Raw genomic sequence first — 60,286 nt, forward strand, 5'->3', positions numbered from 1 at the left:
CACCTGGGTGGCACAGTGGGTTGAGGGGTCCGACTTGGTTTTGGCTCAGGTCATGATCTCATGGGTCGTGAGATCGAGCCCCACATCGGGCTCCATGCTCAGTGGGGAGGAGTCTGCTTGAAGATCCTCTCCCTCTGCCCCTCCCCCTGCTCTCTCTCTAAAATAAATATTTTTTTAAAAAGATTTTATTTCTTTGACAGAGAGAGACACAGCGAGAGAGGGAGCACAAGCAGGGGGAGTGGGAGAGGGAGAAGCAGACTTCCTGCTGAGCAGGGAGCCCGATGCGGGGCTCGATCCCAGGACCCTGGGATCATGACCTGAGCCGAAGGCAGACGCTTAACGACTGAGCCACCCAGGCGCCCCATAAATAAATAAATCTTAAAAAAAAAATAAATGTGTCCAGATGGCAGGAGAGATCAATTTACATGTGGGATTGGGGAGTGTCCTTAGAAATTTCTGAGTTTGTTCTGAGAGGAGAGATTTGCAAAAGGCAGGCGGTTTAGTTCAGGAAAGCAGAGTTTGCAACACTGTTTTATCAAGGCGGTGCTCCATCCAAGTTTTAAGTTGAGGTTGTGAGAAGGCAAAGAGCAAGCGAATGAGCTCCCTGTCCAGGAGCTGTGGGACAGGGTGGCAGTGGTGGCGCCTTCCGGGTACTCATCGCGGGACGTCGCAATGTCTGGCCCGGGCATCGGCCCGCTCTGCTGTGTGTAGCCTGTGAAAGCATCAGTTGTAGTGACTTTGTACATGAAAGTTTATCAAGTCTAAGCACGACAACAACAAAACCAAAGACTTCTGGCCCCAGTGTTTATTATATAAAATTGTTCACAGCAATAGGGTTTAAGACAAAAACACAAATACGAGTTGACTTCATAGAAACACTGAACACATTGGTTATGTCCTTCCGCAACTCAACCAACATACAAACACGGTCAGAACCACCCATTTGGTTCAAATTGTGGATGTCACACATTCGATAATTATTTTCCACGCCACCTCCATGAGCGAGGTCCTGCACTGCTGTAGATGCTGGGGATACAGCCATGAATAAAAGAAGGTCCTTGTGCTCAGAGAGCTTCCAGTCTCGTGGGGGCAGACATATACCAGACAAAAAACAAATACATAACATGTCAAGTAGTCACAGGAAGGAGTGGAAGGAAGGAAGGTTTCTGTACACAGAATTCTTAAGAGCAATCTGGGGCTGCCTTTTAAAGGTCGCAGGTCGGGGGAAAAGATACAAACCCTAAATTATATTTAAAAAATAACTTTATAGGTTGTAAATTTCTGGTCAGATTCTAAAGTTCATAGCTCTGAGCAGTGTTTCTAATTTTCGAATTAGAATCTATACTAGTAAGTAAGTACTTTATGGCTATCCTAATGGAATGACCCACATCATACGTGAGGGCAAGGGTAGATATAAACACACATGTGTTTACACACTCGTGTCATTATTTACATGTATATTCACCTATACTAGAGATTTCTGGCTGTAATGATACAAATGTAATTGACTATGTTCAGCCTTGCCAAGAACTATCAACATTGTATTCCTGAGGCAGTCTCCTGGTGTTCCCAAGTACAGGATGTTTCCAAGTAAACTATTCTTCAGAAAGAACACCTATCATACCTTACAAGGAAGCACTTCCTGATTATGCTACACGTAGACCATCATGAAGAATGGAAAGGAACTGCATTTTCATGTCTAGAAGACAAGGCAAAAATGAGGGGTTTTTGTTCACTGCTGTTGAGACGCTTGTTCACTGAAAATCACAGAGGGTCTTCAAACCTTATGACATCAAACTTCCACATGCTAAGGACCTAACCATTCCATTGGTGTCTTCTGAATGTAAGGTGTAAGTCTCCCCTCCTCCACGCCCCACAGAGGTACATCCCGTGTAAAGCGACTTTCTCCCTGGGCCTGGGTGCTGGATAGGACCACTGCGTCAGCGTGGGTCGAGAGCCAGGGCTGGTGCAGGGGTCCTAACACAGTCCCAATCTCCTCTGTAAAGAAGCAAATTTCCAGAGATGGGACCTCTACAAATAGAGGGCCGACCCAGAAGATCTGCCTGAAACTAGATGTCTCCGGTCAGAAAGATCAAAAGGGGAGTGTGTTTGGGTCACTTTAGGGATTCTCCAGCAGAGACCTGCGTCTCCCAGGGGCCTCCCCGATCCCCGCTACCCTCTGCTGGAAGCCGGGGCTGTGGGTCCAGGAAAGTGCATGGTGTGCTCCGTGGAGCTGTGGTTATGCCGAGGCGGAGCTGCCTCAGAGCGGCTGCCTTCCATCTTTTCTTCCCCACAGATGAACCTGGGGCGTCAGCAGGGACGATGACAGCAAATAATACTGGCCTTAGGTTATGTACATCCCAGTGCACTGTGTTGCTGCATCTCCCTTCCCTTGGGAGGCCACCAAAATTCCTAGACTTTCCTTCCTACGAAGGGTCTCCATGACTAATTTAGGAATGCACTCCAGGTGGCCTTTGAAAAACATGATGTAATTCTTAAAAATGAGGTTTTCCCCCCAGTTACACTTTCTTCCTTACGTTGATAGTAAACGTTCACTTTCTTGAGTGTGTGTAAGCGGGGGAGAAGGGACACCTGCATATCCCACATGGGACAGAGAAGCTGGCCTGGTTCAAAACATGACATGGATAAGTTACATGCCAGTTATATCTCAATAAAACTAAGAAAGGAAAAAAGCCAACAAAAACCAAGACACAGATGAACCACCCCACAGCATGTTAATAATTAAAAGCTGATTAGACGCGTTACTCTTATTTTTCACGAAAGTCACCTGCTTTCCTCCTACTGAATGATTCTACTTCTTACTCTGTCTGTTCTATCAGGAGCATTTTCTGGTCCCAAGGCTTCCTGCATACGCTGTGACTAACCTCTACATACTCCCTTATCTTAAAATATCATAATAACTTCTCTGATTAGACAGTTGTCCCTTTCTCTATCACTTCACTGATTGCAAATTCGAATCAGAAGCTACTGTTCTACTAGGTTGGGAATTAGGTTGTGAGTCAGGAAGTATTAATGTATAGGAAAAGATGGCCTGGTTTGGATCCTAAACCACAGCAGGGAGAGGTGACTGTGATGTAGGAGCCAAGGTTTTGGGGGCACATGGACAGGGTTCCCATGAAAATTCTAAGGATCACATTTCTGGCACCTGCAGACGTTTTCTAGGGTAAGCTATTTTATAGAAAACCAGTGGTAATGGTATCGGGCTTTTCTCGAGAAATTTCCCGAGGGCCTACTTTGGTGTCCAAAGTATCTAAATACCTCCTGAAAAATGCTGAACTGTAACACTGAGAATGAAGGACGAGTCGGCGACACGGATAGCCACAGGCTCTTGGTGACGGTGTCACCCGACAGGAACACAGTGACTCTGTGCTTACCACAAAACCGTTAGCACAGCCATACTTGAGATGTCATCAGAGACACAGAGAACATTTTCTGGATTTCACTCATTTCATCAGGCAGGTCCAGGGATTGGTCTTTCAAGGGTCTGTGCGTGGAAAAGAATAGAGAGAACTTCTGTCCCACGGAGAAGTACTTGCCTGCATTTTCGGACCGGTGACCCAAAGACGTTTTCCTTGATCCTCTGCATAGTTACGGGGCTAAGTGAGAACCCAGGCTTCGAGCGCAGCTCCCACAGGACTCCCAAGTATTCTAGAGCTCGCTTCTGGTCACTCGGTTTCCTGGTTCAGGGATTCTTCGCTGAATTTGCTTCCACTGCTTTCATCTTCATTAGAATAGTTTCCCGAATCTTGACTGGTTTGGGAATTATATTTTTTGTGCTCTCCATCGGTTTGGTTAGTTTCTACTGCCGTGATAGTGTTTGTGTTTTCAATTATAAAGCATCTTTCTGTTTGTTCCTCGGAAGTGAAAAGGAGGAGATTCCGGAGCGGTTGCTCAGAGAAATACTAATTTAAAAAAAAGGGGGAAGAATAGGAACAGATTGTTTAAAATAATGAGAGTTTTTGGTTCCAACGGCTTCAGTGTCTTACATCCACTACCGAGAAAACCAGTGGTAATGGTTTATATTAATAAACATATTAAAAACTAGCTAGGAGCCTATCGACTGCCATCTAACATTTAGAATAAGCCCCTCACTAGTGAGGTCCCATGCCTCTTGGCACTGTCTTGGGGCAGGTACATGAAGAGGACCCAGGATGGGGCACAGGGGGCTGGTGAGCATGCGAGAGTGAAGGAAAGGGGTGTGCGCTGGGACTGTGGAGAGTTTCTTTTGAAACTTTATAGCATAATGGCATTTGCTCAAGTTCTCTCTCTTTTTTAAAGAAGATTTTTTTTAAAGATTTTATTTATTTATTTATTTGACAGAGAGAGACACAGAGAGAGAGGGAACACAAGCAGAGGGAGTGGGAGAGGGAGAAGCAGGCTCCCCGCCGAGCAGGGAGCCCGATGCGTGGCTCAATCCCAGGACCCCGGGATCATGACCTGAGCTGAAGGCAGATGCTTAACAATTAAGCCACCCAGGTGGCCCTGCTCAAGTTCTCTTAAGTGACCTGCTTAACTTCACAGAGTTAACATATGCAAACATACTGTAGCAGATCAACAATTCATGTTCGGGTGTCGCTATAGCTCCAAAGCCGGAGCTCCAAGCGATATTCCCAAGGCAGGCAACCTGAACCCCCGCCCTAGGTGGACACACCATCCCCAGGCTAGGTCCTGGGCTTAGGTCTTTGTCATTTAGTGCTTTCAGTAAATATGCCAACCTCACGGGGGGGGGGAGGGGGCAAACAGGAGCCTGTGAGGTGTCCCGAAAGGAGACTCATATTTCATTTTCTGTGATGTCATCCACAGAATGCACTGATGAGGATGCTGTAGGCTTTGGGTGAATACCCAGCTTTTCAATGATAAAACAAATGCCAAGGTAGCCAAACTGAAGAAAAATATGAGATTAAGGACAAACCTTAACTATTCCACGTTATATGATATTAAATGACTGTTTCTAAAGCCAATTTGCTGAAAGTGAAGAAAATATCCCAGTGTGTATATTTTCCGGATATCAAGAAAATGCATATATTCTGTGGACATCAAATATAGTTCCCATTCGTTTTAAGAAAAATCCACCCATTGACAAAGAAAAGTCACATACCTCATCTATAGTGGAAGGAGGTTTACTTGATGGAAAGAACACATAACTGATACATCTAAAGAGAAGTTTCATGACATAGATGACAACCGGGATGGAAAACAATGCAGCACAAACTCCAGCTATGAGCCAGGTTTTGGAAGTATTTCCTAAAAATAAGTAAGTGATGTTAAGCTTCAACATAGATCTTGACACCCAAATATGTTCACAATGCTGACAGTTTAGGTGGATGGAATATAGCTATGTGAAAGGAAATATAAAAATCTATGAAATGATGTACCCTTAGAAATATTTCTGGTAACATGGGGCATACAAGAGCTGTAGGCAATGCATTCCCTTTATCTCTCTATTTATAAGTAGGCTCCATGCCCAATGTGGGGCTGGAACTCATGACTCCGAGATCAAGAGTCACACGCTTTACTGACTGAGCCAGCTAGGCATGCCTCCCACCCCCTCTTTTTAGGCAATGCATTTCCATTTAAAGAGTGGCCCAGCAAGGTGAAGGATGCAATGTTGACATTTAGCTCCCCAACAGTGCAAAGTGTTCTCTAGCAGTTCCTGATACAGAGCTTGCATAATTAAAACCATTCCGTGACCAATCAGCATCTGCAAGTCAACACTGCAAACTGTAAAATACACAATGGGACTTAACCATTCCCACGGAACAAAATTCACAATTGAACTAATGAAGTGATCCCCACATGATAATTATATTAAGAATTATGTAAAGAGAAAACCCAAAACCCACCTAAAATAGTCTTATTAAATGTTAAAAGAGTAATTATTAAAGGCAATTTAATTATGTGCGTATTGAATGAAATATAAAGCATTCAAAAACACTGAACTGCGCAGTAAAAATATTTTCTAAAACCGAAGGACTTAGCCTGAAGGTCTACTTTTGATTCATGTAGCTCATGAAGAAAGTATTCTCCTTATGCTTTTGTAGTAAGAAGGAAATATTTTACAAATTCCAGTGAATTTGAATTATTTTTTGAAAGTTCAGTTACATTAAAAAAAAAAAGAGAGAGAGAGATATAATGGAAGATTCTGACCTGGTTTTGTTTTCTCGCACACAATATCACTAAAAACACTGCTTTTATTCCACTTTCCTTCCTGAATGAGTGCTCTGGCTTTGACACAATATACAGTCAGTGGTTTCAATTTAGGAAAAGTAAAATCTGTTCTATTCTCTCGAATTTTTCTCTGTAAGAAAATAAGTAGATCATTGATAAAATTTAGTCACCTTATGAAATCAGATAGGGAATGTTGATTTCCTAAATTCTCTAAATATTCAGTCTAAGACTGGCCTCTCCCAACCACTTAGTTGGTGTATGTTTAAGAAATACACATTTGTTTTGGACAACACATTACGACCCAAGTCAAACTTAAAAATGCTGCTTCCAAAAAGGAATTATGACATATTCCTAAGACAACTCTAATTTATAAGTACCTGTTGATTTGGTTTAACTGCCATTGTTATTTCCTCTGCTCGGTGGCAGAATATTTAGGAGTGGGGGCTCTGGCCTTAAATTGCCTGTATTAGGGCATCGCTTATAGCTATGTGGCCTTAGGCAAGTTGTTTCTTTTCTCTCGGCCCTATTTCCAGATCCGTAAAATGAGGACAATTACCACTCCTCCCTGCAGTAGTCAGCTATTGCCACAATAGTATCGTATAACAAATCACAAAATAATGACAACAAAATAACGTCATGCAATGTCACATAATATAACAAAACATCCTGTGGCTCAAAACCCATTTATTTTTCTCACTCACGCGTGTCCTGACTGGCTGTGGAGCCCGTACTGAGGCCATGGGTCCTCCCCAGGTCCCTCATCCTCCTTGGACCAGAAACCAAGTGCAGCATGCTTTCCTCTTGGCAAATGAGAGAAGCCCAAGAGCCAAGCCAAACCGTCCTCACACCACAACCACCCACATTCTACTGTTTGAAGCCCGGCATCAGGGAAGCGATAAGAGATACTCCATTCCAAGTGTCTGCCGAACTATTTAATCAGGCAGTCAGTCTGGCAGGACTGTTTTGAAGAATGACGGAGACAATTCATGTAAATTACCACAGCACCTGATGCATAATAAGCTTTCAATAAATCCGAGTTGCTATTATGATTGTAATCACTGACAGGATAGGATGGCAAATGATATTAATCTCTACTATCTGTCAAGCGATGTGCTAAGTGTTTTCATATGTTACCACATTTTAAGATTTTTTAAAAAAAATTTTTAAATAATCTCTACATGCAATGTGGTGGGGCCCGAACCCACAGCCCTGAGATCAAGAGCTGCACGTTCTACCGACTGAGGCAGCCAGGGGCTCCTCTTATGTTACCTCATTTTTAAAAAAATGGAGTTACTACGACCACCACCACTTTAGAGAAGAGGAAAAAAAACCTCAGAGAGGTAAAGCACCCTGGCTAAGGTTACACAATTTGATGGTTTGAGACACAAATACAGGTTTTTCCTGATGTAAGAACAACCGAGAACTGACTGTAATTCTCAGTGGGCTGAATTATGCTTTCGTTACAGGGTGTTCAGATAGTTAAAAGGAAAGTAGCCAAGTCATTATAATTTTCTTAGATTTCCAACAGAAAATAAAGTCAAGTTACAGAATTTATCCACCCAACTACACAAGATTTTTCAAGGTTGATTCCTTGATTGTAATTCCACAGGGAAAAGAGATCTAGAATCCTGTGCATTATCCGATGTTGTGTACTGCCTTTGTCCGTGGTTTCCTAATTTTAGTGTTTAAACCTGTGTTTCTTGACTCTTTTTCATGACTACCCCTGCCAAGGAGACTTTTCAGAGGACTGTTTTCAAATCCTTCCTCTGCCATGAAATTGAACAGTAAGGAACAGGGTTTTGTGTGGCAAAGCTTAACTCTGGAGGCGTGCTTTCCTCTCGGAGTGCCACAAACCACTGGACCAGCTGAGATTTTGCCCCCTTGGAGGTACCCTGCCCCCAGGGCATAGCTGGCAAAGTCTGGAGGTTTTTTGGTTGTCACTACTGGGAGGCAGTGACACTGGCCACCAGCAGACAGAGGCCAGAGAGGCTGCTAAGCACCCTACAATGCACAAGACAGCTCCCACAGCGGAGAATTATCCAGTCTGAATGTCCCCAGTGTCGAGACACTCTGGTTTAGATAAATACCCAGGAATCATGTTAAAAGCACAAATTCCCAAGTTCCATCCAAGAGATTCTGATTTGAGTAGTAAGAGGCACAGGGATCCGAATGTTAACAACACACCGGGATGCCCAGATGCAGGTGATCCGTAACTACGCCGTCAAACAGGGAGAGATGCTAATATTCTTCATGTTGTCATCACAGTCTTAATGCCTAAAAATTTCCCTAAAATTTTAACTTCAAACTTTGTTTCCCCAAAATCCTAGTTACAACCCTACATTATAGATTAACAACACATAGTTGTTGTTTTTGTTTTTACCTCAGCATTTGAAGTATTTTCCCAAAATATAATTTCATAAATTAGTGGGTAATGATGGTTCACAGGCTTGTTTTCAGACTCTTTGGGAGCGCTGATATAGACCCGCAGGGAAACATCGTTAGTGGATTTCATGGTAATGACTGGAGGAAACGGGGTAACTAGGAAAAAAATGTACAGGCACAATGTTCAACTTGGAAAAACAATATTAAGACTGTGCCAAATCGGAGAAGCGCAACCTGAAGAAAAAACTACTGGCTTACTTTGTAATTGAGTATCAAATTTTTCTTCGTTAGACCAAACAGATGTGGTATTTCCATCCGATGCTCGAACACGGATAAGGTAAATTCCTTTTCGGAAAGTACTTTTGGGAAAGACACACTGTGTAGTTTGGACATTTTCACAGTTTGGTATTTGTTTCCATTTACCTGAATTGTCCCCAGGAATCTTTTTTAAATAGGCACTTTAAAGACAAAAAAAAAAAAATATTACAAACATAGTAATTCAATAAATATTTATGAAATACTTAGAATATGCTAGACACAGTTAGGGGTTAAGGTTACAGAGGGAAACAAGTCCCCACCCTCAGGAAGCTTGCAATACAGTGCAAGAGACACACATAAAACACAAAGAGAACCAGAGCCCTTGCTCCGGGGTATGACAAAGTGTTACTGTACCAGAGCTGACCAGAGCCAGCACACAAGAACCACCACTGAATTTTCTGGAATGCTGCGAGCCAGTTATTAAAAGCCATTACTATAGATTAAATTACATAAACTTACAAATAAATAGACAGCATTAAAAGTAAAAATACGCAAAACTCTTTTTTTTTTTTTAATTTATAGCTGGCAGGTCAGAAGCACAGGTGACAAGGTGGATCAAAACTCATTTTGTCCTAATTATTTTATTACATTTTATCATCTATGCTCAAAGCTATCTATGTCTATTGTATCTCTGTGGTGGAAATACTCTGTAAAGGGGTCCTCCTGTGCATTTCTCCCTAGTGCCATGTTCAGTGACATCATGTTGAAAGGGACCATAGTAGGCATATTTATATCATGAAAACTGGCAAGCGCTACGAATAAGGCTTTTTTTTTCCTTCTGGAAAGCCAGCTGTGAAACATATGACCCATACACCGATGGGTAAGTGTTAAAATGCAGATAATACGCCACAGTGTGGTAAGAGCAAGTCTACACAGAATATGGACACTTGACTGAGCCTGGAGAGGTCAAGTAAATTACTCAGTAACCAACAGCTCAAAGCAACTCAGTTCAAGCCTGGAACTACAACAGCCTCCCTAACTGGTTCTCCCGTCTTTGGTGTCTCTGTGGCCTACATACAGCGTGGCAATCTTCACCCTCCTTGAATACAGACCTCATGGTACCCACCCCTCAGTGCAAAATTCGAAATGGCACCCAAACGCCTGATCTTCACCTAGCCTATGTATTCAATTTTCTCTCTCATTGCTCTCCTGTGCCCAAACGTTCAACTGTTCTCAAGGTAGGGCTTCTCCCATGTGGTAGGCAAAATTCCAAGATGGCCCCCCAGAGTCCTTGTGACACCATGAGCAGAGGGACCAGCTAATAAGCCAAGCCTGGTCCCCTGACCAGAAGTCACTGGGAGGTAACAGCACTCTTCAAGCTGTTATTAAATTTGTGGTAATTTGTTATAGAGCAATAACACCCCCACCCCCAACCTTCACCTAATTTTCAATCACTTTGTAGCCTGAGCTTCCCTTGTGCTGTAGCTCTGCCTAACACGCCCTCTCATGTCCAATTTTAAAATATATGATTCACCAATGAAGGCCTTGTTCACATCTCATCTCCCTCCACATGGCTTCTTCGGTCTCTCCAGCCCCATCCACCTTTACATTTTCGATTTGTAGAGCACTCCTCAGCCCCAAACCACAGCTTGCAATGCCACCTCAGCTACCTGCTTTGGAGTCTAGGAACCACGTGTTGTATTGCTGTACCTTTCCCACCCCTTCGGTGCTTTGTCCAGTGTGCTGAGTACCCGCAAAACTTCGAGAACCACCACCGGAAAAACCCCCATTCCTCTCTAGTCTGTGGCGTTAGTACTTAGCACACTTCTGAGAGTGAAGTTCCGGGTCAGTCAGAGTCTACGGGCATGCAGGCACGGGAATGCGCTTCCATTGCGCGACCAGCATGGAAGGAAGGAGACAGTTCACCAGCGCAGTGCCCATTCCCTTCGCCCTCCGTTCACTTCCTGCTTCTCTCCCTCCTCTCACTGTTCCTTTCCTGCCCTTGCCTCTGGTCCCTCTATTCCTCAGTATAGCTTTCTTACCCACCTCCTTCCTCCCCACAACCCGCTCCTCCTTCCACTGGATTCGCCTCTTTATCACCTACACCTTTCCAGCCAACATGGACTACAGGCAGTTCTCAACCACTTCTGCAGGGCTGAGACATTATCCACAGTTCCGGCCAGCTTTCTTCATTTCCCACTGAAGTGATCACAAAAAAATCTGTCAAAACCACTACCATTGTCAAGAAAATGGGAAGGCTAACTTGAAATGAGTAAGAGAGACTGGACTGAGACCATTCCGAGGACTCATGGAAAAAGTGAGTTCTGAAGAAAAGGTCAGGGTCGTGTGTCAAGTAGTCCAGATTGAGGAAATAAGACATGCAATGAGAAGCACACTTGAAAAGAAAAAAAGAAAAAGAGCCAGTAAGTTCATGAGATATTATTAAATATGCCCCTATGATGACAGATGAAGAAACCAAGGCCAAAAGAGATTAAGGGATTAGCTCAGTGTCATCCAGTTAGTTAACAGCAGAGCAGGGACCAGAATTAAATATCCCATTTCCAATATGGGATAATCACCTCAAGCAGTCAGCCTCTGTGCCTGGAGCTGTAGGGGGCTGAAGTGGAGTGAAAGGAACCATAATAAACTGGGCAAAAGGAAACTCATGGAATAGAACTTACTGGAGCCACTGAGCTTGAAAAGTCACATTTTCATATGTATAATCCCATTTAAGAACATAGATGTGATTTTTAGCATCAACTTGAATATTTTCCGGTGGAGGCAGTTTATTTTCAACTAGGAGACGAAGAATACACACAAAAGCATACATTGCTACTTTAGTGAGATAAGACATGGTAAGAATTCTTTTTTTAAAAATTTTATTTATTTTTAAAGATTACTTATTTATCACTTGAGAGAGAGCAAGAGAGAATGAGCACGAGTTGGGTGGAGGGGCAGAGGGAGAAGGAGAAGCAGACTTCCCCCTGAGCAGGGAGTCCGATGTGGGGCTCGATCCCAGGACCCCCAGGGATCATGACCTGGGCCAAAGGCAGACGCTTACCTGACTGAGCCACCCAGGCGCCCCTGCCCTCTTTTTCCCTAAAGATTTATTTATTTGAGAGAGAGAGAGACAGGGTTAAGAGTTCTTTTTTCTTTTTTTAAGATTTTATTTATTTATTTGACAGAGAGACAGACAGCGAGAGAGGGAACACAAGCAGGGGGAGTGGGAGAGGGAGAACCAGGCTTCCCGCTGAGCAGGGAGCCCGATGCGGGGCTCGATCCCAGGACCCTGAGATCAGGACCTGAGCCGAAGGCAGATGCTTAACTGACTGAGCCACCCAGGCGCCCCCATGGTTAAGAATTCTTCTTAACAGCATGGGCAAGAAAAGAAAAAGGCTTACGTGTTATCAGGGGGTAATAGCTAAGTGAGTTACGAATGGTGTATGTTCACACAATGTGATAGTATGCAGCCATTTAAAAGAACGTGATGGGGCACCCAGGTGGCTCAGTCTGTTAAGCGTCTGACTTTGGCTCAGGGTCCTGGGATCAAGCCCCACATCGGGCTCCCACTCAGCGGGGAGTCTGCTTCTCCCTCTCCCCCTGCCAGTCCCCCGACCTGCTCGTGTTCTCGCTCTCTCAAACAAATAAAATCTTAAAAAAAAAAAAAAAAAAGAACGTGATAGATCTGTATGTGCCAACATACAAAGAGATCCTCAATGAAGTAGGTTAAACAAGCACGTTGTAAGATCGATCTGGCAGGATCCTATTTTTTAAATTCAAATACCAAAACTAAGAAACTACATACACGTCTGTGTGTATGCTTATAATAAGCCCTGACAGAAGCAGGAAATACGCACAAACTACCAGCAGGGCTAACTGCTGGTAAATGGGACTGGGGATAAGCAGGCAGGAGAGAAAAACTTTACTTTAAATTCTCCTGTAAGTTTGATTTTAAAAACAAAGCATATTAAACTTATGATTAAAATAACAAACAAATCTAAGCTCCTAACCTCTGACCTTAATTGTTGGTGAGAGGCCACTGACAAAATTTATCAGGATGCTTCCACATTTTAACACTTGACACTTTTTATAAAGGTATACATTTTGGAAGACTAACGGTTCCTCTAGCAACTGCTTTCCCCCTTTTGTGGATTCTGAGCAAATAAAAGTAGCTTTTGTCATTAGAAAATATTTAGACTTTTAGACAGAACTTTCATCACTGCTTACTTGAGACAAAAATCCCAATTCCTGTGACTTTTTTTTTTTTTTTGCTGATGTAAATGCTATTATATTTTTGTTTTAATATCTATTAAGATATCATATAAACTTCAGCAACCAAGAGGAAAACTGCCAGAATTAATAGATTGCCCATCTGTATATAAAGTTACTAAATCTAAAGCATAACTTTCTCCTTACCTGTGGTCTTTATACAATACACAGGACTATAGACACCAGTTTTTCTCGGCAAAAGTCTTGCTTTAACTTTTAAGCAATAAGTGGTCTCTGGTGAGAGTTTATAAATTTTATCTCTGGGGTAAACAGTTTTAGTCCTTCTCTATAATAAAAGAAAAACAGAAGTCTGCTCTTTAAAAAAGTATAAGGTTAAACTTTAGGACAAATTCATGTCCTTTCTCTCTCACTTTGAACAAAGGTAAGAAGAATACTTACTTCTCCACTTGAAGAGTTTTTCCAGATATCCAAGCTGTAGGTGAAGCTTGAGCTATCCAGAGCCCACATGCCATGATCTTTTGCTCCAGGTGGCGAGATGTTTATTATTATTGCCTTATCTTCAGCTTCTAAATGTACTTTTGGGGGACCAATTTGAGCTGTAAAAAATGAACACATTTACTATAGAACTTCATTAATACAGGGTCGAAACATTCATTCAGCAAATAATTCTGAGCACTTCCTATATGCCTGGCATAGTAACACAGAGAAAGTCCTTCACGGCGCTTATACTTTAGCGGGGGATATGGCCATAAACCCCAAATAGACAAATACATATAATGTCCTGTGTGCTGTGAGGAAAAATGAAATAACACAGAGGGAGAGAGGATGGTGGCAAGACCTGTTTCAAATAAGTCAGTCAGGAAAAGCCTCCCTGCGACATTTGAGCTGAGGCCTGAATAACGTGAGGGAGTCAGTCAGGCAAATTATCTAGGGAAAGAGTATTCCAGCAATGTGGGAATGCACTTCACATTTTCAAGAGACAAAAAGGAGGCTCCGGTAGCTCTGAGAAGCAGCTAGAAGCCAGATAACAAAGGAAGAGCTCTGTAGTTAGCTTTGGGACTTTGCTGGAGGGCTGAGATCCGAGGAGTGCCATGCTGTGATTTACGTTTTGGAAAGATCACCTTAGTTCAGGCACAAGGAAGCAGGCAGGCCGGGAAGAAGCTACTGCAGTAGCTCAAGAGACCAGCCTTGTTGGTCGCAGGGATGGACGCGACAAGGGATCCGCTTTGGGATGTACCCTGAAGATGGACCATTCAGAAAGTATTGACAGACTGGATGCAGGGCATGAGGAAAACCGATGCCAAAGAGGACTCCAAGGCTCTTGGCTTGAGCAAATAAAACAGGTGCTGTCTGTAGCAGGGATGGAAAAAATTGCAAGAGGAGTCGGTTTCGAGGGGGAAATCAAGAGCTTCGGTTGACCAGATGACTTAGACACACACGCAGAGATGCCTGTTGAAAGAGAGTTGGTGATACAGTATAAAGTAAGGGGAAGGAGTGGGGCTGGAGATGTATGTCTGGGCTTTTCTCAAGAGCACACAGACAGGATTGAAAGCCGTAAGAGTCCCAGCGGACCGAGTGTAGAAAAAGAAGAGGTCCGACAGCCCAGCCCCGCAGCAGTCCGGCACTGACGGGTCTGGAGGGCCAGGGGAAAGGGGCGCAGGAGGAGAGCTGGTGGGGAGCGGGGTCCTGGAGATCCAAAGTGGAAGGGTTTCAAGTGGTAACCCTGGTGCTACCCAGGAACTGAGCCAGAACAGAGCTGGGAACTCGCTGGGTATTGAGGTCACCAGAGTCCTTGACAAGAGTGGTTTCTGGGCAGCGAGGAGGAACGGAGCTCGAGGGCACAGGGCCACAGAGAGTGGCAGGCAGAGAAGTGCAGAGAGGGACAGAGATCATTCTTCTCGCGAGTTCTGACAGAGGGCCGGGGCTCCCAATTGTTCTGGTCTCAGGAGCCCTTCACACTCAAAGAAACCAAGGGTCTGAAAGAGCTTTTGTTTATAGGGATCACGTCTTTCAACATTTAGCATACTAAACATTAAAACTGGTAACATTTTCAAGTATTGACTCATGAACAGATAATAGCGGTAAACCCATGGCGCTGTAACAAATACGTGTTCTAAAAAAAAGGAACTACATTTCTCAAAACAGACGTGGCTAGAAGAGTGGAGCTGTGTCACATCTTAGCCCAATTTTGTTAACGTCCGGCTTAAACAAAGAAGACAGACGCATCTCCTGCTCGCTTCTGCCAAGTCAGTCAGTCAGTTGATCTCCCTCTCCCCATCAGCCTCCGAAAAACTCCACTGTATACTCAAGACAGAATGAGAAGGAAGGGGCACATAAGTCTTAGAATTATTCTGAAAACAGTGGGCTTTTTTATTTTTTTAAAGAATTTTTATTTATTTACATGACAGAGAGAAAGAGAGCACAAGCAGATGGAGTAGCAGGTAGAGGGAGAGGGAGAAGCAGGCTCCCTGCTGAACAAGGATCCCAATGTGGGACTTGATCCCAGAGATCACGAGATCAGAGATCATGACCTGAGCCAAAGGGCGTCACGTAACCAACTGAGCCACCCAGGCCCACCACCCCACCCCGCTTTTTCTTTAAACGGAAGATTTTACGCCATGCACGTGAAGGGGCTGGGGAAGTGAGCTGTGATTGCAATAGTTCATGAAGAATATCCTGTAATTCGGTTGGCAACTTCTTACCTTTTCCAAATAGGGTGAATGAGTCAACATAATGCCATGGAGAAGTGTTGCCGTCCTTCTCTGCTCTTATCCGCAATTTAATTTCTTCATAAACATTGAGCTTGACTGAAGAAAAGTTGCATTTGGTACTGGCGACAGACTGACAGCCAGGCAACTTTACCCAAGTATCATTTTCAAGACTTTAAGACAGAACAGGAGATGCATGAATAAGCAAATGTATAAATACAAAAGACTGTCAAACATGGTTTCTCTTTACTAAAAACAGAAACTATTACAAAGCTAGGCTAGGTAGTTATTCTATTTGAGTTAATGTCCTGTTAACATTTTAGTTGCAATGTGGCCCTCGTGTCCAGCACATATGCACCAAGTTATTATTTAGATAAGTGGAATCATTCTGATGGTTCATTTTTGGATACAGTTCTGTAATTTTGTGACAGGCTGCATTAGGATTTCAAAGAAGCAGAGAAAGAAATAACCTAGAAGGTACAAAGAGTGGACTTAGTGTCAGGTTTGTTAAAAAATAGTTGTGTGACTTTGGGCCAACTACTCTGTATTTCTGGATCTTTTCCTTACTGAAAACTTGGTGACTGGATCTGATGATTCCCTTCTAAACTTCTCGGACTAGATTTACCAGACCAGAGAAGACCTCAGAATCAGCAGGGTTGGAGAATTTCCTCTGCCCTCATCAAAACCAAACGGCCCCTTCTGCTCGCTGGCTGCAGTAATGCTTCCTACTACATCACTAGAAACAAAACTTAAAATGTTAATATAAACTGACAAATTCCTCATTCAGTCCATTAAAAAGTAGAACTGATGGATATTCGATCCTTCAAACACATGAAGAAATCAAGAAAGGACATCCTGCCACACGTGACTCTGGCCTACCCAGGAGGCTGACGGGAAGGTGAGAGACAACAAACTTGTTAGGTCTTGAAATTTTTTGCCCACATGAAGCCCTGTCTACCTTTTGTTTTTTTTTTTAAAGATTTTATTTATTTATCTGACAGAGAGAGACACAGCGAGAGAGGAAACACAAGCAGGGGGAGCGGGAGAGGGAGAAGCCGGCTTCCCGCCAAGCTGGGAGCCCGATGCGGGGCTCGATCCCAGGACCCTGGGATCACGACCTGAGCCGAAGGCAGACGCTTAACGACTGAGCCACCCAGGCGCCCCAAGCCCTGTCTACCTTAAACCAGGCAGAGAAACTCTCCTCTGAGAAGGCATTTCCATCAAGACTGATTCATAATTTCTAGCACGAGCTGCTTTTCCGAGGGGAAGGGGGAGAGGGAGGGAGGGAGGGTTAATACTGTAGACTTCTTTTTAAAAATGCTTTAAGATAACAGAGTCCAGGGATGATCTAGCCACATCATTTCTGTGCTGACCCAAATACAAGTCCATCTCATTTTTCAAAAAGGACTGTACCCCTGAAACAAATAATACATATGTGCTAATTAAAAACAAAACAAAAAAGAAAACATTTGAAAAAATTACCAAAAATATACACCAGCATATGGGAAGCTACATTCCTGGCTAGTTTCCCTTTCTACTTCTCTGAGCTGTGAGGCTAGAGATGGCATTTAATGATACCTGGAGAAACTCCTCCCCATCAGACTCTATGTTAAAAAATCCAGAAACTCTTATTATAAACAGAAAACCTTATACAAATTGTAAAACTAAGCCTTGACATGGTTCCAACCCACTGTCCCTCTTCCCCTCTTTATCTCTCCTGTTCTAGGAGATGCAGAAGCACACTCGATTCCAGTGCTTTTGTGTTATAAGGGAGCTACTGCAGTGGTAGCTGTTTTTATACTATCTTAAAAAAAAAACGAAACAACCAATCAAACCCAACTTTATCATGGAAAGTATTTAGATCAGAACAGAACATGATTTGAGAACGATGATGTAACTGATATAAAATTCATTTCGTAAAACCCGTGCCATAATATAAGGAACATGCCATCTTGGTCTTTCCTATTCACTGATACATTCTAAGTACCCAGAAGAGTATTTAGCATAAAAGGCACCCAATCTTTATTGAATGGAAGAATGAATACTAAACACTACATACATCATAATAAATTTCGAATATAGGTCACAAATACTGATGTCTTAGCATGTGTTCTACAGACACTGGAATCCTAATGGCTTACTTATGTGTCCGTGTATCATTTATCACCAGTGGCATCTGTCCTACATTCGGAGAAACACTACATTAAGGGGCATCTGGGTGGCTCAGTGGGTTAAGCATCTGACTCTTGATTTTGGCTCAGGTCACGATCTCACGGTCCTGAGATAGAGTCCCGTGTCTGGCTCCGCGGGGGGGTATGGAGCCTGCTTGAGATATTCTCTCTCTCTCTAACCCCCACTCCCTCTGCCCCTCCCCCCACTCACAGTTTCTCTTGGTCTCAGTAAAATTTTTTTTTTAATTAAAAAAATACTTGTTTGCTTTTGCTATTAACTACACTTCCATTAATCACTTCTTTCGTCCACTGAGCACTTTACATAAAATTGGTCTACACTTCGGGGCACCTGGGTGGCTCCGTCGGTTAAGTGCCTTTGGCTCGGGTCATGATCTCAGGGTCCTGGGATCCAGCCCCATGTAGGGCTCCCTGCTCAGTGGGGAGGCTGCTTCTCCCTCTCCTCTGTGCTCTCTCTCTCTTTCAAATAAATAAAATCTTAAACATTGTTCTATACTTCTACAACCTTCTAAGTTAGACATCTTATTACGGTAGGAGGGGGGCGGGGGAGTCCCATCCCAGTTTGCCTGGTGTAGTCCTGGTTTAAGCTTGTTTCAGCTTATCTAAAATTAACTGCCCCTTTTGACTCTCGAAAGTGTCTTGGTTTGGATGGTAAGTTCTATATGGTCATATCAGTTTTTACCACAACTTCACAGACAAGAAAACAGTGATAGAATACATAGCATGGGATGGCTGTGCACCCAAGCAGCCTGGCTCAAGTCCATACCACACTATACTGTCACTGTACTCTCTCCCTAAACTTGTAGTCTGGCATATCTTTATAAGGCAATTATTTTTAAAGCTAGTAGAACAGAGCAGGATGAGAACATATTGAAATAATGCATTTGATGCTAAAGTCAGAATGAAAGAATGAAAGGCAGACTATTATGGACTGGAGAATTTAGTATCAGTGAGAGAATGTGTGAAGGAACGATACGAAGGCACTATCTTCTTTGCTAAAAGGTAACTTTATTTTTTAAAAAAGATTTTATTTATTTGAGAGATAGAGAGAGAGAGAGAGAGAGAGAGTCAGTGAGAGAGAGAGAAAACAAGAGCTGGGGTAGGAGGGCACAGAGGGAGAGGGAAAAGCAGACTCCCCACTGAGCAGGGAGTCCCACGTGGGGCTCGATCCCGGGACTCCAGGATCATGACCTGAGCCAAAGGCAGACACCCAACCGACTAAGCCACCCAGGTGCTCCTAAAAGGGTAACTTTAAACAAGAGTATCTGAAACAATCTTTGTTATACCTAAAATAGTTGTTTAATAAGAAAATTCTGAACTAAAGCAAAGAATGAAATGGACAAAACTCAAAGTTCAATTTAAAGAAAATCTCGAGAGATAAAAATTCTCAAACCATTGATGTATGTATACAAGTCTGCGTATATGCGCACATATACGCACATAAACGCACACACGCGAATGACTAAAGCTGCAAGGGTGAATTCATCTCACAGTCCTATTAACAGTCAGCTGGAGAACTGAGTGCTGGGGTTGTGGCTGAAGTGGGGAGATTCCGGTCCTGGGGGTCCTACACCCCGTTTCTTCACTGGCCAATTACCAGCCACTCTTTCTTAGACAGAGATCATAGCACGCAGGGCCCTGGCACCCAAAGCAAAGTGCTCTTACTCCCTGAGCTGTGTTCCTTCCAGAATCCTTTCTTCTGCAACTCCCCGCCTGCCCATCCTCTTGGCAGCTATGACGTAGAATGTTAGCGCTAGGGAGAAGGCAGAAACTCCAGAACCAGAGTCCATGGAAATGCAGGATCTACGATACTAATTCATTTTACCTACATTAAAAAATTGCATATGATGGGGATAATAAAAAAGCCTGATCCTAGGAGAACTGGGGGCCTATTTCAAGACCATGGATAGACCTTTGGGGTACTCTTCCATATCCTCAAGACATGTTCTAGGTCAGACACTGATTTATGCTCAAAGAAGGTGACGCATCTAGAAGAGAGAAGGTGCGGCTGTGGTCTAAAGAAGCTGTCTGCTATCTTCATCCCCCAAATCTCTTTTGCTGCAACACCCCAAGACGAATTGGACTAAGTCTCTATTTGTAGAAATGAAGTTATAAATATTACGTAGACATAAAATTTCTCTCAAAGATGGAAAAACCAATTGGTTCTCAAATCTGAAATATAAATGATGGGGTTACAATTTTCAAAATTATTCACACGATTCTTGTAAATCAATCAATAGAGTTGCGTACGTTTGATAATCTGCTGAAAAAGTCACATTCTTGACAGACGGATCGCTTCTGTTCCACTGCAGGATAAAGGTATCATCAATGATGTAGACCTCTACATTTTGAGGAGATTTTAGATTTGTTTCTCCTAGAAATCAAAGCAACAAGAAAGAAGACAGTTACATATACACTGTAGATAGTCTTAAAAATGTTATTCTTCCTTTCATGTCACTGATTAAAGAATGAATACATTCAAATATAACAAAGTATATACAAAATCTAAAAAAACCTAATCGTTGCTGTCAGCACAGGGAGGCTGCTAATTATTTATTTAATCTCTGCATTTGAGAGAGCTAGAAAAAGGTCGAGGTTTTTTAATCCATAAAAAGTAAGCCTTATATGTCATATATATTTCAGTAAAGCTGGAAAAAATAAGGAAAAATCAGCATTGATCTTTTAATTGAAAGTCTCTTTACCCAAAAAATACAAAAATACTAATTCAAAGGGATACATGCACCACCTATGTTTATAGCAGCATTATTTACAATAGCCAAGGTATGGAAGCAGCCCAAGTGTCCACTGACTGATGAATGGATAAAGAAGATGTGATACACACACACACACACACACACACACACACACACACACACACACACACAGGAATATTATTCAACCATAAAAAAGAATGAAATCTTGCCATTTGCAACAACATGGATGGATCTAGAGAGTATTATGCTAAGTGAAATAAGTCAGTCAGAGAAAGACAAACGCCATATGATCTTACTTATATGTGGAATTTAAGAAACAAAACAAATGAGCAAAGAAAAAAAAAAGAGAAAGGCAAACCAAGAAACAGACTCTTAACTGTCGGTCAAACCAGAGGGGAGGGGGTTGGGGGAGATGGGGGACATGGGTGAAGGGGATTAAAGACTACACTCATCATGATGAGGAGAAAAAAAAAAAAGACCGTCCACCAGCAAAAAGATTACAACTTGCTGAAAGCTCACATGACGGCTGGTTAAAAAAGAAAAAAAAGAAAAAACAGTCTCTGTATAAAAATTTTCTGTGATGTTAGAAGACATGTAAAGGACACAAGATTCAACTGTTTAATGGCCCCAGTTTGGTTTCACATCCTATATTTACGCTTCATCTACTCTGACAGAGAATGGAACAGCTGTGATTTCAAAGTTAACAGCTTAGTCACAGAAACCAAATATTCACATGACAAAAATCAAGAGACAGAGGTATGAATGTGTATCATGTCAGCCAAGCCCTACAGGAACTCGGAAAGGTGTTCATATCAAGCCTGAACCCATCTGTTTATTTTTAAGGACTTCTGTCTAGAGATCTATTATTTCTTACATTTCTAGGAGGAATCTTCCCTGAGTTGGATGTCCTCTCTTCGTATTTTTCCCTTTTGGTCCCTCCAACCTGCATTTTTCTTCCTCTCTGATTACCCAAATACTCCAAGACTCAGCTCAAGTTTGACCCCTTACAGAAAACCTTCCTTTAATACTGCAGCCCATGATGGGTGCCTGGGTGGCTCAGTTGGTTAAGCGACTGCCTTCGGCTCAGGTCATGATCCTGGAGTCCCAGGATCAAGTCCCACATCGGGCTCCCTGCTGAGCAGGGAGTCTGCTTCTCCTCTGACCCTCCCCCCTCTCATGCTCTATCTCATTCTCTCTCTCAAATAAATAAATAAAAAAAAAAATACTGCAGCCCATGCTAACCCTGCTCTTATATTATGTGCTGGAGCATCAATCCCTACTGCTCAGTTTCACACTAAAGCAGATGTACTCAGCACAGTAGCTGACATCTGGTAGGACCTCAAAACTTGCTGAATGAAGATGTTTCAAAAGAAAACCAATTGCTTCTTTGCATTAAACACAAATCCCCAATCAGATGACAAGTTCCTTAAAGGCAGGGTCTATACAGTTGCATACTCAATTTGCATTTTTCAGAGGACTCAGTACAGTGCTGGGTTCACAGGAGTTTCTTCAACAGCACAAAGGGCTGATCTTTCGCTACGATAAGCTATAATTTTTTAAAAGGCTGGCTTTTAAATTTATCTACTGTTCCTGTAATATTTCTAGCCTTTACTTCTGCCTCAGGGCAAGCGTGTTACCTCCTGGCAGACTTTCCACCATAGGAGTCCTTATGTAGAACTTTCTTTATTGGGACTGCCTCCTCTATTTTCCAGCTAGAGATATTATGGTATGGAGTCCAAAGGGGAAAAGCTGAGAAAACATCTTCTAAAAAAAAAATTTTTTTTTTTAATTTGGGGAGCTCCTCCTTGAGTCTCCTCTCCCTCAATTTTCTTTTTTACACTTATTTTCTCTGACACTTCATCACAAAGGAGAATACTTTCCTCATTCCACTCCTCTAAACGTAATTCTCATCCCATTTGTTGTGATTTTATAGATTGTATGCAGCCAAAGGGGAGTGACTGAGTTTACAGGAAATCAACAAAAGATCTGAGAGCATTTGTAGTCTCTGGTCTAGACTAGTCTAATTCCACTAACTCTGGATCTTGAGACAGGGAGAAGAAATTTGATGGAGGTAGAGCCAGAGATTTCCTCTGGGATGCAGTCCTTCTGCTAAAGGAAAGAGACCCTGCAGTTAGGGGCATCTTGGCATTTGGGAGACCAAGAAATAACTGATTGATAAATGGTCAGGGACGTGGAAATAGTTATTACACAGCATTTTCAATTTCACAGATTTCGCTCTACTCGTATTAGCAATATCCTTTTGAAAACAGTCTATTTCACTTTTGTAGCGTGTAAGATCTATAAATGGGCACTTAATCCCATACTTCTACTTACACAGTAAGCAACAATTGGTTGCTTCCAAACTTTCACATTCCTAATGGATGATCAGAAACAATTTACTACTTTTTTAAGTCTGGCATAAATCCAAACACGTATGTCCATATAAACATAAATTTCCTCTCACATTTTGGGTAATTTTCTTAGGCTAGGGTCCCAGGACTACATTTACTAGGTTTAAAAAGTATGAATATTTTTATGACTTGGAAAGAGAGCAACATTAGGATCTCTAGTTTGGGTTAACATTTAATTTAGTTTTGAACATTTTACCGTTCCTTTGAGGAAAAAAGTACATTAGTTAATTGAAAGGTAACTAGGCACTTAAATATCAGTGGATAATTGAGAATTTAAATGGTTTAACCCTTAGGAAAACAGACTACTCTTAAGCCCAGGGGTCTGCCGCTGATTCCCAGGGTTTAATTTCCCATTCAGCCACTGGCTAGCTGCAGGGCCTGAGGCAAGCTACTCAGTGTCTCAGTTTGCTCTTCTGTAAAAAGAGGGTAATAGTGTGTAGCTTTGTACTGAAACCTAAACGAGTTTATACCTTTAAAACACCTAGAGAATTGCCTGGCACATAGTTAAGAGTACAATAAATGCTAGCTGTGTATAAAGTTTATTTTAGCAGCTCTCCCCTAATTTAGATTAAAATAAAGATCTTAATGTACATCCTCTTGGATGCTACTTTTATACGAAAATTCTGGGGAAGTTCTTTTTACATCACAGCACAATGAGCTGAATACAAAAATTTCAAAAACAAAAGACTTCCAAGAAATGACCACGGGGCATACCAGGACCATAGTACCCATATTCTATGTATACTATATTCATGGAAGAGTTTGAGAAATAGGATACCATTTACCATATGGGGGTACGGTTTCCTAAGCAAACAGTTTAAGGGTTTTGAACCTACTAGGCTTGGATTCCCTGACCCTTTGGATTCCTGCCCTTCGGTGCTAGTCCCTCTCTTTCTCTTTGGGTACCCTTCCTCACTACGAAGTCAACCTTATAATAGTTGCCATTCTTCCGATGCGTCCCAGCTAAGTATTAATAAAGGCAGCAAACTAGCCTGGTGGTCCCGGCCTCTCTATTTTGGTTGCGTATTTTTCATTTATTATTACTTTTTATTAGACTGTCCGAATCCCGAAGGCAGCGAAATTCTTGCAACCCTTATCCCCCCTCCCACGTGGGGCTGAATAACTGTTTCCCTAAACTGAGACAATGTTTCAGGAACAGCAACACAATTCGCCGCTAAAGCCTTGTTTATTACTTAAGGGTCCAGCCCGGCTCCCCGCTTTTTCGAAGAGAGAGTCGACAGGAAGCCTCCCGCTCACCCAGCGCCGCGGCGGTGGAAGCCCACAGAGCCGGCGGGGAGGGCGTCTCCCGCTCGGGGACGGGTACGCGGGCCCCCAAGCAAGCGGCGTGCAAGGAACCTTGGAACACCACTTCCTCCCGATTTTCGATCTGAGCGCTGTGACCCCGGACGAGCAGAGGTCTCCGGGACAACGCGCCAGCCCCTTCCACCCGCCTCCCAGGGCCAAGGCTTCCAACGCCCCCACAGCCCAGCCTCTCGCCCTGTCCCGGGCCTGCGCCGGGCCCCCTCGTCTCTCACCTGCGGCTGCGGGCAACATCCACCGCACCGCAGCGACCAGCACCAGGGTCGTCGCGCCCAGGAGGGCGAGCATCGTCCGCGGGCCACCGCCGGCCAAGGCAGTCACATCCTCGGTCACCTCGCGCAGCACCAAACTACGCGAGGCAACCCCAGGCGCAAGGGCCCCCTGCCTCCGCCCCCTGCCTCCGCCCCCTGCCTCCGCCCCCTGCCTCTTCCCCGCCCTTCCGCACTCGCCCCGCCCCTCCGCGCACGCGCGTCCCCTCCGCGCTCGCCCAGTCTCTCCGCGCACGCGCCGCCCTAGTTGTCTAGCGCGCTGGTGCGCTCGGGTGGGGAGAGCTGTGGGCCGCGCGTGCGCGCCTGGAATTGGGGCGTGCCTCCTGTTGTCCTCCTCGCTCGTGGTTTTTACCGTCAGTGACCGCCGAGGGCGGTCTACTCTCTGATTCCGGAAAGACAACGCCTAACAGGCGGCCTTGACCCGAACGGGAACGCGGCGTGTCCTGGCTCAGGCCTTGAGGCGGTGGAGTTACGCAACTCATGCTCTCTGATTGCGGCGGAGGTCGGGCTCTGTCGGCCCTCGCTCGCCGCATCCCGGTCGCGGACACCGAGGCGGTGGAAAGCGGTGTTGGGGCGGCTTGGGTAAGGGAGGCAGGAATGAGGAAGCTGCCGAGGGTGCCAGGCCGTTTCCTGTGAGCAGAGCGCTGTGAGCGAAGGGCAAGAATGGCCAGAGTTAAGCCAAGAAGCGTCGAGCACTCGTTTTCGGGGCGACCTGGCCGAGGGGCTCACGGGACCCCTGGAGAAAGTCGTGGCAGCGTCGGGGCTTGGGATGGTCTCCAGAACAGCTGTCCCTAAGCAGTTTTGATTGCTTACCCCTATCAGTAAACAATTTGGGTCCACCATTCAAATCGTTATTTAAATGCTTTAATAATAGATTATGTATTATTCTTAAAATACGCAAAACGAAAAATATAAAGGATGAGAGATGAAATAATCATGCTTAGCTATTAATTACAACTAAACAATATTAATTATCGATTATGTGATAAAATGAGTATTTATAGAGAACAATGAACTTGGATTTTGCCTTACAAACAACTATGGGGGCACCTGGGTGGCTCAGTCGTTAAGCGTCTGCCTTTGGCTCGTCATGATCCCAGAGTCCTGGGATCTAGCCCCGCATCCCCAAGTGGGGCTCACTGCTCAGCAGGAAGCCTGCTTCCCCCTCTCCCACGCCCCCTGCTTGTGTTCCCTCTCTCGCTGTGTCTCTCTCTGTCAAATAAATAAAATCTTTAAAAAAAAACAACTTTGAGGTATAATTTATATACCATGAAATTCACCCATTTTAAGGGAAAAGGATTCTTAGTAAATCTAACCAGTTGTTTGGCCTCCTTTTTATTTTTTATTTTTAGAAAGTGAGAGCAAGTGTTAAGGGGGGTGGGGGAAGGGGCAGACATCTGGGAAGAGAGAATGAGGCAGGCTACACCCTCAGGGCGGAGCCCAATGGAGGGACTCCATCTCAGGACCCTGAGATTTTGACCTGAGCCAAAATCGAGAGTCAGGCCCTTAACGGACTGAACCACCAAGGCGCCCCAGGCCTCATTTTTTGTTTTTAAGCCTTGGCTTATTACTTTGTGATTCAACAAATTTTAGGTTTGATTTGAGTTTGTCAGTGCTTTTTACAGTGCAGTTTTAACAATGTCATAGATGGAAAAATACTTAAAATAGTGCAGTTTTAACAATGTCGTACGTGGAAAAATAGCCCACGAGAATATGTGGGTCCAAATGGAAGAAAATTCCTTGTCGCACTTACTAAATCATACTTATTTTAAAAGACTCCAACAATTTTGACTTAAGGTTTTAATTAAAATTTCCATTTCCTGCTGTCCAAAAGTTGTTCTTGCAAACTAGTTAAAATAGATTGCAGTTTTGCATTTAGAACAATGGGCCCAAAATATTTCACGGACTGAAACTTTCCGTTTGAAATATTTTAAAATGTTGGCAATGTTGGCAGTCTTGCCCTCCCCAACCTGTGTCGTGTCCCCCCCGCCCCGGCCATGGGAAGCTAGTTTGTTTTTTTACAGATGCACACGGTATTTTTGGCAACAAAATTAAATCCATATGGAAATAATCCAAATGTATTTTAAAATGCAAGAGTTATATATAGTGTATGTCTATATATTTTTTTAATTTTCATTTGCTCATAATAAAAGCAGTTTTAAAGGATTTTATGGCTCATTTTTTCAGTGTTGCCACATAACATGCTAGTGTTACCCAGTTGCTAAAGAGAAGATCAGTAAATATCTTGTTAAAAAGTAAATACTGTAATTCATCTTTAAGTTGATAGCATTTGTATGCCACAGAAGATTTTCATGGTCTTTCCCCATCTTAATAAAATACATTGTAAGTAAAAGTTTCAACTTACTTGCTGTAATGGTTTGTCTATGCATAAAACATGAATTAATTTCCCCTGTGGTGCTGCCTTTGTAATCTTAACCCAGAACCTGCCCTCCACTCCCTTTATTCACATCAAAATAATTCATCAGAGGTTACACTTAAGAGTTTTTCCATAAAACATGGTCTTTTTAACTTTTTATTTTGAAATACTTTCAAGTTTACCAAAAAGTTGCAAAAATAATAGGATAACTCCTCCATACCCTTTGCTCAGATTCACCAAATTGTTAATATTTTGCCACAAATGAAATATTTCTGTCCATATATATATACAGTTTCCCTGAACTTCTTTGGCTTTCTTTGATCTGGAGCTGCTACCTACCCTTGGTCTTTCACAAAACTGCCTTTTTTGTTGTTGTTGTTAAATACAGGCCAATTATTTTATGGAATGCTACTTAATTTGGACTTGTCTGATGCTTGTCATGATTAGATTCAGATTACATATTCCTGGCTGGAATACTGCATAAATTATGTGTTCTCCGATATCCCACCTGTAGGCACCCTATGTTCCTTAGACCCTCATGATAATGCTAATTTTGATCAGATGGTCAAGGTGTTATCCAATTTCTCCACTGTATAGTACTATTTTTCCCCTTGCAGCTAATCTGTGGAGAGATACCCCGAGGTCTTGTAAATTACCCTGCTCCTTATCAAACTTTTCCATCTAGAATTAGCATCCATTAATGATCCCTGCCTGAAACAGTCTACTTTGGTGGTTGTGAAATGGTAATTTTCCATCCCTGCTTCTCCAAATACAAATATTGGTTGACATACCGTATGAAAGAGCTTTCTCTTCTTTCCATATTATTCCTATGTACTCATAGATTCTTATTGTATTCAGTTGGTTATAGTTCATTGCTATCCTTATTAAAATTTTTAAAATTTCATTCCCTGCCCCCCCCTTTAAAAAAAGATTTTATTTATTTATTTGAGAGAAGGGAGAGAGCTCAAGAGCGTGGCCTGGAAGGAGAGGCTGAGGGAATGAGAATATGAAGCTGACCCCATGCTGAGGGCAGAGCTAGACATGGGCTAGATCCCAAGACCGGGAGATCACCACCTGAGGTGTAACCAAGCGTCAGCCGCTTAACCAACCGAGCCACCCAGGCACTGCCTACCCCCATTCTCTTCTTCTTGGGGGTCTCATGATTTCTGTCATTTCCCTTTCCTTCTACCTCTCTGGCCGTTCTTCTCAACCTCCATTACAAACCCACTCCACTGCTCCTCCCCAATGTCTATTCGTGTCACTCACTGTCACTTTGTCACCTTTCTTCTCACTTTAAGTGCTATCCCCTAGTGGTCTCCTCCCCTGTATGAGTTCATTAGCTGTCATTTATGCTGATGGCTCCCCAAATTGTCTTTGGCCTAGATCTGGCTTCTGATATCCAGATTTTACATCAACCAATGTGCCGGAAAGAGTCCCCAATTATTTCGCTTTCCGTATGAGGAGTCCAGTTCCAGGCCAAAATCCTATGTGTGATCTTTCAGTCCCAACTACGAGCAATTCCAAAGCTTTGCTTGGCAGGTGTCTTGGGGGTGCACAGCTGTTGGTTCATGACCCTCCCCGGAGCTTTCAGGGTCTAATCTGAAACTGGCTCCCACTACACGGAGGGCAGGGAGAGATCCAAGAAAGACGCAGACCACCCTTGACTGGTAGGTGGCCGTTTTAATAAGCAAAGGGAATTTATACATGAGGCTTGTCTCAGGCGGAAGCGGCACGAATGGATCCCTGCACCCGCCCTAACACCAAATCTTAAAAGTGGGTAAGAGGCCCTAACTGGTTCAGCCGCATACACTACGCAGGTGTTCTCAACACTGTATCACTATCTCAAGGCGTGTCCTTGGAGCAGCCTCTGGGCGCAGGAAAGGCAAGCAGAACCCATATTCCAAGGACAGGGGAGGGGGTGAGGAGCCTCTGAGGAGCTCCCGGGGGCCAGCTCTCAGGACGGTTTTCTAGTGGGAGTTGTAGACAAAACCTCAGGCGGCCCCAGGCCAGCCCTGCTCAGGAGCATCTCTGCATTCCCCACACCTCCAGGCTGACACCCTTTTCTCTACCTTGATTCCCTGCCTTTGCACTCCTAGTCCTTCTCCCTCGCCCCACCCCGCTTTTCTTCAGGAGACTTTGTTCGGGGATCCCCATCAGTGAGACAGTTCTCCCCAACTGCTTCACCCATTGGATTTCCCTGAGCAGTTCCGTGGAGGGGAAAAGGGAACCCTGAGGAGCCCATGCCTCTCTTGCTTGGCCCCGGGGGAGCAGTAAATGAATCAAGGCTTGCTTTCTATCTTCAGTTGGGCTCATGTCCTGGCGGGCTACCTGGACACTCAGATGGCCCTTTCCATGTGAAAGCCCGGGGTCTCTCTTCAGCTAAAGGAAATGGAGTTTGTGAGCATTTGGGATCTGTAGGTTTATGGTTTTCATCAAGTTCAGAAAATTATTTACCATTACTTCTTCAAATATTTTTTCCTTTGTGCCCTCTCTTTGTTCTCTTTCCAAATACACGTATGTTAGGTGCTTGAAGCTCTGGTGTAGCTCACTGGCATCCTTTTTGTTTCTTTTCAGGTCTTTTTTTCTCTTGGGCTTTCATTTTGTATAGTTTCTGTTGCTATGTTGTCGAGTCCTCTGACCTTTTCCTCTGCCATGTCTAACGTCTGTTAACCCTAATTCAGTATATTTTCCATCTCAGACATTGTGTTTTTCGTCTCTACACGTTTGATTTGGGTTTTTTTTTTTTTAAATATATCTTTCGTGTCTCTCCTTAACATACTAACACTTTCCTCTACCTTCTGGAACATACGAAATATGGTTTTAATAACTTTTAATATTTTGATTTGCTAATTCTATTTACTCTTTGTATTGATTTATTTTCTTTCTCATTATGGGTTGTGTTTTCCTGCTTCTTTGCATGCCTGGTCCTTTTTTTTTTTAAGATTTTATTTATTTATTTGACAGATTGAGACATAGCGAGAGAGGGAACACAAGCAGGGGGAGTGGGAGAGGGAGCAGCAGGTCCCCGTGGAGCAGGGAGCCCGATGCGGGGCTCGACCCCAGGACCCTGGGATCATGACCTGAGCTGAAGACAGATGCTTAACCACTGAGCCATCCAGGCATCCCTGCATGCCTGGTAATTTTTGATTGGATGACAGACACTGTAAATTTTACATTCTTGGGTGCTAGAAATTTCTGTATGAGGCTATTTTTTTTTCCTTTCAAGAGGCACAAAAAATGATTCTTGGGCACCGTAACTGATGACTTATTAGTAGGATAAGTTGTTGTGTGTTAGAGTCAATAAAAGTTTAGGAACACACAATAGTAGGCTCTTCTTCTCAATACAGCTGCTGAGACCACAGAATTGTGAGCTTGAGGCAAAAGGGAATTAGTGGTGAGCCACAGGCACCCATCTGTTTCTTACCTCATTTTGATCATTTGCAAAGCTTCTTTGTTGCTTCAGGAATGAACCCAAATAAAACTCCATCTTAAGCAGGGACTGAGTCCTCATTTTCCACTTTTCGGACCTGGACCAGACTTTCTCCTTGCATATACTAAAGCTGTGGGTGACGAATCCATGATACCAGGCATCCCCTTTACCTGTCTGGGTCCAGCAGCCTGCATTTCTGGTGGCAAGCACCTGCACCTTTTTGGGGGCCAGAAGTTCTTAGGAATGATGGGTGGGTGTAAAAATATCCCAGCTCCCTCACCCCTTGGCCAGTATCATTCTCTTTTTATTTTTTTAAAGGTTTATTTATTTAGCATGTGTGTGTGCAAACGGGGGGAGGGGGCAGAGGGAGAGGGAGAGAGAATCTCAAGCCAACCCTGTGCTGAGCATGGGGCCCAATGCAGGGCTCGATCTCATGACTCTGAGATCATGACCTGAGCCAAAATCAAGAGTCAGACGCTTAACCGACTGAGTCACCCAGGTGCCCCTGGCCAGTATATTTCTTTTTTTAATCTAAAACCTTTTTATTCCCTTTTACAGCTGTCCCCTACCACCTTCTTTGTCATATCCCCTCACTCATGAAGGACTTCAAAGCCCAGATCACTGTCCATCTTTCTTTTTTTAAAAAATTTTTTATTGTTATGTTAATCACCATACATTACATCATTAGTTTTTGATGTAGTGTTCCATGATTCATTGTTTGTATATAACACCCAGTGCTCCATGCAGAATGTGCCCTCTTTAACACCCATCACCAGGCTAACCCATCCCCCCACCCCCCTCCCCTCTAGAACCCTCAGTTTGTTTTTCAGAGTCCATTGTCTCTCATGGTTCGTCTCCCCCTCCGACTTACTCCCCTTCATTCTTCCCCTCCTGCTATCTTCTTCTTTTTTTTTTTCTTAACATATCTTGCATTATTTGTTTCAGAAGTACAGATCTGTGATTCAACAGTCTTGCACAATTCACAGCGCTCACCATAGCACATACCCTCCCCAATGTCTATCACCCAGCCACCCCATCCCTCCCACCCCCCACCACTCCAGCAACCCTCAGTTTGTTTCCTGAGGTTAAAAATTCCTCATATCAGCGAGGTCATATGATACATGTCTTTCTCTGATTGACTTATTTCACTCAGCATAACACCCTCCGGTTCCATCCATGTCGTTGCAAATGGCAAGATCTCATTCCTTTTTATGGCTCTGGCCAGTATATTTCCGAGGAAGGTGCTCTGTATCATTTCCTTGCGCTTCTCCATGGGATTAAGATTTACTCACCCCCTTTGATACTGGCTTGTTGGAAGTTTTCCCTTCCATGCATCACTTCCTCTCTGCTTTGGTGCTGTCCTGCACCTCCCAGAAAAACTACATGCTTTCAATTGTCATCTTAGGATCTTCTTGGGGGAGGGAGCCAATTAAGACCGATGATAATATGGGCCAAAGGTTGACACCCTTCACATATCTCCTTACACCAAAAGCCCGACTCCTCTCTCTCTAAAAATTCAACAGAGAGATTGATAAAGAGGAGCAAATTCCCACTTCTGTGCTTCTTATATGTGTTCGATCCTGCTGTGGCAGGGAGAATTCAGACACCCAGAATGTGGCAGAGTTGTTTCTTACTTAGACTGTTAAACCACAGTGAACGCAAATCTGCAAGACAAGTTGAAATGTAGGCTCCAGCTGTCAAAAAGAATTTCTTCTGCTGATGTTGGGGTTTCATATCTGTTTATCTCCACCAAAATAAGGTAATTTTTTGCTCCTGCAAAAATAGAAAGCACAAGAACACAGGAATCTGTAGATTTTGTACTCGAATAACAACTTAGGTATATTTTCAGGCGGTGATTCTCAGACTTTGGTGTGCATCAAGATCACCTGAGGGCTTGTTAGATTAAACTACAGTCCCCATGCATAGAGTCTCCAATCCACTTGGTCTTGGTGGGACCAGAGTTTGCATTTCTAGTAAGTTTCCAGGTGATTGCTATTGTTCAGGGAACACACTTTAAGAACAACTGCTTTAAGGAGTTGATGTTCTTCTCCCTCCTAGCTTAGATGATTATGTCTTACAGTCTGTTCCTTTTATAGAACCTTCTAATATGATCTATGTAGTTTTCCATGTAATCGCATTGTAGCTAGTTGACCGTCAAGGTCTTTTATTAGTGATAATAGGATATTTAGAATTTTCTACTTATATAGTTATCCTTGGGCTAGCATGTTCTACATTAGCAGTTCTTTTAACCTAGTAAAATGTTAACCTACATCATCTAATTTTTAATTTTTATTTTTGCTGTGGAGCCGTTTTAATATCCCCTCTGGGTTTCAGCAGTGGCTTTACTCTTGTCTTAGTGAAAGCATCCCATCTTCTTGTCATCTGTAAGACTCTCGGCCCTGGTTTGGGAGGGAGGAAGGGGGTAAGGTGGGAGGTGGGGGTGGGGGAGGAGGGAGAGAAAGAAAGGGGTGGGGGGGCAGCCAGGGTTCCCATATTCCTGGGCGAATGCAAACCCCTGTTTCCAGTAGAGGGGCATGGAGGAGAGGAGGAGCCCTGGCTCCAGTGATGGCCCCACATCCCCAGCCCCCACGAAGGAGCCAGTGCTGGAAGCTGGCTCCAGGTCAACAGAGGGAATCCTGGGAATCCAAACAAAAGCCCAAAGAAAAGGCCTTTTTTTCTACAAAAAGTCCTCTTTGCTGTTCACAAGGGGAAATAAAACCCTGCAGTTTTATTCCTTATAGAAAAACCATCTGCCCCTCTCGCCCTCTCTTGTCTGTATTCACAACAACCTGAACAGCTAGACAGCTTCAACCGCAGCAGGGTTGATGGTCCCAAGCGCCTGTCAGCCCTCCCCTCTCAATCTTCGGCCGACCCTGTCTCGCTCTTGAGCAAGTCATCTTCCATCTATCTGCTGGAACCTTCTGGACTGTGCATCCCATGTGTATTTGATGGTTACCTTGAATTCAGCCATCGCACACCCAAAAAGCTTTGGCTCACAGGCCTCCTCTGGGCTCAGCACATGGCCTTCCTTGCACGTCTCGTGGTGAGACAGCAGGGTCACCACGTCTCTCTTGAGGGCAGTGGGGAGCCGCAGCTGTCTCTGCCATGGCTCCATGGTGGGCAGGGGCTGCTCCAGGGGCCCCCGGGGCCAGGCTCATGGTGAAAGTTGCTTTGTTTCCCGCTCCAGTGAATTCCATTTCCATGCGTTTCATGAATCACCCATTCACTTTCTCCCTGGTGCGTTTGGTGGAAAGGAGACCGACCCTCACCCCTCCACTTCCAGCTGACCTGACGCAGGTTGTCTTTGTACTCTTCAGGTGGGCTTCCCCCCAAGGCCACTGTCATCACTTTTTGTTCGCCAAAGAACACCCAGCTGTGCTTCCAGGTGGTCCAGATGTCTTTTACTTATTTTCCTCATGTTGGCCATGGAGAAGATGAAAATGTGCTTGTACACGTCCACACATCTCCACATACATCAAGTTCTGTTTCAGTTCTAAGCCTTTCTTGGCAGTTCTGGTTAAGGAAACTTTCTTGTCACCCTCGGATTTGGGTTTTGCCCTACAGGCAGATGTGGTGGAAGGTGGTCTACCTCATTTATTTTAATTTAATAAAAACATCTTTAAAGGTTTTATTTTTAAGTAATCTCTACACCCAATGTGGGGCCCGAACTTACAACCCCAAGATTAAGAGTCGTGTGCTCTACCAACTGAGCCAGCCGAGTGCCCCCTCATTTAATTTAATTTAATTTAATAATTTAATTTAATTTTTGTTCCCCCCCCATTTAATTTTAAACATGGAAGAGCAATCTCATTCTTTTTAGTTGTAACACTTAATTAGCCTATCCAAATATATTGCAAATACAGTGCAGATTCTGTGGAAAGTTATGAGGTTTCTTGTCTTTCAGGACACTTTCTACATACATAAAGTGACAGGCTTTGAAAGAAAAGTTCTGCTCTTTTCCTTAATTACATTTGCCTCATATTTCCCAGAGTAAGGAAGGAGGTCCCCTGAGGAGTTTCTGGGAAGTTCTGTGGGTACTGATGCCAGGCAGGCATGGAGAGAGGAAAAGGGAAAGATGTCAGCTGGGTGGTGAGCAGTGGAGAGTGAGGAGGGCCACCAGCAAAGTGTAACTACGTGGTAGAGACCTGGAGGGTCCAGGGTCTGGGCACGTCAGAGAGGAGGAGCAGGGAAGCAGGAGTGAGGCAGCTTGGAGGGGAGAGGGCTGGAGAAAAAAGGGGTGAGGGGAGGCAAAAAGCACACCCTGAGCTGGAAGGAGCAAAGCAAAGGTTGTCTCCGATGAACCCTAATCATGACATATGCTACAGTTTTATGAAATAAGAAACACTGTGGCATTCAGTTGTTGTGTTGAAGAGCGAGATATAAAAAAGAAGTTTAGAGTCTATTTTATATGAAACACTGTTAGGTGGGTGGGGCGAGTGCATTATAGTTTACACCACAGGAGCCATTTTCCGTGTAGCCTCTATTACAAATCTCCTTAGGTTCATTCATAGTGAAGACGAAGAAGGAGGAGGAGGAGGAAGAGAAAAATTGGGGTTTGTGGAGAAATGTTATTTATTCATGTATTTACGTATTTATTTTAGAGAGAGAGAGAGAAAGCACTCAAGAGAAAGTGCATGAGTGGGACGTGGGGGGCGTGGGACAGAGGCAGAGGGAGAGGGAGAATCCTAAGCAGGCTCCATGCCCAGCAAGGAGCACAATGCGGGGCTCAATCTCATGACCCTGAGATCATGACCTGAGCCAAAACCAAGAGCCAGATGCTTAACCAACTGAGCCACCCAGGCACCCAGAAGTGTAATTTATTTGATGACAAATACACAATAAGTTGTTTGTTCTTGGAAATCGAATTTGCTCAATACATTGTAAATGAACACACTTGTGATCTTACTCATACCTCCCCAATCTAGGCAATCCATGCCACAACCACACCAGTGTGTATTTCAATTCACTATTACCATGGGGTTCACCATGGGGTTCTTTCTCTAGTCAGAAAGCACTAGATTCCAGCCTTAGCTTTATGTTTACAAACCTGCTCAAAAGGACATTGCTTGCAATCACCCAAAAGTCCATTGGTGGATGAATGGATGAACAAAACACTGTGTGTGTGTGTGTGTGTGTGTGTGTGTGTGTGTGTGTGTGTGTGTTATTCAGCCACAAAAGGGCATGAAGTACTGAAATATGCTACAATGTAGACGAACCTCTAAAACTTTATGCTAAGTCAAAGAAGCCAGACATAAAAGGTCATAGATATGATTCCATTCATACGAACTACGCGGAATAAGTCAATCCATAGGGGCAGCAAGTAGACTGGTGGTCTCCAGGGACTGGGATGGAGGCATGGGAGTGATGACGTAACGTGTTCGGGTTTTCTTCTGGGATGATGAAAATGGCGGAACTTGAGATGGGTGGTGGCTGCACAACATGGCCAATGTTCTAAATGCCACTGAATTGTACACTTTAAAATGGTTAATTTTATGTTATGTGAATTTCGCCTCAGTTAAAAAAGAGAGAGAGAATATTGCCTGTGGCACATCAGATTCAAATACAACGTGAAGTTCTTTTCTTCCATGGCAGGCACTCAACTTCCCTCTCCTAGAGCACCTGGGGATGTTTCTCAGATGCTTCTTCTAGCACCTCTAACCTCCCACAGCAGAGGAGGGAAAGCCTGACTCACGTAATTAGAACCCTAATAGGGCAGACAGTCTCTGCTTTGCTGTCCCACCCGCTGCTCCCTTGTATTCAATAAACTATCTCCTTTATTCTGCCTTGGTGACTTCTTCGACTGCCCCGCTGCAGGCTTCCATCTGATTGGGCCGCCCCACATTTGGTGGCCCCCATCCAGTTGGGGGACCCCACAGTTGGTGGACCCTGCATAAAGAGCCTTTGCTGGCCCTGGGCTCCCCCTGTTATTCTCTGGGAATTTCTCCTGACTTTTCTTTGGAGGACCGACTCTAGGGCTCCTGGGGGAACAGACAACCTCCAGCCAAGATGACTCCTTGGTGAGGATCCAAAGCCCCAGGGGAACCAACGGACTGCCCTTGCCCAAAAGTGTGAGGAAGTTCCCATTTTGCCGTCGGGAGGGAACCTTCCCTCCCTCTCCTTTCTCTTTGCAGCCCTTTGGCAGTCTAACCCTAGTACCTCCGAGACAACTGAAGGTCTCTGGTCACGGCAGCTTGTCGGAGGACAAACAGGTTGGACTGCCTGCACCTGTGAGGGCAAAAGACCCCTTTCCCTCTGCTTTCTCACTCCATCCCCCAGGTCTATTCCCAATGCGCAGGGCAGACTCAGTTAGGACCCTTTCCTGATGCTGACTGACTCTCAGCCACCTTATCTCCTTAAAAAAACAAACAAAAGAACAAAAAACCCTAATACAAGGTAGACTCCTGTGATAAAGACAGAAGCAAAGGGACATGGGAAGGAAAGAGAAAGAAATGAGTGGGGTAGAATCTCAGTCACAAATTCTGCATTTTAGAATGAATGGAAGAGAATCGATAGGAAAGTGCTTACATTTGCACACAGAAGAGAGAAATCAATGCTGTACAAGTCTTAGCTATGGGTACAGATATAATTTAACCACAAATTGAACAATTTAAGAAGGGTTTTATGTGTGCTGATTCCAAATCAGGTACATACAGTGTCCAAGAATCTGAAGGTGGAGAGTCCTAGGATGTAATACACCAACCAGGAAAAGGGACACAGACGACCTTGTCTTTGGATCTGAATTTGCCACTGATTTACTGGATGACCCTGAGCATTCATTCATTCATGTATTGAACAAGTAGATCTTGAGCACTTATTAAGTGCTAGTCATTGTTCTAAGGGCTGGGGATCTGGCGGTAAATAAGACACACACGGTTTCTACCTTCATAGAGCCTATACTCTAGGTGGCTAGACAAATGGGCGAACAAACATTTGTTGAACTAAAATGACATCATACAATGTCAAGTGGTGATACGTGCTATGAAAAACATAAAGCAGGGTGAGAGACAGTGAGAAGGAAGATCTCTCCAAGATGAGACATTGCGGCAGAAATGCAATGACATGAGGAAAATAATGTGTAAACAGAGAGCGTTGCGGGCATAGAGAAGAAGAGGTGCAAAAGGCTCTGGGATCCTTGCATCCTCCAAGAGGATGGAGCAGCTGGAGTGCAGAGGCAGGAAGGCCAGGGAGTAGTGCGTGTAGGGTTTGTGTTTTCAAGGTTTAATCTGTGTTGTAGTACATTAGCAATACTTCCTTCCTTGTCATGGCCAAATAATATTCCATTGTATGCATATACCACATTTTACTTATCCATTCATCTGTTGATGAATATTTGTTTTTTTTTTTTTCTATGTTCTGGCTATTACAAATGCAAGCTTGTGTACGGACATATGCTTTCTTTTCTCTTGGTTAATACCCATGTGTGAAATCACTGGGTGATATGGTAATTCGGTTTAATCTTTAAAGTGCCAGACTTTTCAGAAGTGGCCACATCATTTTACAATCTCACCAGCAATAAATGGAGTTTGATTTCTTCACATCTTTTGGACCACTTATTATCTGTCTCTTTCATTATAGCATCCTAGGGGTGTAAAGTGGAATCTCATTGTGGTGTGAATTTCCTTCCCCTGATGGCTCATGAGCAACTTTTCACGTGCATCCTGGCCATTTGTGTATCTCTTTTGGAGGAATGTCTGTACGGATCCTTTGCATGTTTTCAAATTGGGTTTTTTTCTCTTTTTATTACCTTTGAGACCCTTGAAATCTCCAGTTCTTCTACTCTTTAACACAACACACACACACCAAAAAATGTGAGGAATGTTGGACTCTAGAACTAGGCTCTGCGGTCAACCCAGGACGGAATCAACAGGTAACCTTGGGGAAGAAGAGGTGCAAGATCACCCAGTGCTTATTTCCTTATTGGCTCACAATTAACAGTGGACTTTGACCCTTTTAATAATAAATTTTAATGTCCAAGGGGCTTTTGTACACTGCAAGGAACCTACACTAAATTGTTATTTGTTTTTAAGCAGTTAGTGATTATCCAAATATTCACATTCTGCTTAGATAACTATTATATCAAAAAATGAGTTTTACAGATTAGAGTTCCCCATTTTAATAGTGATAAAAACTTAAGCAATTAAGCTCTTCGAAATGAAAGCTTGATGAAAATGATGAGCCAAATCATGAGATCCCTTTAAATGCTTTCAACATCTTTTTTTTTTTTAAGATTTTATTTATTTATCTGACAGGGAGAGACACAGCGAGGGAGGGAACACAAGCAGGGGGAGTGGGAGAGGGAGAAGCAGGCTTCCCGCTGAGCAGGGATCCCGATGCAGGGCTCGATCCCGGGACCCCAGGATCATGACCTGAGCCGAAGGCAGACGCTTGACGACTGAGCCACCCAGGTGCCCCTTCTTTCAACATCTTAAAAATCTGATACATACAAATACAATGATTACCAAATTTTCAGTAGGAACCTTAAAAAACTTTGCAAAAATGCCAATGTCACGGATCTAAATTTGCTTCTTCGTTGTCTTTGCCCTTACTCTTATTCTCTTTTTCATAGTGCTTCCTTGGGGTGCTGGAGGTCTTCCATCTGCCTCCCCAGATTCACTCTTGCTTCATCTGCCCTGCTCCATGCTCTGGGTGCAGGAGACGTGTTATATAAAATGCATCAACAGAGACCTTTACTCCAGTCTTTGCTTGGGTTTTATCAGTGGGAGGCATCAGCTCAAGATTTGAGGGTGGGGGAACAGTGAGGTGGGCTCCTTTCGAGAGGAGTCTCCATGAGTTGGCTGCGTCTCTCAACAGAATGTCATACACCCTGTCGCTGACCCCAACTCCCTGTGGGGTAAGAGTTCCTCCCTTTCTCCTCCAGGCCTGGACCTAATAAGCTCCCCATGCTAGCCTCTTGCTACTGTATTCTTCCTTGTTGTTTTCTCTTAACCCTGCCCAACCCTCTATAAATAATACCTTCACTCCACTCTCCTCAGTCACTCCCTGGAGTGTGCCATCTCTTTCCTGTTAGGTCTGTGACTTATAGACTGGATTACAATTTTTTTTTAAAGATTTTATTTATTTATTTGACAGAGACAGAGACAGCGAGAGAGGGAGCACAAGCAGCGGGAGTGGGAGAGGGAGAAGCAGGCTTCCTGCTGAGCAGGAAGCCCGATGAGGGGCTCGATCCTAGGACTCTGGGATCATGACCTGAGCTGAAGGCAGCCACTTAACAACTGAGCCACCCAGGTGCCCTGGATTACAATTTTATTTGCTTGACTTGGAGAGTCAGAGTGACCTTTGCTGACCAGTTAGATGACCAATACAGATTAAAAGTTGAAGGCTCAGAACCAGGGACCGAAGACTTGGATCTGCCATCCAGGGGATTCTGTCCACGTAAAATAGTCTCTTTATCTTTTTTTGGATAACTTTTGTCCATTACATGAGGACCTGCCCAAGTGATTGGCTCTAACCAATCAGTTTTGCTTTGATTTTCTTGTGTCCTTCGCCTTATAATTCTTTGAAAAATAATGCTGTTTGAATGTCTTATCTTGAAAGTAGATACAAGAGTGTTTGGGATGCAACCAACATAAGACATTTTGTAATGGCTTTTCCCCCCCAGAGACTTTGTGCAATTGGTCACGTGCCATATTTACATATGCTCATTGTCTACGGTATTAGAATTCTCTGGAGAGCCAGAACCAACCAGATTTGTTGTAAGAATTATCTCATGTGATTATGGAGGCTGAGAAGCCCCATGATCTGCTCTGTGTAAGCTGGAGGCCTGGGAGAGCTGGTGGTGTAGGTTTCAGACCAAATGCAGAGGAAGACCAATGTTGCTGCTCACAATAAGTTCTCTCTTGTTCTATTCAGGTTTCCAACAGATGAGATGAGTGCTCCCCCTCCCCCCACCCCGCTCACTGGGGAAGAAGATCTGCTTTACTTAGTCTATAGAATCAAATGTTAATCTTTTTTTTTTAAGATTATTTATTTATTTATTTGTCAGAGTGATAGAGAGAGAGAGAGAGAGAGAGAGAGCACAGCAGTGGGAGTGGCAGGCAGAGGGAGAGGGAGAAGCAGGCTCCCCACTGAGCAGGGAGCCCGATGAGGGACTTGATCCCAGGATACTGAGATCGTGACCTGAGCTGAAGGCAGATGCTCAACCATCTGAGGCACCCAGGCATCCCTAAATGTTAATCTTTTCCAGAAACATCCCCACAGACATACCCAGAATAATGATTAGCTAAATATCTGAGTACTTGCTGTCCCAGTGAAATTGACACAAAATTAACCATCACATCTCTCTCCCTTCGCTGAAATATAAGCCCCATGAGGGCAAGGAGTCTGTCAGATTCATTCCCAGCATCTAGAACCACACCTGGCACCAAGTAGTTGCTTAGTAAACAGTTGTTGAGTGAATGAACGAGACTGGCCCAGGTATCACTGAACTGATGAGAAACTTGACGCCTGGGTTGATGCATGGGCAGTGGGTTCATGGCTAAGTGGGGACTCAATCCGAGGACCTGTATCAGTTATCTATTGCTGCATAACAAATAACCCCACACCTAATAGCTTAAAACAACATTTATTATCTCGTAGTTTCTGTAGATCAGGAATTCAAGCACAGCTTAGCTGACTTCTCTGTTCAAGGTCTCCCAGGGTGTCAGCCATGGCTACAGTCCCCCGGGGAAGAACGCATTTTTAAGCCCACATGGTTGTCGGAAGAATTCTGTTTCTTTAGGGTTGTTGGACTGAGGACCTCAAGTCTTTGCTGGCTGTTGGCTGGAGGCACCCACAGGTCCTTGCCATCTGGGGCTTTCTCTCCTTCTCACATTGCTTCTTCAATGTGTGTAAGCCAAGAAGGCAATAAAGAGAGTCTACTACTAAAATGGAAATTACCATCATCCAGAACTTAAATATGGAAGTGGCGTCCCTTCAGCTTTCTCACATTCTATTGAGTGATAGGTACCATCCATACTCAAGAGGAGGAGCTTACTCAAAGTTGTGACTACCAGGAGATGGGGATCATGGGTGGTCTTCTTAGTCTGCCCATCACAGGTGAGTATGAACACAGACTCTGGAGCCAGCCCACCTAGGTTCCAATCCTGACTTGACTCTGTCACTTCTTCCCCATGTGATCTTAGGTAAGTTCCTTACTCTCTCTGTACTTTAGTTTCAACCTTTGAAAAAGGAGGCAAATAATAGTACCCGCTTCATAGGATTGTTGTGGGAATTAAATAAAAATGGGAAAACGCATAGAACGGGGCCTACACACAGTGATTGCTAAATAGGGATCGGCTGATCTCCTGCTCCACTGGGGCAGGTGTGCAGTGTGGCCCCAAAGGAACGGGGGTCACAGCTATACTGTATTTCCTGTTTTTGCAGAATTGTTCAATCCAGCCTCGAGTCTGTGCTTGCCATGACTTTTTCTGCTCAGAGGCGTTACTCCAATAGGTAAGTCTTCTGGGTATATTTTTAGTCACCAGCCAAGGGCAGTTAATCTGGGCTCGGAAAGTGCTAGCCCACTAGTAGGTGACTATTTCAGGAGGAGTTCTGATGGGTGTGGCCACAAAGGCATTGCTGGGGGTCTGCTGGGTCTAGACCGGAGCCGTGAGGCAGCAGCCAGGAGACAGATGTGAACTTGACTCAGGGAGAAAATCACATGGAGTCTCCACCGCTTGAGACGGACTTATTTTTTCCCCTTTTCTTTTTCAGGGAAGTGGCTTGCCTTGAGCACTGTCTGAACTAGAGCATCCAGGATACAAGAGAGTTCGCAGAAGTCTGTCGCAGAGGAGAGGGCAGCATTAGTTTCCCATACAGTGAACTGGGACCTCCTGCTCTCCCTCCTTCCCATTTTAAGCACTAAAAGGAGGTTATATCTGGTCAGGAGAAAATAATGGAGGGTTGGGGCGCTTGGGTGGCTCAGTTGATTCAGCGTCTGCCTTCAGCTCAGGTCATGATCCCGGGGTCCTGAGTTCGAGCCCCATGTCGGGCTCCCTGCTCAGCGCTGAGTTGGCTTAGGGTTCTCTCCCCCTCTCCCTCTGCCCCTCCCACTCAATCTCTATCTCTCTTAAATAAAAAAATAAAATCTTAAAAAAAGACACACACAAAAAGCAATGGAGACTTTCATTGCAATGTCAGTTTCCTGTGCTGCCGTAGGAAATGACAGCAAACTGCATAGTTTAAAATGACGAAATTTGGGGTGCCTGGGTGGCTCAGTCATTAAGCGTCTGCCTTCGGCTCAGGTTGTGATCCCAGGGTCCTGGGATAGAGCCCCATACCGGGCTCCCAGCTCTGTGGGAAGCCTGCTTTTCCCTCTCCCACTCCCCCTGCTTGTGTTCCCTCTCTCGCTGTGTCTCTTTCTGTCAAATAAATAAATACAATCTTAAAAAAAAATAAAATGATGAAATTTATTTTCTTACTGTCCTAGAGACTAGAAGTCTGAGGTCAAGATGTGGCAGGGCCATGCTCCTTCCAAAGTTTCTGGGAAGGATCCTTCCTTGCCTCCTCCTAGTCTCTTTTTTCTTTTTTTCTGATGTTAAGTAGGCCCCACACCCAACATGGGGCTTGAACTCAAGAGTCATCTGCTCTGCTCACTGAGCCATGCCCTGTCTCTTCTAAGTTTCTGTTGGTGGCTTGCAACTCTTGGCATTTCTTGGCTCATAGACATGTTGCTCTTATCTCTGCTTCCAGATTCACATGGCCTTCTCTCCGTGTGTGTCTGTTTATCTCTTCTTACAAGGACACCAGGCAGTGTGCTAGGGCCTACCCCCAGCTAGTATGACCTCATCTTGAATTAATTAATTGTATCTGCCAAGACACTATTTTCAAATAAGGCCACCTTCTCAGGTTTTGGGTGGATGTGAATTCTGGAAGGACTTTATTCAACCCGGTACATAACTGGTCATCATTTGTATATATTCATCTTCACTAGTTATAAATTATTTCTCATCATGGCTCTGAGGTCTTCTGAAATCTAGAGCCATGGACAATTTATTGTGTTCTAATTGTAGGATTTATTATTTTTCTCCCCAATTATTATCATTATTTTTTAATTGAAGTGTAGTTGACATACCATCATATATTAGTTTCAGGTGTTCAACAATTCTATACATTACTCTGTGCTCTCCATGATAAGTGTAGTTACCTCTGTCAACATACAATGTTATTGACTATATTGCCAGTGCTGTACTTTTCATCCCCATGACTAACTTATTTTATAACTGGAAGACTGTACCTCTTAATCTCCTTCACCTTTTGTGCCCATCTGCCCAATCTCCTTCCCTCTGGCAACCACCACTTTGTTCTCTGTATTTATGATTCTGTTTCTGTTTTTTGTTTGTTCATTTGTTTTGCTTTTTAGATTCCACATATAAGTGAAGTAATATTGCATTTGTCTTTCTCTATCTGACTTATTTCACTTAGCAGAATATCATCTAGGTCCATCCATGTTGTCCCAAATGGCAAGATCTCATTTTTTTTTTTATAGCTGAGTAATATTCCAGTGCGTGTATGTGTGTGTGTGTATCTCACAACTTCTTTATCCATTCATCCGTTGATGGACACTTAGGTTGTTTCCATAACTTGGTTATTGTAAATAGTCTTGCAATAAGCATAAGGGTACATATATCTTTGAGAATTAGGGTTTTCATTTTCTTTGGGTAAATACCCAGTAGTGGAATTACTGGATCATATGGTAGTTCTATTTTTAATTTTTTGAGGACTCTCCTCACTGTTCTGCACAGTGGTTGCACCAATTTACTTTCCCATTAACAGAGCACGAGGGTTTCCTTTTCTCCTCCATATTTTCACCAACACTTGTTCTTTCTTATCTTTTGGAAAGTAGCCGTTCTGACAGGTGTGAGGTGGTAACTCATTGTGGTTTTTGATTTGCTTCTCCCAGATGATGAGTGATGTTGAGCATCTTTTCATGTGTCTGTTGGCCATTTGTCTTCTTTGGAAAAATGCCTATTCAGGTCCTCTGCCCAATCTTAATCGGATTATTTGTTTTACCGGTGTTGAGTTGTATAAATTATTTATATATTTTGGATATTAGCTGTCTAGGATTTATTCTTGAATAGACAAAACTATGTCATAAAATGAGCCTGTCTTGTGCAAACAACAAATTACAGTGAGTCTTGAGATGTACCATCTATAATTCTGCCTCCCCTGAGCATCTAAAATAGCTTTAAAAAAATTATTTATTTATTTAGAGCATGAGTAGGGAGGGAGGGGCAACAGGAGAGGGAGAAAGAATCTCAAGCAGGCTCCACACCCAGCGTGGAGCCCAATGCAGGGCTTGAACTCATGACCCTGAGATCATGACCTGAGCCGAAATCAAGAGTCCAATGCTTAACTGACTGAGTCACTCAGGCGCCCTTAAAATAGCTTTATAGACACCCCCTGAGTTAGGGTTGGAAGGTTTCTTAGGTATCATTGCATCCAGCTCCCACCACAATCTAGTTCAGCCCTGACTGATCACCTTCATGCTGGCAGGAGACCGTCACCTCCCGAGGCAGCTTCTTCCCTCTTAGACCAAAGGGATGGATGGAAATGTCTTCCTTTCAGGAGCTGAGTTCTGCCTCCTTAAGCCTAGCTGTTCTTCCTTCTCATTAGCCTACGGGACAGCCGGGGGAAAGGTTGGCCCCCATCCTATCTCAACTTCCTTTAAAAACATCCCTATCCCGCCACCCTTTCCGCAGTGTGTGGTACATTTGGTACCAGGGCCAAAATGTAGTTTTCTATATATGATCTGACACAGGCCCTGGACCCTTAGGGTCTCCTTTTCCTTTTTTCTTTTCAAATTTTTATTTTGAAATAATTTAAAACTGATAGAGAAGTTGTAAGAATCACACAAAGAACTCTTTTATGTCTTTAGCCCAGGTGAGTCATTTGGCACTTGGCGCTTCTCTAGAAAACAGGGTGGGCCGATGTCAAGCCCTTGGAGGGCTCAGCAGGTTGTCCTTGTGGCCTGCACAGTGGGATTCAGAGAATGCAGGCGGAGGTCACCTAGCTTTCTAGGAGACAGGTTGCACATTATTACCATAGATTGAATTTGACGTCAAATACATCCTCTAGCTCATTTTCAATTCCTGACTTCTCTGTGGCACTCAGCCGCGAGAAACCTCAATTCAATGAATTACCCCTGGTGAGGATATCTCGTTTGTGTTAGCCCACCACCGCTCGTCAAAGTCTTGTTGAACGTCTCATTTAACACACTCATTGCTCATCTCAGCTTTGTTTTATCTGCAGATTTGAAAGGAGTGGCTCCCAGAACTTAATTCTGTTTGTTAATTCCTTATGCAATGTGGAGTCATTAACTATTTGCTTTTTTGTCCACAATTTCTTCTTTAAAAAAAAAGATTTTTATTTATTTTAGAGAGACAGAGAGAGAGAGAGAGCAAGTAGGGGGAGGAAGAGGGACCAGCAGACTCCCTGCTGAGTGTGGATGGGGGGTGGGGGATAAGGGGGGCTCGATCCTACGACACTGAGGCCATGAGCTGAGCAGAAATCAAGAGTCAGATGCTTAACCGACTGACCCACCCAGGTGCCCCGGCCACAATTCCTTCTAATTATATTATTGCTTAGGCTATATTTCCTTTTCTTTCTCACACGGCTGTCACAAAATCATTGTTACATTCCTTGACTGGCATCTGTAATTATGGGTCTTCTTCCACACAAGGATCTTATCATCAAATGTTGAAAAACAATCTGTGCTATATTCCCCCTCTGGGAAAATGCACTGCCCGTGTTAGCATGCGATATGCTATGAAAAGTCCTGCAATAATAATATGTGGTCAAACTAATTTTGTTTGACAGAGGGCTTCCCCAATTCCTCAATAATCAATCTCCTTTTTATGGTCCCCTTTTTGAGGAACCCTAGTGTTATGGGCAACACTGTGAAGGAGAAGCTGGTCTGTAAGATTTCACTAATTTGCTGTACAAGTCACTCCGCCCGTAGAAAGAAATGAGGCCATGCTGACAGTGTTCAAAACCATCCATTCAATAATTAATTCTAGACATTAACCTTTTTTTCTGGTGAATCAGACTTAATCTTAATGGTTAGAATCTTGCTTTTTTCCCCCTCTTTCTGAAAAGGTGGTAATTCTTTGCCCGGCTCTGCTCTGTTGGCATCTTCTCGTTCACCGTGACTTCCTCAGTCTCACTGACCAAGAGATGGGTCACGTTGCAAATTCTGTTAGCCTGGGAGGCGGTGCACAAGTCCAGACCCTGGAGGGGTCTCTGGGTAACTTTTCTTGGTAACTCACATTTCTCAGTCCAGTGCAGTGTATATAGTGGGCTCTTAATACACGGCCTTCTTTCCAGGCCTGCGCAAGGAAGAGACGGGAGCTTGCCAAGTATTCCTGACAAAGTCTGTAAACACCAGTAAGTTGTGTGGATGCTTCCAGGCCACATGTTATTTTTCCCGACCGCCTGCATTCGTATTCTCCGGCGGCCACAGCCCAGGCCCACAGACGGGACGGCTCCAACAGCAGACATCGGTGTCTTCACCTGGCCTTTTCTTTGCACATCCGTGGTGTGTCATCTCCTTACAAGGACACCAGGCATATCGGCTTGCGGCCCACCCATATGACCTCATTTAAACTCAGTCACTTCTTTAAATTCCCCGTTTCCAAATACAGTCCCATTCTGGAGTTTAGAGCTTCAACATAGGAATTTGGGGGTAGACAAGATCCAGCTTATAACACTCTCTACGTCCCCCCCCTTTTATTTCTCTCTCAAATCATTTGTACTTCAATCAGAATTCTGTATCTTCAGGCGTCCCTATTCTGCTTCAATCACTAGAATCCCTGATCTTGAAATCATCCCTCTTTCTCTAAAGAGCTGTCTGCTTTCCTGAAGCCTTGAGCTTCCCAGTTGTCCTGTGTCCATCTTTTCCTGCTGTGAACTCCAACATAACATGTGAGTGGGGTGAGTCCTGGACGGCCCTGTGCCTCAGCCGCCTCATCTGTAAAGTCGGGGGTGGGAGGGGTGGGGTGGGGTGTGGTAAAATGGTGCCACAGCACAGAGGGTTGGGGGGTGTAGAGGTGTAGGGGTATGGGAGGACTTAGAACAGTGCCAGGCACAAAAGTGAGCCCTTAACATACGTTAGAGATTCTTGTAATTATATATTATTATTTTTATCCTTAACATGCATTGTCTTCGTTATGTTCTACTGAAAGTCCAGGCCATGGAACATATTATGAGACAAAATCTGACCCAAAAGAATTCACTTCAAAGATCTCGTGCATATAGACTGTCACCACTTAACTGAGAAACGCAAAGTTGTTAGTTTTTACTCCAGTAAGAAAACACCTTAAAAAAACGATATATACCAGACGTTATTTTTCGCACTTCCCACATTTAATCCGTAATTATCTTCAAGATAGGCATCCTTTTCACCACCTTCCATGGCACAGGTTAGAAAACTAGATTGGAGAGATGTTAAGCATTTTGCTAAGGTCGCTCAGCTAGTAATGACAGAGTCAGAATTGGAACACAGACCAGGCTGCTTCTAGAGCAAAGGTCACTTCCCCATCTGTGCGAGTTTCCCATGGTTGCTTTAACAAACAAGGAAACCTCTTTTAGGATGGAGTCAGGAGGCCAGCAGAGGGAGCTGCCATGGCCAGCACCTGTCCCCCACTGCAGACCCAGCAGGAAGACAGGTACCTTGCAAGTTGATACTACTTACTCTCTCAGCAGGAGGAGGAAGGTTTTCTCCTCCCACCAGCAACAGCCCAGCCAATGAGAGACAGTCACAGCTCAGCCAATGAAAAGCCATATACTTCCAGCTCCCAGTTTACTCCAATGGGCTTTTTGTTTATAATAGCCCCTCCCAACTCCCTGGCTTCTCTATAAAAGAGGGTCCTTTCGTATGTTTTCCAGACTACCTGTGGTTTTGTCGTAGCTTACCTGCGCCTGTTTGCAATCCTCTGGTATCCCGAATAAACCCCTCTTTTACTGGTAAAATAACGGGCAGTTTTATTTTTAAGGTTAACACAAAGTACCACAAACTGTGTGGCTTAAAATAATAGAATATTATTCTGTCACAGTCCTGGAAGCCAAAAGTCCAAAATCAGTACCACTGAGCCAAAATCAAGGCTGTAGGAGAGAGTGTGTTTATTCCAGCCTCTGGTGGTTCCAGACGTTCCTTGACTTACAGCCACATTGATCTGACCTCCGCCTCTGTGGTCACATGGCCTCCTCCTTTTCTCTCTATATAACTCCCTCTGCATCTCTTATAAGGCCATTTGCAAGGGCATTTAGGGCCCACTACAATGATCCAAGGTAATGTCTTTATCTCAAGACCCTAAACATAATCCCATCTACAAAGACCTTTTTTTTTCTTTCCCAAATAAAACCACATTCAAAGTTTCCAGGGATTAGGACCTGGATATCTTTTGGGGTTGAGGGGGGAGGGCGTTTTTTAGCCTACCACATTATTCCCATCTTACTGCCTGATTAATTCCATGATGTAATTAATGCATGATGCTTTTGTGGACCAAGGGGAGAAACATGGCCTCTATGATGGCCCAGTCATGGAAAGGCTGAATGGTGCAGAAATCATAGACTGTAGGAAAGCCAGTTGTAAATGTTTTAGAATAAATTAAGGCTGCCATTGAGGCATAGTGGTCAGGAAGAGGTCCTAAGAATTGAAATTCTGACTATATAGTAACATGTAAAGATGAAAGAGGAGTGTCATAAATAAATGTTTACCATTAAGGTTTTTTTGAGCCCAGACTCAAAGAGGATCCATGCTAAAGATTCTAAGTGGGCACACAGCCAAAGGCAATTGTTTTAGAGTGGCTAGAACCTTCTAACAAGAATGTTAATGGAGATTACAGCACCAGAGTGAGTGCTGTAAGTGAATGAGCCAAGAGTCTCCTATGAGCTCTTGAGAAGCAAGAAGAACAAAGAGGGGCAAGCCCATTGTTCTGGGTAGAAGGTGTATTGTTAAGTGGAGACCCAACAGTAAGCAGAACTATTCACCTGCTATTTCTGCTTTTGGCTCGCCATCACAGAGACTATCAGACAGGAAAGGACAGATGGGACTACGTGCTTCCAGGCAAGTCAAAGACAGAGATGGGTGAAGCAAGGGGGCTGTTGGAATGAGCCCCCCTCTGAGGCCAGAAGACTTTGCAGACCAGCCTGCAGAGCCCGCCCCTGTGATTCATCTAAGAAATGTGGGGGTGAAGGGGCTCCTGGAGAAGGGCTGGGGGGTGAGGACAAAGGAAACCCAGGAAGCTGATCAGGGTCCTCACATCATTAAATTCTCTGGTGTGATGCATAATGCAGAGAATCCATTAACCATGGCCCAGAGAATAATTTTGAGTTTAGGGAGACTTGCTGGAGATGGAGACTTTGAGTTGAGAAAACACTCATGAGATTTATCCAATACTGATGTATTGAACCAGCTCACCAGACGGCCACTCTTGTCTTTATCCTCTGCCTTTTTCAAAGAGAATCAAGAGTGTATATCTCTTGAATTCACTGAATTCGATTTTGGGGAACTCCCTCCTGCTCTTCCCCCCTCCCTTATTTCTAGAAGCCCACCTGGACACAGATCCTCTTGCATACCCCTCCACCCATTGCTTTTCCCCTAAATGAGGCCAGTGAAGACACAGAGCCCGTGAAGGGAAACCCTGACAGCTCTGGACCGGCCAAAGGGCTGGCAACAGAACTTCTAAGAGGGAAAAGAAATAATTAAGGAAGTGGTAACAAGGTGTTAGCTTGGGAAGGGGGAGCAAATAAATGTAAAGCTTTACCAAGAAATGTTTCTCCATCTTACAGTGCTGTCAAGGTCATTAATGGACTAAAGAAGATGGGCCTCAAAAAATAAAGAACTTGAAATTGGCAGAAGTCCCATCAGACATCTGTTAGCACCTGTTAAAAAGAAAACCACAGGCCCCAGATGGTGTCACTTTGACTGAGTTTCCAAATTGGGGCTTAATACCCGATCAAATTGCGGTTTCAACCTTCCCTAGAAATGTAGTCTTAACTGGTCAGGAATTTTTCTATCAGGACCAAGGAGTCTGCCACAAGGGCCCTCTCCATCCCCCAAAGGGAGATGAGGTCATCTGCATGGTAAGCCCTCTTACTTCTCCTCCAAAGGGAAATCCTTGCCTGGAACAATCCTGCTTGTCTGCCAATAGCTTTCTTGTCCCCACCCTCCTTCTGCAAAAGCTTGCCTTTTTGTGCAACTCCTCTTCCTGTTAGATGGGAAGCTGCCCGATTCACGAATCATTTAATAAAGCCAATTCGATCTTTGAAATTTACTCATTTGAGTTTTTGTTATTTAATATAGCTTTGTGGTTCCAAGTGCTGGGGAGACAAGGGTGAGACCAGAATATGGTCCTGCCATTCTAATAATTAACAGTGTGGACAGATGCTGTGGAGATGTTACCAAACTAACGTGAGTTCGCTCCTTAGTGAGTCACAGGTAGAGACTACACCCGGCAGAGTCATCACACAAAGGACACTTAATCTTCAGCAAATAAGGGGATCATGGGGAATCACTTCCAAAGCTGTGACTCCCTGAGTAAGGGTGAGTGGGTTTCTTTTATTTGGGGTTAGGATGAATATTCAGAAAGGGGGTTTTCTCATCATATGTAAAAGCAGGCATAAAGTTGCACAGGTGTGCTTAGAAAACATGCCCAGGCATGCATCCTGTGTTATGTGAATGACGCTTATGCTCCTTTTTGGGTGGGGATTCTAACATTATGACAAGGTGGAGGTAACTGAGACACTCCCTGGTCCATCTGCGCAGGTGTGAGGCAGTGGTCGAGCTCAACATGGTAGGATGCTGGAGGTCTTCTTGTTTGCCTCTCAAAGATGAGGTTACCATTCCTGTGAAGAAGGGAAGGGCGGTCAGTGGGGGCCTTGCTGGCGACAGGTTTAACCTCATTAACCATATGAGGCACGGTTTCATAAAGACTGTTAGAAAGTACGAAACTGCTTTGGAAAACAGTCTGGTAGTTCATCAAACAGCTAAACAGAAAATTATCATATGACCCAGCAATTCCGCTCCTAGGCGTCTACCCGTGAGAACTGAAAACACGTGTCTGCACAAGAACCTGTGCGCAAATGTTCACAGTGGCTTTATTCATGGGGGTCAAAAAGTGGAAGTGACCCCAATGTTCACCAGCTGGTGGATGGGGGCGGATAAGCACCATGTGGTCTATCCATGCAATGGAATGATGACCAAGCAGTAAACAGCAATAAAGACAAATGAAGTGTGGCTACACACTGTGTAGCATGGATGACTCTTGGGAACGTTCTACTAAGTGGAAGAAGCCAGTCACAGGGCACCTGGGTGGCTCAGTTAGTTGAGTGTCTGACTTCAGCTCAGGTCATGATCTCAGGGTCCTGGGATCGAGCCCCACATAAAGGTTTTGTGCTCAGCATGGAGTCCGCTTGTCCCTCTCCCTCTTCCTGTCACCCACCCTGCTGTCTCTGTCTCAAATAAATAAATAAAATCTTAAAAAAAAAAAAGAAAAAGAAAGAAGCCAGCCACAAAGGACCACATACTGTATGGATTCCACTTATATTATATGTCCAGAATAGGCAAATCCACTGACACCTAAAGTAGATTAGTCATTAGGGAGGGACGGCTAATGAGAAGGTGGCCTCTTTCTGGGGAGATGAAAGTGTTCTGCAAGTGAAGAGTGGTGACAGCTGACTGAATACGCTGAAAATGTTTTCATTGTCTGCTTCAAATGTGCATTGTGTGGTGTCTGAATTACATCTCAAGAAAGCTGTTTATTGTTATTAGTTTTTAAAGTATTGAAATTGCAGTTTACACAGGATGCTGGGCAGGACCAGAGAGGGCCACCAACTCCCTTGAGGGTTCACGTAGCACTTCCTGTGTTTTTTGCACTAATATTAGTATTGCATGTCTATGTGACTTCCTGGAGGCCCTCCTGGCTTGTGATCAGCCACAAAAGTGTCCTCCAGTTTCAAATTGGAACCATCCAGATATGAGCATTCCCTGGTTTTATTTGGCAAATGCAATCTGTTGTCATTTTTTAAGACTGCATTTCCTAGCCATGAGTCCTACATGGAATTTCTGGAAGGCTAGAAAAAGAAAGGGAAAATAGTGATTTTTGTTTAACTTAAGGTTTCTTCCACAGTTATTTGATCCACCCTTATTATAGCTCTCTGTTTCTTCCTCACCTTTTGGTGAGAATGAGAGTCTGAGAAATTAGATGTGATTTCCCATGATGGAAGCTGCAAGCAGATGCCTAGTGATGGTGGTAGTCTCAGGAGCCCATCTTGGCAGGAACCAGAAGAGCCAATCTTTGAGGAAAACAACAGACCTGGGGGCACAGCAAAGCTTTAATTCTCACATCTGCCTCTAAGGATAATCAGAGCATTCAACAAGGACTGAGAACATTTGACCCAACACTGGATCTAGAAACTCCTTGATGCTGGGCTTCTCTTAACAGCCAGCCAGCTATTTTAAAACCTCATTCTTGAAAATACTCCATGATTGGTCCTTGGACTCCAAGATGACTTTTAACATGAAAACAGAGTTTGCCATTGAGGGGGTGATTCCCAAAGGGCTCTTCCACTGCCGACTAGATTAGAGGCTACATTTTAGCAATGAGAAACCAAAATATTAAGAATGGGGACTAGATAGAGATTCTGTAACATTCTGAGTGACTTCTGATGTACAGTTGGATCTGAAAAGCAACTTCAACTCAATTTGAAAGTAGTCAGGATAACCTTACAGAATAGAACCCTTTTTTCCTTTACCTGGAAATTTTTCACTGAATTTGTTGCTCCCTTTCATATGTTTTATGGTGTTTTGTGAACTTATTGAACCTGACCAGAATCTGCTCTGTTTAATCTGCACATGTTTATGACTCTTGATATCATCCACATATGTCATGGTGGCATATTCAAGAAGGCTTCAGTTTACTATTTTGCATTAGCTATTGAGTCAATAGGCATTTCTTAGTACTAGGCTCTGTGACAGGTGCTGGCTCAGGGAAAGGGATAGCAGCCTCCAGAACTGCTTCCCAGATGACCTGTGGTGAGCACATCAGAAGCCTGAAGCAGTGCTGGGGGAGGGGGGAGGTGTCGGCCATGAAAATATTTTCCGGAGATGCTCACAACCCCGGATGACCTCTGACCTTCCTAGAAAAGCACAGGGTGGGGGGTAGACCATGTTAGCTGGGTATTAAAAGCAAGAGTGCTCCCTTTAAAGGCTAGAGAACAGGACGACATAGGGAGTGCAGTTAACAGGTCCTCACAAGCTACTGTTAAGTAACAAAAAAGCTCAACCAAGTAAGTTTGAAGGTCTCACTGGCTTTATTCAATGATTTGTGAATGTTGCGGCATCCCATCTAGCAAGTAGAAGGGCGCTCTGAGGAGTTGTACCAAATGGAAGGATTTTATGGAAGGAGGGTGGGGCAAGAAAATTATTAGCAAGAGCAAAAGACGGTTCCAGGCAAGGCTTTCCCTTCAGGGGGAAGGGCAAGGGGTCTTATCAAGCAGATGATCTCATCTTCCTTTGGGGGACACAGGGAGCCCCTGTGGCAGACTCCTTGGCACTGATGGAAAAACTCCTGACCAGTTAAGACTACATTTCTGGGGGTGGTTGAAGCTGCAATTAGATCATGTATCAAGCCCCAGTTTGGGGACTTGGCCTCAGAGATGCCATTTTGGGCCCGTGGTTTTCCTTTGAACAGTAGCATAAACACTCTAAAGAGAGCAGCGGGTCTCCATTTTGGTTGCACACTGGAAAAACCTGGGGAAGATTTACAAAAGAGCGATGCCCGAATCCCTCTCCCAGAGAGCCGGAATTAATGGATCAGGGCAAGGCCAGGCAATCTAAAGTTCCCCAGGTGGCCATGGGCAGCCACAGATGTGAGAGATGAAACAGAATGCCTTGGAGGCTAAGGGCAGCAGGGCAGGAGACCCATGAGGATGGGTAGTGAGTTCCTCTCCCATAAGGCTGGACTCCCATAAAGAGCCAGCAAGGGGAAGGACGCGGAGGAGGGAAGTTGGCTCAGCTGGCTGCCCTCAGGGAGGACCTTTCATGTTTCTGCCGCAACGTCTTAGTGGTGGCCCACAAGATGATCTGCTGAATCCCCTCTGGTCTCAGGAGTCTTGGACATTTTCCACATAAGTGGGGTTCTTCCCTCCTTCATAGCTGCAAAGTCTACAGCCTCAGCGGCCAGTTGCCCACATCCTCCTCAATATGGCCGGGCTCCAAACATTCGACAAGGCAGCAGAATCCACCCCGACTCTCTCTCGTCACGGATCCGGGATGAACGCCTTTTGTTACACGGTTTCAGAGGTTCTTGCTGAAGCTTCAACCGCAAAGAATAAGTGAGATAATAGATCACAAAGCCTGGCACACAGCCCAAAGTTAATACGTGATAATGTTGTCAATATTATTACTTAATTAGAAAGAAAAAAATGGGGCGCCTGGGTGGCTTGGTCGGTTAAGTGTCTGCCTTTGGCTCAGTGTGATCTCAGGTCCTGGGATCGAGCCCCACATTGGGCTCCCTGCTCAGCGGGGAGTCTGCTTCTCCCTCTCCCTTTGCCCCTCCTCAACGCTCATGCTCTCTCTCTCAAATAAATAAATAAAATCTTTAAAAAAAAAGAAGTTTCAAGTACATTTGAAAGGAAGACATCGCAAACGGTTCCATCATGTAGAAAAAGGGATTTGGACAAATCTGGGGAGAAAAGCCTCTGAATGCTGAAGCAGACAAAGCAAGAATGCAAATAAGAAGGAATCAACTGGACAGTTAGATAGGACAAGGGTTAGTTGCCCGGTGTCCTCGCCAGCATCCTTGTGGTGTGGTGTAGATGCCATTAGTCCTACTGTTTTCGTGTGGCTCTGCAGGTCAGCCCTGAAGTCTCTGCAGGGACTCAGGCTCAGCCCGTCCCACTCACCACCCATGTGGACACTCTGCATACTGGGGTGTGGTGTTCTCGATTTCTTCCCTGTTTGGGGGCCACCTCTCAGCCCAGGCAGCATCCCCTCAAAGAAGTCCAACAGCGTCCTCCCTGGCAAGGGGCAGTGGAAATGTTACCTATTAGACAGGAAGATACTGGGACAGAACCATTTATAAAGTTAAAGCAGCAAAACAAATGGGAAAATGACTGCACAGATTTTTTTCCTGAGACAAAACCCCATTATCAGCACATTTTGAGAAAATCCTGGGTATTTTGAACACATGGAAATCGAAAAGTGTTGGAATGATGACTATTTGTAAGCATTTGTATATTTATTACAATTTTCCCCTACTATTTATTGTGAAAACTTTTTAAAAAAAGATCTATTTATTTATTTGAGAGAGAGAGTGTGTGTGTGCAAGTGGGGGAGGGGCAGAGGGAGAGAGAGAATCCTGGAGTAGGCTTCCCTCTGAGCACGGAGCCCGAAGCAGGGCTCGATCCCACCACCCTGAGATCAGGACCTGAGCTGAAGTCAAGAGTCGGACGTTCAACCGACTGAGATATCCAGGCGTCCCTATCATAAAAACTTTTGAAGCTATAGAGAAGTTGAATGTCTAAATACCCTGCATTTAGAATCGTTATTAATACTTTGTCACAGTTACTTCCTCTCTGTCTCTACACACACACACACACACACGCACATGCACATGTGTGCGCGTGCATTTTAACATCTCTGACATTTACATTTGTCTGACAATCGATACTGAGGCATAGCTTCCATCCTAATATTTCCTTCCTTCCTTCCTTCCTTCCTTCCTTCCTTCCTTCCTTCCTTCCTTCCGTCCGTCCGTCCTCCCTCCCTCCCTCCCTTCCTTTCATTCTCTCTCTCTCTCTTTGCTATTTTTTTTAAGTAGGCTCCACACCCAGCATGGATCCCAATATGGGGCTTGAACTCTCCACCCTGAGATCAAGACCGGAGCTGAGATCAAGAGTCAGATGCTTAACCGACTGAGCCACCCAGGCGCCCCTCTTTCTTTTTTCTTAGTTCAAATACTAATGGTGCATCTTATAACGGGTGGCATTTTAGAGTCAACAGACAACAGAATTGGTAACGTGCCCAGCACAGCATCTGGCTCGTTGTCAGTGCCACACCAAGTGGCAACTGTTATTACTACCTTAAATGTGACAGTGAATTTGTCTGGCTCTCCTTGTGGCTCTGTCAGTTGTGAAGCGTGTACATGGTTAGAACTGTCTTACCTTCCCGATGAACCAAAACTTCTACAAAGATCCTTTGTGCCTTCGTGTCTTTTTTGTATGATGTTAATATAATGAAATCAGCTTGCTTGGTGAGAGTTTGCCTGGCATATCCTTTGCCCTCTTTTTATTTCCAATTTTTCTATATTTGTATGTTTTCTGTGGGTCTTTTAAAAACAGCTAGAATTTTACTATCATTTAAAAAATACACTCTGATAGTTTTATCTTTTACTGGATCACTTAGTCCATTTACTTGTTGATTTATTTCTGGTATATTACTTACATTTCCTATTTGTTCTGCCCTCCCCCCCTTTTTTAAGGTCTCTTTTCCTTTTTGGTCAGAGTAGTCTCTTGACTGAGTCATTTTTGTTATTCTGCTCTTTTCTTTTAGTACAGAGTTTCCCAACTTCTCTATTGATATTTTGGGCCAGATATTTCTTTGTTGCATGTTGGCTATCTTGTGCATTGTTGGATGCTTTGCAGTTTCCTAACTTCTGTTCCCCAGATGCCAGTAACACCCCTTCAGTTCTGACAAGTGCAAATGTTTCTAGACATTGTCCCATGTCCCCTGGGATCAAAATTGTCCCCCGCCCTCCTCACCCCAGTTGGGAACCACTTCTCTAGTGATGAGGTGACTCTAGAAATCTCAACATACTTAACTTATCCATGTCTCAAATGAATCAGTGTCTTTATTCTTCTCTGAAGCCCAGCAGGAACATGAAGTCAGTTTATCTGCAGTTCTTCCCCTCCATGTTTTAGTTGCTGCTTTGCTCACCCAGAATAGATTATTACTGTTTTATGCAGTTCAATATTTGTTTAGATTAACTCATGTATTTACCAGTTTCTTTCCTTTTTTCTTCTTACGTATCATAACTTCCACATGGGAATGGTATCCTTCGGCCTAAAATACACCCTTTAGATCTTTATCTGATCAAGACCTTTTGATGTCAAACACTCTCAACTTTTGTTTGTCTGAGTCTTTGTTTTGTCCCTTTCCTGAAGGGATACACATTTTGCAGGATATACAGGTCTAAGTTGACTGAGATTTTTGATGCACTTGGAACATATTCTATCCACTTTGGGCTTCTATTACTGTGGAGGAATTATCCATAAATTTAATTGTTCTCTGTTTTTGATGTCCTGTAGTTTCACTCTGATGTGATTTCTCCTTATTTGTCCAGCTTGGGATTTGTTAGCCTTCCTGATTTGGTGGACTGGTAGCTTAAACAGCTGTTGTCTTTGCAAATATTTGAATGGTGCTGTGGCTTCCTCCTTTCTCACCTCTCCTCTGAGATTGTGATCAGACACATAAGAGATCATCTCACTCTATCCATCATATGTCTTATATATGAACCTCTCACATTCTCTATCCTATGTTTCTCTATATTGCCTCCTTGATGTTCACTTCAGATCTACCCTTCCAGTGGTTAATTGTATGTGTCAACTTGGCTGGCCCATAGCACCCCGGTATTTGATCAGATGCATCTGAATGTTGCTGTGGAGATAGTTTTCAGACGAAATTAATATTTAAATCAGTAGACTTTGAGTAAAGCAGATTACTCTCCATAATGTGGGTGGGCCTCATCCAATCGGTTGAAGGCTTTAAGAGCAAAAAGACTGAGGTCTTCATGGAAGAGGTAATCCTTCCTCAAGGCTGCTTCTGGACTCAACTAAATGTCAGATCTTCCCTGGATCTCTAGGCTATCAATCTGCCTTATGTATTTTGGATTTGCCAGCCTCCACAATCCTGTGAGCCAATTCCTTAAAACAAATCTCTCTCTCTGCATGGAGGTACACACTTCCAATTGGTTTTGTTTCTCTGGACCCTGACAAACACACTCCTCTTCCTGCCCAGTTTTCTCACTCTATCTTCAGCTGTGTCTAACCTGTGGTTCAACCCATCCTGTGACTTGTACATTTCAACGATGATAGTTTTCATTTCTACAGGTCTATGCGCACCCCGCCCCCCAAATCTATTTGGTGATTTCTCAGTCTGTAGCAGATTGTAAGGATTTCTCCCAGTGGTCCTCTCCCTTCCTTGTAAGAGGATTTTACATTCCTCCAGTTGTTGCTATATGACTTACAGTTCCTACTTGAGGAAGGAGTACTTCCCCACTCTATTGACATTGGCCTTGGCCATGTCTTTGAGCAAAGGAGTGTGGACAGAAATGACAGGCGCCACGTCCAAGCGGAAACTCTAAGAACTATTGTGAGACTGGCATTTCTTTTGCCATTATAGCATGTCCTTCAGCCTAGATCCTAGAATGAAGAAGTCACTGGGATTAGGACAGACTGACAGGTGACCTCCGGCCACATGCAAAATGAGTGAGAAATAAGTCTTTGCTCTTAGTCGCTGCAATTTGGGATTCATGTGCTGCTACAATAAAGCAGAACGATCCAGCTTCTTGTGCATTCCTGACATTGTCAGTGCCCCTCACATGTATTTAACTCTGCTAAGCATGCTGTATCTTCTGTGTATGGCAGGTTCTGAAGTCTTTGTGGGTCCGACTTATTTGCTTGCTGTTTCTGCTGGATCTTGCTCATGAGGCTTTCCTTTTGGGTTTTGTGATTTCTAACAGCTAACCCTGAAGTTTTTGTTGACCACCCAGACAGTGTGATTTGGGGCTGTACACCTTTCGTTTGAGATGATAACTTCTCAGGAAGGATATATTTTGCCCCTTCACTCCAAAAACACAACCAAAACCAAAAAGGTGCCCTTGTAGTCCCTGCTAGGGATATGTGGTGGACTGAATAATAACCCTCCAAGATGCGAGGTCCTAGTCCCTGACACCTGTGAATGTGACTTTATTCGGAAATAGGGACTTGCAGATGTGCTTCAATTGAGGATCTTGAGATGGCGAAAATTTCCTGGATTATCTGGGTGGGGCTTACATGCAACCACAAGTGTCCTCATAAGAGAGAGGCAGAGGGAGACACACACAGAAGGGGAGAAGGTCATGTGAACGCAGAAACAGAGACAGAAGTGAGGTTGCCACCCACCAAGGGATGCCGGCATTTGGAAGAAGGAACACATTGTCTCCTAAAAACTCTGAAGACCTTTTCCAACACCTTGAATTCAGCCTAGTGATACTGATTTTGGATTTTTGGCCTCTGAAACTATGAGAGAATATGTTTCTGTTAAGTCACCAAGTCTGTGGTACTTTGTGATAGCAGCCCTAGGAAATAAATATGGGGGCGGGATAGGATTCATTTATTCCTAGTCGCCCTTACAAAGAGGGGATGGCTCTTTGGGATTTCAGATTTATGGGGAGGGCTCCTTGAGACCCCACCTTGTATGAGCCCTGGTCTTTGTCTTCTGTCCCTTCAGAACTTGTGAGGGGCCAATACCTACAAGGTTTGTCAAATGCCCTCAAGGTGAAAGGCGGCACTTGGTCAGCTTCTATAGATATTGGCCTCTGAATATTCCTTCCTTCCTTGTTAGGAATCAACTGAAATGATTTTTTTGAACATTACATCCAGCATTTCAGTTGATTTCATCTGAGGGCCAGGGAGTTTGCCTAGTCAGCCATGTTGTGGGAAATGGAAGTCAAATAGTCATTCCTTATCACCAAGATTGCTGAAGGATAGACGTGTCCCTTATTTACTGTGCTGAAGGCTTGAGCAGATTGCATCATTAAAGAGGCGGACA

At 44.0% G+C, this 60,286-nt stretch overlaps 1 protein-coding gene and 1 pseudogene across 2 annotated transcripts; both read right to left on the minus strand.

Moving 5' to 3' along the window:
* Positions 1–790: 790 nt before the first annotated feature.
* IFNAR1 (interferon alpha and beta receptor subunit 1) lies at positions 791–24,779 on the minus strand. 2 transcript variants are annotated; one of them, XM_028114934.2, is made up of 11 exons: positions 24,617–24,775; positions 20,207–20,330; positions 15,762–15,940; positions 13,498–13,655; positions 13,246–13,384; positions 11,511–11,625; positions 8,830–9,029; positions 8,570–8,727; positions 6,169–6,319; positions 5,120–5,265; positions 791–3,923 (listed from the first exon to the last, which is right to left on the minus strand). In XM_028114934.2, exons 1-11 carry the CDS (start codon positions 24,687–24,689, stop codon positions 3,687–3,689), a joined length of 1,680 nt encoding a protein of 559 aa, XP_027970735.1. In that variant the 5' UTR covers positions 24,690–24,775; the 3' UTR covers positions 791–3,686. The 2 variants fall into 2 exon arrangements, with proteins under 2 accessions (XP_027970735.1, XP_087880164.1); XM_088024038.1 differs by lacking the exons at positions 791–3,923; positions 6,169–6,319 and having other exon boundaries at positions 5,142–5,265; positions 24,617–24,779.
* Positions 24,780–33,333: 8,554 nt separating this feature from the next.
* LOC114217601 (mRNA turnover protein 4 homolog pseudogene) lies at positions 33,334–47,887 on the minus strand (annotated as a pseudogene).
* Positions 47,888–60,286: the final 12,399 nt, after the last annotated feature.

This window comes from Eumetopias jubatus, unplaced genomic scaffold (genome assembly GCF_037043125.1).
Source record: "Eumetopias jubatus isolate StellerSeaLion01/CBP00866 unplaced genomic scaffold, mEumJub1_p1.0 scaffold_1, whole genome shotgun sequence".
Taxonomy (NCBI): domain Eukaryota; kingdom Metazoa; phylum Chordata; class Mammalia; order Carnivora; family Otariidae; genus Eumetopias; species Eumetopias jubatus.

Coding starts and splice junctions, on each gene's coding strand:
- IFNAR1 (XM_028114934.2), bottom strand. CDS start 24,689: ATGCTCGCCCTCCTGGGCGCGACGACCCTGGTGCTGGTCGCTGCGGTG. Junction 20,331..24,616: donor GATGTTGCCCGCAGCCGCAG/GTGAGAGACGAG, acceptor TTTGATTTCTAG/GAGAAACAAATCTAAAATCT. Junction 9,030..11,510: donor TTTCAAGCTCAGTGGCTCCA/GTAAGTTCTATT, acceptor TTGTCTTTAAAG/TGCCTATTTAAAAAAGATTC.